The 60,948-nt window shown below is 34.6% G+C and overlaps 3 protein-coding genes across 7 annotated transcripts in view; 1 reads left to right on the top strand and 2 right to left on the bottom strand.

Annotated features, from left to right (window-relative positions):
• Positions 1 to 2,133: 2,133 nt before the first annotated feature.
• Positions 2,134 to 24,381, bottom strand: LOC133851171 (phytyl ester synthase 1, chloroplastic). 2 transcript variants are annotated; one of them, XM_062287487.1, is made up of 14 exons: positions 24,252 to 24,381; positions 23,515 to 24,085; positions 23,262 to 23,313; positions 19,913 to 19,968; positions 16,546 to 16,704; positions 16,326 to 16,430; positions 12,396 to 12,502; positions 10,546 to 10,667; positions 10,307 to 10,415; positions 7,127 to 7,260; positions 4,174 to 4,543; positions 3,294 to 3,407; positions 2,734 to 2,819; positions 2,134 to 2,511 (listed from the first exon to the last, which is right to left on the bottom strand). In XM_062287487.1, exons 2-14 carry the CDS (start codon positions 23,930 to 23,932, stop codon positions 2,211 to 2,213), a joined length of 2,133 nt encoding a protein of 710 aa, XP_062143471.1. In that variant the 5' UTR covers positions 23,933 to 24,085; positions 24,252 to 24,381; the 3' UTR covers positions 2,134 to 2,210. The 2 variants fall into 2 exon arrangements, with proteins under 2 accessions (XP_062143471.1, XP_062143472.1); XM_062287488.1 differs by lacking the exon at positions 23,515 to 24,085 and having other exon boundaries at positions 24,252 to 24,367.
• A 4,808-nt stretch (positions 24,382 to 29,189) lies between these two features.
• Positions 29,190 to 43,528, bottom strand: LOC133851306 (uncharacterized). 3 transcript variants are annotated; one of them, XR_009895794.1, is made up of 20 exons: positions 43,381 to 43,528; positions 40,931 to 41,040; positions 39,469 to 39,627; positions 38,860 to 38,925; positions 38,664 to 38,753; positions 38,178 to 38,483; positions 37,851 to 37,948; positions 36,441 to 36,476; positions 36,189 to 36,309; positions 35,820 to 36,056; positions 35,490 to 35,585; positions 35,295 to 35,360; positions 35,067 to 35,105; positions 34,838 to 34,972; positions 33,643 to 34,004; positions 32,994 to 33,087; positions 31,794 to 31,982; positions 30,182 to 30,302; positions 29,583 to 29,659; positions 29,190 to 29,472 (listed from the first exon to the last, which is right to left on the bottom strand). XR_009895794.1 is itself a non-coding variant. In XM_062287652.1 (20 exons), exons 3-19 carry the CDS (start codon positions 41,027 to 41,029, stop codon positions 30,204 to 30,206), a joined length of 2,292 nt encoding a protein of 763 aa, XP_062143636.1. In that variant the 5' UTR covers positions 41,030 to 41,040; positions 41,261 to 41,311; positions 43,381 to 43,495; the 3' UTR covers positions 29,190 to 29,659; positions 30,182 to 30,203. The 3 variants fall into 3 exon arrangements, 2 of the variants coding, with proteins under 2 accessions (XP_062143636.1, XP_062143635.1); XM_062287652.1 differs by adding an exon at positions 41,261 to 41,311 and having other exon boundaries at positions 29,190 to 29,659; positions 43,381 to 43,495; XM_062287651.1 differs by having other exon boundaries at positions 29,190 to 29,659.
• A 14,167-nt stretch (positions 43,529 to 57,695) lies between these two features.
• The window catches only part of LOC133852043 (kinesin-like protein KIN-14U), a 4,235-nt gene continuing 982 nt past the window's right edge, over positions 57,696 to 60,948 (top strand). Inside the window, exons 1-10 of one of the 2 annotated variants that reach the window (XM_062288713.1) lie at positions 57,696 to 57,866; positions 58,253 to 58,847; positions 58,936 to 59,019; positions 59,095 to 59,256; positions 59,352 to 59,458; positions 59,537 to 59,721; positions 59,826 to 59,990; positions 60,083 to 60,301; positions 60,464 to 60,501; positions 60,796 to 60,923. In XM_062288713.1, coding sequence (XP_062144697.1) covers positions 58,625 to 58,847; positions 58,936 to 59,019; positions 59,095 to 59,256; positions 59,352 to 59,458; positions 59,537 to 59,721; positions 59,826 to 59,990; positions 60,083 to 60,301; positions 60,464 to 60,501; positions 60,796 to 60,923 — 1,311 coding nt within the window. In that variant the 5' untranslated portion in view covers positions 57,696 to 57,866; positions 58,253 to 58,624. Of the gene's footprint in view, positions 57,867 to 57,888; positions 58,848 to 58,935; positions 59,020 to 59,094; positions 59,257 to 59,351; positions 59,459 to 59,536; positions 59,722 to 59,825; positions 59,991 to 60,082; positions 60,302 to 60,463; positions 60,502 to 60,795; positions 60,924 to 60,948 lie in introns of those variants that run through there. The other variant, XM_062288712.1, reaches the window with a different exon arrangement.

Raw genomic sequence — 60,948 nt, 5'->3', positions numbered from 1 at the left:
AAATTTATAAGTTTTTTTTTTTTTAATTGTAAGGATCACACTGCATGAGATTGGGAGGATAGAAGTTGACAAATAGCATTACTATTAAGTTGTATGCATCCTTTAGGAATGCGTATCTCATTTTTCAACGATGTTTTTATGGAGGTGAAAATCTACAAGCATACTAATCTCCTCGCTTTTTATATATAATTCTTTTTTTTTCTTTTTCAACTATTTATGCTACTATACTACTATTAGTAGTAAGAGTAATGTTAGAAATTATATTTTTATCCCACAACTATTTTACAATATTGATGTTGTAGTTCCAACTAACTCTTTGATCAGTCATTGTTTAAAAATAAAATCCGAATACAACTCATATGACAACCCATTACGGCATACCTCTAATATTTGCATTTCATACATTCTTTAAATCTACTTTCATTGTATGCTTAATAAAAACAAGAGAATTGAAAAACATCTTTTTCTTATAAAAAAAAAAAAAACGTTTTGTAGCATCGCTTCTCTCTTTTAAATCATTACAGAAGCTTTGGAAAAAAAAATAATGGAAAACTTCATTTATTGTCCTGATTTTTCATCATTTTTGCAGTCATACTCTTAAACTTTAAAAAGTGTAAATTTAGTGTATCCATATTTTATTTTTTTTCCAAAAACAAAAAAAAAAAAAAAAAAACATTTTTTCCTTCTTCCATCTCCGACTAAGACCTCACCGCCTTCTTGTGAGTGCTGCTCGAAGAGGAGGTATGGCCTCCATCCTCCTCCCCTCTCCCCCATCATCTCTTTGGTCTCTTTCCTTGTTGCTCTTTTTCTCTTTGGTTTTTTCTTTCCTCCCAAATAAGCTATATCATCTCATCCTCCACCACTGTCATGTCGGCCTCCTCTTCCACAACGACATTTTTTATCACCGTCCCACTCCCTCATGGTAGCTTGCATGCAGAATAGAGTGGATTTTAAATCAAGATTTTAGAAAGCCCAATCTATCAACCTTCTCAGTTCCGACCACCGATATGCCTCATCATCGTCTTCCCCGGCCTCTCTGCTCCCATCGCCTCATTCAGCACCAACATCTGGCCTCCACGTGCTCACGTGTGGCATCCACTATCCATCCCGTTGCCACCTTCTGTTGATACCGTTGTTTTGGGATGTTTTGTTGTTACTCTTATGTATTTTGTTGTTTTTCTTGTTAGTTGTTGTGGGTTTTAGTCTCCTTGTGCCTATGTGGGTTGATCTTGTTGTGGACACTATTGCCATTGGAGATCGGTCTACTTCTTCAATAGATTCTGTTCGAAAACCGTCAGTACTTATCATTCATCGACATCCACTTGGTTGTCATTTCAGTTGCTTGCTAATAGGTGTTCAGAAGGGGTTTAGTGATTTTTTGAAGTTTGTGCCCCTTGACTTTGCTTTATTTATCGCCTTTTGCAGTCTTTCATAGAGGACCAAGTCATTTTTGAACAATCTTGTACTATTTGGTTGTATTTTTAGCATTGTATTTTTTATTTTTGGGTTTGTTGGTGAAGAGTACACCCATATTTCAGTATTTTAATCCTTGTAAGCCTTTTCCAATTTGCTTAAAAAATAATAATAATAATAATATTTAAAGCAAGTTATGATCTCATTTCCCAAAAAAAAAATCTACCTAATAGCTCATAGTGACTAAATCTTTATCTCCAATTTTCTACTTCATATATAACTCTTTTTATCTTTTAATGACTTCTCTTCTTTTTTTTTCTATTTTTTTCTTTTTTTAATTTGTTTCTCACAATTATGACTCTCATACTTTATCAATCTTTCATCTTACTTGATCTTTACTTTTTCCACACTTTTATCTCTTTAACAAAACTTATATATTCGATGCACCATTAATATTCCAAGTTCCAATTTCTATTGTTCTAAGTTTTATTTTATTAAACCATTCTTCATAAAGTCATGTATTTATTTGATATGTAAGTTAGTTATAAACATGCCTTGTAGAAAATATGAATATGGTTTTTTTTTTTAAAAAAAAAAAGGCTTTTGACAAATTTGTTCTTTGTAAATTATAACATCAAGTTCAACTGAAAAATTAATAACTGGACAGTCAATTATTTTAACAGAGTTAGAAGACCAAGTTAAAATAATAAAACAAAATGATACTGACAATCAACTTTATATTATCTATTGAAAATTATATAATTACAAAACTTGAATACAAAAATTTGCTTAATATATTAAGGCTTAAATGTTGGAACTTCATGTGAAGGAGCATGTAATGCCTTATATAATGTTCTATCAATAACACTCCTATAAGGATCCTCCTTCCGCTTCTTAAGCAAGAAAGCAGTACTGCTTTCAACCTCAGATTTTACCTGCAAGTACAATTCCTTTGCAACCACTTTGTCCTTCAGGATCTCTTCCCTTCCCTTTGTTTCTATGGGCTTCCCAAACAGATAGTAGAAGCGCCCAGGTATCTTGGGCAAAAGTCCTGGCATAAAGAGCCGTTGGCTGCCAACCTCCCCACTTGACTCATCCCTGTAAATCCAAGCATTCTTCTGTCAATACAAGTTCAATCCAATTTCCTAGCATCTCTAGCTTTTGGAATTGAGTTCTGCTATTCAATTGACTGTTTAATTTATTTATTTTTAAGTACTGATCCAATGGCTGATCTTCATTGTCACATCATCACATCATCAAGTTATGTGGTAGTCATATAACATGTATACTAAATAGGATTATTATTCACAAAGTAATTACCTCACTCTTACTGCATTGCGATTAGTGTCTCTGATCCAATCATTAACCACGGGGATTTTCATTAGGTCGTTGTAATCAAGGACCAACTGCCACGTGTGAACAACAGCACAAACCCAAAGCAAGTAGAATGTTAATAGCAAAATCAAGCTCAACAAAAGAACAATGAAAACAAGGGCATTTTTTGAAGTTGGTTTTTTTAAATGAATCATTAAGGAATTTTGGCTTTCAGAATTAACAATATTTTTCCTACTTTCTTCCCCTGGAGTTATGGTAGTATGGTGTGGTTTCTTCAAGTGACAGGTTGAAACTAATTTGCATTTGAATAATTTTCCAAGAGAAATGCTACACTTCAAATTATCCATGAAAACAGCATTAAATCAACATTATCTATCTAAATTTATAAGTAAAAAAGAAGGAACAAAAAAGATAAAAATGGATAATAAAAAAGCTATAGTAAAACATAAGATGCAAAACAAAATTAATATTTCACCATCAAAGATTCAAAGGCTCTTATACTAAAATCGTAGGAGTTTTTAGTAAGAACAAAAACACAAGCTTACGTCTGCTATATCATCTTCTCCAACAACTCCAAATGGTACTATTGTGGCCCCAAACCGTGCTGCCATTCTCACAAATTCCTGCTGATCAGGCCAAAATAACTTGTATTCTTCTCCCTGACAATATAGAAAGCACCATAAGTTTGGAACAACAAAATTCAGACAGATACAAAACAATCTTAGTAAAAACCAGGAGTAAGTGCACTGTGGACCTCTAGTCGCCTCCATTTTCACCGATTTAAATGTTCGGGCCCATGCATGGTTTAAGCCTAGTTCTCATGACCATTCCAGAATCGGTCCATTACTTATGAATTACTTTGACCCTTATGGGGTAAAAGACGTGTATATGCAAAAATGCAAATAGCTACATAAACTTGCATTTTCTGTACGAATAATTTCTTGTAGCTTTATAATAATTTTAGATTTAGTGATGATCAGCACAGATTGTTTAATTATCTCCCCAACTTTTGTTTGATGAACTCAGTTCATGCAGTAATTCCCCAATCTCATCATATCAGTTCCACTTCTTAAGCTACCCAGAATCCAATTGAAAGCGAAAAGCAGAACCATGGTGACAACAGAGTGTACATAAGGAGGTTACTACGAAATTATAAAGTAACTAATGGAATAAATACCAGTGCCATCCACCTTGCATATCAGCATCTAGAAGTAACTAAACAGACATAGCCACAACCAATGCCACTAAGTCTGTTCGTTATTGGAGGTAGGTAAGTTTCTATTGTTGTAACCGTGCAGGTATACTCATTTGAAAAGAAAATGATGATCAAGCAGATTTTAATGCATGAAATTTGATCGTTAAAATGTAAGATATTTTAGTTGCAGGGAAAAAGTAGGTGAAATGAACACAAGGAACTTGACACACCTTGTAATGCAAAGCCTCACGTGCACCACCAGGATAAAGAAGCACATATGATTTTGTTGAAAGCAATTTGAAAAAATTGCTTCCTGTGACAGGTAGTGCACCAAACACTTTAACCCAATCACCAAAAAAAAATTCTGAAGATGCACTCTCGAATGTCCTCAAAAATAACGATGGATGCGCTAAACCACGAACCATAATATTCTTCTCAATCAAAAATCGCTCCACAAGTGATGAGAGTTCAAGACCCATTAACATATGATAACCAACTAATAACACAGGACCTTCATTTGGAACCCCAGCAAGACCTTCCACTATCTTTCCGTCTTCCAAAGTTGAGAACATTGCAGAACCAGAGGCAGAACGAACGAACCTGCCATTTATGCAAGTGTAATATCAAACTTCAACCTCACATGGCCAAAGATATATGATTGGATGCAACATAAAAAGGCCAATTCAGGCTGGGGATCAACCAAAGCTCAAACAAGAGAAGGACTGGGAGAACCAAGCTGCAGACTGGCCAATTAGGGGTTTAGACCAAGATTCTTATTGTTGGGTCAAAACATGGATTCGCCGGCAAAAAACTGTAGGAGATTTCTCTTGTTCATTAAGATTTTCTAATGAATGTGTGAGATCATATCATCATATTGAAGCAAATTGTTCACAATTATTTTAAAAAATAAAAAACATGAGCATGGGGTAGTGACATACAAGATGGACTGAATACAAATAAACAGATGCCAGATCTTGCATGTGCTACTTTTGCTCTTCAAATGTTAGTTTCCATTTTAGCAGGATAAATCAACCAAGATGAGGAACAAGAGATTCAAAAGCACTTGTTCTATCTCTAAAACCTAAAACTCTTTTATTAAATCTTATGTTAGATTTAAGACCATGAGACCTATTTCTGAGGACAAAAATTGGCTTCAAACTAGTTTGTAGCCGATTCCTACAAACCAATCTAATAAAGTGACATGTGTTCTTAAAGCATGATAATAATAATGGTAGAGCAAAAAAAAACAATTAGGTGTTGAGGAAGGTGGGGTGGGTGAAGGCTCATTGCTGCATAAGTTCTAGCATGAGTGCGTTATTACTCATAATTAATTGACCAAAATTGAACATCAGTTACGTATATGAATCATCATCCCAGCCTCCAACACCTATGATTTTGCATATTTTATCTGTCCTTCAACTAGCATTTTCCGGTTTCTCTAAAACTAAACCGTCTTCAATCACATTCTTTTATATCTGCCATAAGACCAATGAGAACAAGCTGATTATGCAATAAATTCTTTTCACATAACACTTAGAAGAGAAGGATTAATCTTATAATATATAATAGTCTACATGAGGTGGATAGAATGATCCTAACCTTGAAATAACTGCTTTGGACAGGAAGGAAAATCTTTTTCCTTTGTGTGTGAGAATTATCAAAACTTAATACATGAGCATACGGGAGTCTAGTTTCCATGGTTTCCATATGGAAGTCTATTATAAAAACTCTCTCTGGCACATAATAAAAGAACCCAAAAGCCAAAAGATTTCACTCACTAGTGCCACCCAACCGGTGTAAAAAAATTAATTTCCAAAGGATTTTCGATCTCACTTAAGTCTCTCAATGCCAAACTCAGTACTTAGACAAGAGGCCATTGTTACTAATGGTATCAAAAGTGCACACACTTTAAAGGAATAACTACAAAATAGAACTTTAAAAAACTTTTATGGGACTAGTAAAGAACAAAGGTGCTGTTGCATAAATGAGAAAAAGTATCACTAGGACTTACTTTAGACATATTGATAACACATAGGCCAGGTATGATATTAATAGAATGGACTAAGCAAAAAAACATGTTTGGGAAGTACTATTTCATCTGACAATTTTTTGCTGCCTTTTGACTTTTGATTGTCAACATGTTCATGATTTTTATAGCCACAACAATCTATACGATCTAGAGGTGAAAATGCAGGTGAACAATAACAGCCCGCATCTGCTATCCGCATACCCTTTTTATAATATATATATATAATTAAATTCACTAAAACAACGTCGTTTTTGTGTTACCTCATATAAGGATAGCTGTTTTCCAATAATTTTTCCCCTTACCAACTATAAATAAATGATGCAAGAAGCTAAATGATTTATGAGATAGAAATTTCATGGCAAAATGATTAGCAAGTGTGATCTGAATAATATTGTTCCACTAAAGATAATGCTTTTTTTTTCTTTTTTTTGGTATTTATTAGAAGCAGAAATTACAATTTTAAGGCCCAAAACGCTCATTACCACATACGCAAATTGCGGATAATAACCGCAATAACCACATGAATGCGGATATGGTTGCGTATTACTAATAACCACATCTGCATGTTCACCCCTAAATTACGAACGTAGTAAAGGAGAAGAAAAATGTGGATTTTACATATAGTTAGAAAGTTATGGGCTATAATGTCAATAAATATCTTATAGGTCAGTTCCTAAGTTCAAGAAAGTTAGACATCAAAACTTGCAACATGTTTTTTCAGATTAATCCTTTAAAACTAGAGAACCCATCTTGAAAAAGAATTTTATGGGGACCAAAATTCAAAAACATAACATCCACATTTTGGCAAAGGGGATGTTGGGGAATATGCTAATTAGTAGCAGAATTTTGAGGTGTAAAATGATATCAAGGAATCATTAGGACATCGGGTGGCCATATGCCATCCTGTGTTATACCTAGCTGCACCACAGCATAGTCTTAACTCTCACTAATTGATATCATATAACAGTTTTACCTATCATGGTGCAATGTGCTTGTAAGTCACCCTTGAACAGGATCATATTCCCAGTAGCCTCACCCTAAGCTCAATCTTAAGATTTAACGCTCAAATATGCATCAAAGGCTTAATTGGCTTGCATGCACACAAATTTCGTGTCAAGGAGAGCAGGGAAAAAAATGTTGCTCCAACATATTACCCAATTACTTGATCACAGACATATTTGAGTTCTGTTGTGCTGGGAGGGAGAAAATCGGAGATAAAATTATGCCTCCTTGAACGACGGTATTTGCAAGTACCCTTAATAACTGTCATCAAACAAATTCCATCTTCCTGCAAAAGAATAAGAAAATTAAATGCATAAGCATTCCAAAAGGTACAAAATGAAGGCAAAAATGTTTGAGTGGCCTAATATTAAGCATAATAGGCCAAGACCAATTCAATCATAAAGTTGTTTATCATTATGAAGCACATAATTAATTTACAATCTACATACATTTAAAAGACCGCATAAAGTGTTAGTATGTGCTTGATATACACCATCAACCCACTTCCTAATAGCTAAAGGTTTTGAGACTGATAGTTTTTGATGCAGCAAGGCGTAGTAGAAAGCTGAATCTACAATCACAATAACTCACAACTCTTCCACAAATCCAAGAAAAATTAAGGAATTGCAGGAAAACTAAAGAAATATCACTCCCTGAGTGTTTCTTATTGAGAAAACTGAAAAATACATGAACTTTGTTGGCTAGGCCATCCTTATTGAGCTTAAATATAAGTAGGGTCGCATCCCTAAAAAGAAAAATTATAAAACCCTTATCGCAAGTTCGATCGATTGAAAAGAAAAAAATCGCATTCTTGATCGAACGAACTACAATCCAATAATCAATCAAAGCTCTCGGGAATTTGTATTGGCATACCTCATCACTTTGATCAATCGAACTAGCGATTGAACTTCCTAAAACAGATTTTTATATTTCCATTGACGAACAGTTTTCATCTAGTAAACGTTAGAATTGCAAGATTTTCATGAAAAATATTTTGTAACCCATTGAATAAGCTTTCTAACGCCACCAAGATTGCCTTCATTCGATGTTGGAATCACAAGATATGGCCCTTTTACTAAGACTGGCCTGCTTGTAAACTAGTCTACATCATTCTCCCTGGGTTGGAGAGATTTCATACTCGAATTCAAATCCTCTTTGCCTCAATCTTTTGCATGTCCAATCAACCCCTTCCATCTCGTCCTTCTCAATAGCAAACAAACAGAAAGATAAACAACTTGCAACTAACCACAACACAACTCTGAATAGTAGATCTACAGTTCTTCGCACCGATTTGAGATAACTTAATCTTTACACGCCCTTTATTTATTTTCTTCAACTTGCCCTCCATAAAAATTTCCCAAAAATGATCAAATACTTCTTGATCACAGAAAATCAAATTTTCCTCAAACATGCCGAAGCCAAGATCAAGATTTTGATTAGGAAAACATGACAAAATTTTCAACCCCAAGAAAATCAACATAATTAATTTTCTCAAGACTCAACCAAGATACTTCACTCTTTGGACTTTCATCAAATAGATGATGTGTATCCCAATTTTTGTCAACTTCTTGATCATATGGCAAAGAACTTACCTCCACAAGATATTCATCATTGACATCAGTAGCATAGATTAGTAGAGAATTCCAATCCACTGAACTTTGAAAAGGATCTTCTAATACCTCTTCATGTTGGAACTCTTCATCAACGCTATCCATGTCATCCTCCACGAAACACAAATTAGGTTGACGACGACAACCGTTCCCAACAGCCACAGTGGCAAATTGATCAGCCAATGCATCAAATTGATCGTCAAACTGTTCAAATCGATCCACAAATCGCTCCTCCATTCACAGCAAGCGTTTTGTCAGTTGCTCATCACATGTTGTCTCATCGAGTTCATACACGTTACCAATAGTTGCATGTCCTCCTCCATGCGCACCTCTGCGTGCCATGGTAGGAAAGGAACTTGAGCTCTGATACCAACTAATACAGCACACATAGGCTCTGATACCAACTAATGCAGCGTGGCGTAGTGGAAAGTTGGATCTACAAGCACAATAACTCATTACTCTTCCACAAATCCAAGAAAAATCGTGAAATTGTCGGAAAACTGAAGACAAATCACTCCTTCAATGTTTATTATTGGGAAAACTGAAAAATACACCAATTCTGGCGGCTAGGCCGTCCTTATTGAGCTTAAATAGAAGTAGGGTTGCATCCTTGAATAGAAATTACAAACTAGCCCTTATCGCAAGTTCGATCAATCAAAAAAAAACATTGCATTCTTGATCGAACGAACTACAATCGAGTTATTGATTGAAGCCCTCGAGAATTTGCACTGGCAAACCTCATCACTTCGATCGATCAACCGACCTACGATCCAACTAGCGATCAAACTTCCAGAAACAGATTTTTGTATTTCTACTGACGAACAGTTTTGACCTTGTAATCGTTGAAATTGCATCATTTTCAGGAAATACAAATTTGTAGCCCTTTAAATAAGCTGTCCAACGCCACCAAAATTGCTTTCATCTGATGTTGAAATCACAAGATATGGTAATTTTACTAAGACTTGTCTGCTTATAAACTGGTCTGCACTAGTTTTCCAACATAAAGTACACAACCATTGAGGTTTTGGGACTGCTGGTTTTCCAACATATGGTGTCATAGGTATCACGTTTGATGGTAGTCATACTGACAACTAATAGCAATGGTACATCTTTTTGTTGGCCTATTCTTCAAGGTTATGCAGTGTGCTCAATCATTAAATTTATCAGGTTTTGCTCTGAATTTGGTCCCATAAGCAAAAGTGGAACAAGACTGAAACAAAATTATATAATGGACAGAATATCCAATGACATTCAAATATTTTGGAATTGCTCAAAATTTATAAATAATCCTTAATCTAGAGAAATGTTTTCCTCAAATGCATCAATTGATCAATAGAATTTTCTCCAAAATACTTTGGTTATATAAATATAATAAAGTGGTCTTGAGTTCATAAATAGATTGAACCATATTCAATAAATTTTGAAGCGTATCCAGCAATTCTGTGCGGGAAACCATTACTTAAGCAGACAAACTGAACCCAGTAGAGTTGGAAATGAAAGTTAGTTGACTTGGGATTGAACGTGGTTGTTTAGGTGATCACATCAATGCAAATGAAGTAAATAACTTACCAATATGACTGGGTATTAAAAAGGCCAATATTCATGGAAAATCTTGATGTCATCAGAAGCTTTACTGACTTGAAAGTAATGATGAGAGCTAACAAAGACATAAGCAGCAGCACCATGACAGTATATACAACAGATGTACATATTCTCACCTACCAATAAAAGGGTATGCCCATTGTCCTTGAAGTGACGAACAACACAATTTTGTAATGATTTCTTAAGTCGTTGGGCTTCATCTCCACTAGGAAGCATGTTATCCTTGCCACTAAAATGCAATATATCAACAACCTTAAGAATACATTATGATTTACCCATTTGAAAGTAAGTTATATGCCACATCTCATACAAGTAAAAAGCTAGATAGTAATTAGTTAAAATCTAAAGAGAGGAGAAACCTAGACAGGACAAGCACTTCAGCTTTAACAGCATGGAGACGGGAATTAGCATAAGCAGCAGATGATTTAAGCAGCTTCAGCTTCCAAAGAAGTGTGTCCTTTGGTATAATATCAGCAAGATCCTGACAACAAAATGGAGGAAAGTAATATCCACATTGACATCTGAGCATAGTACTAACAACACAAATATTTTTTTTGATAATTAACTAACAACACATAAATATTAATTGGACTCCTTAACAAGAAAAAAACAATGATTCTAAGAAAAAGTGAAACACCCCACCTCCGCATCCCCCTCCCTCCCCCGCATCCATATAATTTTTATTATAAATATGGTTTGGATATTGGCTCATAAAACATCTTAAAAAGTTCATAATTTGTTAATCTAAAGTTGTCTTGTTTCAATCAATCAATTAAGACCACACCTCATGAAACGGAGGTCACTAGTTCTTTGAATTTTCCCTTCTCCCTCCCCTCGTTTTCAATTATTCTATATCCTAAATAAAATCATGAAACTTACATTTTCCTAAACCTCATCATCTATATCACCTACTAGGTGTTGGCTCACTCATACTTATTCTTATTACTTTTCAAAGCTAGCAGGTGGTCCCTTGAGTTGAGGTTTATGATAAGGTATTGCCCAAGTGATTGCTGAAAAACAAATATTTTGGAGATACTCCATGTAGTATGGTTAACTCTCGATGAATAGTAATTAATTTGGAGCTTTGTTTAGTAGCTTGTTATGTTAGTTGTTTGTTCTGATGGAAGATTGTATTTGGAGTTCACTGCTTAAATGTGTTGGACCTATATTCTGCTAATAAGGGAATATATCTGGAAAGGATTTAAATATTTATAATAAATCGTATTTGACATTTATGGCTTATTTACAAATGGATATGTATGCTTTTAATAGCCTGAGGTTCTTGCTAAGGTTTATTTATAGAGCCTTTGATTCATATCTTAAAAGAATTTAACAGCATAAGTCGTATATTACATTGATTTATGTTAATACAATATTTAGAAAAGTTAGTAAAAGGATAATGATCTCCATTTGTTAAAATTTTTGTAGTCTTTTGTTTTCTCTTCTCAAGACAACAACATTAACAGACAATCCAAATACAAAACACTCATAAAAACACAAAAACATTTTTCACATTTATTTCACATCAAAACACTTTTTCAAACTAAAAACAAAAAACACCCCCCCAAAACACGTTAACAAACAAAGCCATGATGTTTTAGCATGCATTACACCCATTTGGGTTTTGAGACATGACAAAAAGGGATGAGGAATCACCTTTAGACTAAACAAAACAAAATTCACCACCCACCATCTTTTTGCAAAAGTAAGCTGGTGTGTTTATTAGCAATGCTAAAATCTACAATGTAGGAGATCAAAACTAGAACAGATTTATTGATGCGAGTGGGAGACATCGGATCAAAATGAATGTATCACATCACAATCTTTTAAAATTGTGGATACTTATTAATTAGGAATCAGTGGCTTGGTAAGATTGTTTCCCCAGTAAATGGTGATTTGTCAAGTGTGAACATAGTAAAAGGTTTTTTTTATTAAATTACAATTTTTACAACAGGAAAAATAAATTAGTACAGAAAATACAATATTTTTGTGGCCATAAGTCAGCAAATCATCACAGAAACTTCCATACATTCTTCTAAAAAGAAAAAATAAACTTCCATACGTGGCAACAAAAGGGACCACAACTAAACCAAAACAGAAAAATAGTAATAAAATATGCAAAACTAGTGAATATGATGAAAACTTTAAGCAGAAGAAAAGAAAATAACCTATTAAACGCAAAAGCAAGATTAATGCAAGCATTCCTTACAGAAAGGTATGGGAGCAATGCAGTGAGGCCGCGAGACAACTGTTCAAATCTTTGTCCAGGTGGAAGCCTGCTTTCGATATTGACTGTCACCATCTTCATTGGATCACCTGAATTGTCATGAAAATAGAAAAAGGTATATCATTGATTTTTTTCTCTTGATATCACAAATCGAAAGAAATTTGGGACTGCAAGAAGTTGCAACTTGTTAGAAATAAATTAAATTATTAAATTTACCATTTCTTATTAGCTTAAGCTTTTGGAATAACTTGTAATTTAACATATGAATCTTTGGAAAAATATAAAAACAAATATTTATTAGAGCGTACTTCAACAAAATAAAATTTATTAAAAAAACATGACATTTACTGTAGTAGACAACCTAGGTCAATAATAACCAGGTTGTAGAAGCTTGCACAAAAGCAACAAGTGGAGAAACAAAGGTTGCAGATCCGAACTGTATGTCAAACATAGACATGACATTATCATATAGATTATGGTGTAAGAAGTTCCCCAATAAATTAAAGTGTAGCCCATATGCCGCATGTATTTAGTATGGTTTTATTAATCACAAATTAAGTTAGCCTGCCTATAAATAAAGAGTATGTGTATTCCATCAATATGGACAAAAAGGCATACGTTATAAGATACCTCTCTCTCCAAAATTTTCAGGATTTATGTAGCTAGGATTATTTTCTTTTTTCTTTTTTTCTTTTTTCAAATCAAAAGCAAGCTTGAACAAATATGTTCAACCCCCTTTGTGTCGGACGGGTCAGCCGGCGGCAACTCATTTCAGCTGGTTTCGGAGATTGCTGCTGCGTTTCAGCCGGTTCAGGTGAGTTTTCTGTTTATTTCGGCCAGTTCAGATCCTTTTTTAAGTATTTTTCGGCCGATTCATGCATATTTCAGCCAGTTTCTGTTGATTTCAGAACTTTCTGGGTTGTTTTGCTTCGGTTTGGGTTGCTTCTATTACGGTTTGGGCTGTTTCTTGTGATTTTGTGACTTATTTCAGCACTGTCAGTGGGTGTCGCTTGTTGGTGTGGTTTTTGGCCTATTTCAGCACTGGTTGTGGGCTTTTGCTTGTTGCTGTGGTTCTTCGGCCTCTTACAGCACTGTCTATGGGTCTTTAAGCAAGTTGTTGTGGTTATTTGCTGCTTGTAGTGTTCTAGTTTGAGTTTCTTGGGTTAACTGTTGTTGTTGGTTTATTGTTGGACTTTGGCTTATGTCCATCATTTGTTTAATTCTTTTTCTGACTTTCTCACTCACTTTTCTATTTCTAGTTAGGTGTTTTTCTTGTATACTTCCAGTGAACCAAGGGGCGCCTTACGCTTTTCTAATAAAATTGATCTCTTACCTATCAAAAAAAAACTGTTGTTGTTGGTACACTTGATTGCTTAGCCAGACATTATGGCCACTAAATCAGATTTGATTACTTCAGCTTCTCTGGTTAATGCTCCAATGACATCTGTGAAACTCAATGGAAAAAATTATGTTTATTGGGCGCGATTTGTGAAGGTATTCCTGAGAGGTAAAGGCACATATCATCACTTGACATTGGGAAAACCTTCGAACTCTAGTTCCACTAGCCTTTGGAGACAAGATTGACACCACACTGAGGTTGATTGTCATTTCATTCGAGACAAGATACTCAATGGAGATATATTGACACCGTTCGTGAAATCAGGAGACTAGTTTGTTGACATGTTTACAAAATCTTTGTGTCGTAATCGGTTAAGAGTTTATTTATTCCAAGCTGGGTTTATATGATATATATGTTTCAACTTGAGGGGGAGTGTTAGAAGAGTTGTTGGGATTTTGTTATGTGGGTATTTTGGTTGGCTTGGTATATTTTTCAACATATATAATAAAATGTGTGAGGTAGGCAATGTAGGTTGAAACAAGCCTCCTCTTTCTCTCCATATTTTCTAATGCAAACCAATTTATAGGATTCATTTAGGATAATCATGGCATTAGCAATTCATTTTTATCTAGAACTACATAAAATGAATGTGAAAACAGCTTTTCTGAATGGGAATCTTAAAGAGGAGGTTTATATGACACAACCTGAAGGTTTTGGTAATAACAATAAAAAAGCTTGCCAATTAAGAAAATCTATTTATGGGTTAAAACTAGCCTCCCACCAGTTGTATATTAAATTTCACAAGGTTATTTCCTCATAGGAGTCATATGGTTTTACTAAGAACCTTGTTGATCAGTGTATATACTTAAGGTCAATGGAAGGTAAAATTATTTTTCTATTCCTATAATTAGATAATATTTTGTATGCAAGTAGTGATTTAGGTTTTTTACATACAGTTCCTTTCACAAAACTTTAAAATAAAGGATTTGGGTGAAGCCTCTTATGTTGTTGGCATAGAGATTCACAAAGGCAAAAAACAAAGAATTTTAAGGCTGTTTTAGAAGGCCAACATTGAAAAAGTTTTGGAAAGATTCAGAGTGAAGGACTATACAACTTGAGTAGCACCTAAAATGCCTTTGAACAAGAGTAGATGAAAAATATTCCTTATCCATCTACAGTAGGCAGCCTAATGTATGCACAGGTTTGTACTAGACCTAACATTAGACTAGTAGTAGAAATGTAGGACTACTAGATTGATACCAAAGTAACCCTAGTTTGGAACATTGGAGAGTTGCAAAGAAGTTGCGCTTGACCTTCAAGCATATTGACCATTTAGAGGTGGTTGCTTATTGAAATTCAAATCCAGATAGCAAAAAGTATATTTCATGATATATTTATCTTCTTGCTGGCGAGACTATGTCTTGAAGATGCAGTAATCAGACTATAGTTACTACGCCTACCATGAAACTTGAAAGCATAATTTATTTAATGGTATCAATCCACAACACAAGCATTATGGTTGAGAAAATTTTGTTGAAGGTCTCAAATTGTCGATTCTATAGCGAGACCTATCAATATCTTTTGTGATAACTCTATTGCAATTTTGATCATGTTGTTTATTGTAATACAAGGAAGAGAAGACTCATTATATGATGGTTTTAACGCCATGATTCACATATAGTATTCCTTACGTGAGTGGGAGCATTCCATGAATAAGTTGGACTAATAAAGTTATGGTCATATTGAAGTACCTAACACCATAAAGTAATCATGTGTCAAGTGGGCTAAGTGGGAGAATGTGAGAAAGTTCCCCAATAGATTAAGGTGTGGCCCATTTGCCACATGTATTTAGATATGGTTTGATTAAATTAAGGGTATTTGGTAAATTGTTCCAAATAAGGAAATTATTTATGAAATTTTAATTGGAATCAAATTCTTATTCCCTAATGGGAGGAATAAAGAATGTAAAATTCTAATTGAGGGTCCCTAGCCTATCCTATAAATAAAAAGCATATGTATTCCATCAATATGAGCAAAAAGGCAAAAGTTAGAAGATACCTTTCTCTAGCTAAAATTTTCAGGATTTCAGATAGGGTTTTTTTTTTTTTTGGTATCAAATCAAAAGCAAGCTTGAACAAATATGACTGGAGGTATGTCTAAAATTTTCCCACTATGTATTATATTTTATGTTCTAAAATATGGCTGCAAATTCACTAGCTAAATGAGAAATTGCTACCCATTCAATGGATTAGGGAAGTAAGGATCAAACATGATTTTTTAGTTGACTTATAGACCAGTTTCAAGATTCCATTCAGAGTTAAGAATGCAGAGACAGATTAAGACAATTAAGTTTTCTAGATCATGATAGCAGGAAGATGAAAAAGAATTGATATCTCATCAAGCATCTATGCTGACGATAGCAGCACTAAGTCAAATCATAGACCATAGAAACAGATTATTAGTCTGTGATATTCAATTGAAGGCACAGAAATCTGTTAAATAGCAATGATGATCCAATTTTTCCACATATTGAAGTATGCGACAATTAGACTTGAAGGCAAGAGATCAGGTACCCATGATTGTGCTAAGAAGATAGGGAACTGCACTATGTAGTCCATCAGGCATAGCCTCCAAGATAGGGAACAGCGGTTGCAGCTGAGACCTACCAAATGATGTTGCTAAAATGAAATGCTAAAAGGTCAGACTTTCTCAGGGGATCACAATTGATCATCAACTGGAAACATACCATGATTATTATGTTTGAAAAACTGAACCACATATCAGGAATCTAACCTGGGTTGCACAATATAAGAACTAGGTCAATGGTAGGATTACGAGAAGCAACCGCAAGTGCTAGGCATCCTCCAAAGGAATCGCCCGCCAAATAAATCGGCTTATTTGGAGATGAAGCATGCTCAAGCCTGACAGTTTCTTCAACAAGTTTCACCAGTCCTTCGCATAATTAAATTTGAATGAACTATAAATTTTGATACATTATGAATCAAAGGATAATACAAATCCACCGACAAGCACAACACATTCTTCATGGAGAAACTATTAATCATCATAAAAGAAATTTCTGAGATGATCTACTAAAGCATAGTACTATCAAAAATCTACAATAGAAAATAATGGATTTACTAGGGAGATGCAACTCTAATTTGGTTTGGCAATAAGGAGCCCGCAGGCAAGGGAAGAAATATTACTTATCAAAAAAAGGGAAGAAGTATCTAATAAACTAGCCCTTTATGCTTGAGGAAGTTAATTTAATACAAACATGTGCAGAGGGCATGAATAGTCCCTAAATTATTTTCCTTTTCTAGTTACTACTCACGCCGTCTCAAAATAGATGATGTTCTTTCCTTTCTGGGTTGTCTAAAAATATTTCTAGTTTTCATGACTTTCTTATCTTTTTTCCTTTTCTGGTTAGATGTTTCTCTTGTATACTCTTTGTGTACTTAGGTGACCCCTTTTGCGTTTTTAATGAATTCCTTTTACTTATCAAAAATAAATATTTAAAAACAAAAGTATAAACTTATCCTACTTAAATTTCCTATGCACCTCAACTTTATCCATAAAACAACCAAGATCTTTGCCCAAAATTATGTCACATCTAATTTAAAGTAAAGGATATTTTAGGAAGATCAGTACATTTTTATCTTTTTATCAATAATAATGTCAGTTTAAACCACATCATCTACTTTGAGACCAAGGGAGTATCACTTATACATAAGACCAAACAACTTTACCAGAATATTTATCAACAAATTTCACAATCTATAACAGACAAGTTCTACTCAATCATAATTTTTGCTAAAATTTCTATAGTTGATGCAAGGAATACAACAAAAAGGTTTTAATAGCACAAAAAAAAAAAAAAAACAACAAAAAAAACAACAAAAAAAACTGAATATAAAAATTAAATAAAATGGGACAATTACAAATAACGGGTGCAAGCAATAAATGAATAATGATGTCCTACATTTTCATTTAAAAATATATTTTGAACAAATTGAACGTAATGAATTATAGTTGTCTACCAAAGTTGGTTACAATTACATATGATGATCAATTGGCTACAAGACCTATGGACTTAATCAATCATTTCAATGATTTAATAATGCAATTTGAAATTCTAGGTATGACCAAATACCTTTGAAAATGCCAACTAACTAATCTACCAGACCTAGAGAGACAGTAAATAGGTCCTATTTGAATTATATTACCAAATAAAAACTGTGTACATAGCACTTCAATATACATTCTCAAGTGATAATCAATCAATATAAAGATATATGAAATTTATAAGATCAATATATCACATGTGATTCATAAACACAATAACATGTGAAAAATTATCATAAGATTAATATATTATCAATATGCTTGAGCTAATGATAATCAAGAGAAATGATTGTTGTACAACTCTTGATACAACTCTTGTACAATTCTAACTTTTTTTTTTCAAACTAACCATTAGATCTATTTTCCTTCATGTGAGTCATACATATTCAATGGTTGATTTTAAAAAAAGTTGTTGGAATTGTACAAAAATTGTAAACGTATCATATCTCTAACCAATTACATCCAGATTCATACAATGAGCGTCACACATGGCACGAGAAAAAATTGTGGAAAATCCAACTAGGAAAAACCACTGGACCTATTCCAACGCAATAGGATATTACTACTTGTAAGAAACAAGTACAAGACTTACAAAAATTGCTTGACAAACTTATTGACGGACTCACTTTGTTTGCTGATATCCACGCATCGAATACATGACAAGCTCTACACACCACTCCCTAGTGCTCCACTTTAAACCTTAGTCTGCCACACTTCACATGTTTAAACAAAAAATGATCTCAACAAGTGTGTGATTTCTACATCACCATCTAGAAGAGTTTTCTCTAGTGTTTCATAATAATGGCGGCTAAAAACTATCAATGACTTGGATGAGTCTTTTTCTCTCTAAAGCTCACTCTCTTAGGCTTTTCTAGCCTCTTTTGGTCAGCCCTCACAGTTTTGAGGATATAACATATTTGTAGGCACAAAAAACCTTAATCTCAAAACTTTGTCCGTACAAACACCTAAATTTATAAAACACGTCTTCTAGATCTAACAGGGGAATGCCTATCTCATACACTTCAAACAAAACAAAGTTGAAAGTTGTTTGGTTTGAATGAGCTTCGAACGTACTCATAATGAAACCAATCTAACATCTGTTTGGTTTGAATGCACCTCAAAGACAACAATCTGTGTAATCATTTTAACCTCGTTTTCTAATGGGTTATAGAACGTTACTCTCAGGTTGAGCTTTCATATACTCAAGTTTGAAAGGAATACCAAACACATTTCGAATGAAACTCTCTATTTTTCATCTTGAGTGCACCATTTGAACAACATTTATATGGTTCAAACGCCAGTGAACAGTTTTGTAAAAAATTAAGTTTTTTTCTTTTTCAGAATTAAACCGTTCATCATTTTCTCACAACTACTTAACCCTAGGTAATAAGTAGTCAATTCCAACTTCTTAAGGGTCAAGTTCTAAGTAACTCACTGTCATAATTGTATGAGATCGATTCATAGCTCACGATAGTATCTTCATGAATATGTGCAAAAAATCTTCAATAATGAACAACAGAACTCACTAGACCTAAACATGACTCATACATGTGTTGTTGTCTATTGAATTTGCAAATACAACTATGGACCTAACACTACTGAACTTCATAAAAAACTTGAAAAGTCAATTTCCATATAAATAAACAAATATGGTTGATTTCAAGTTACATCTGGTGTAACTTTTGGTTAATGTTATCCCATTTTAATAAATTGTTCAAAATTTTAATATTTTACGTTTTGAAAATACACGAAATGAAATGAATTTATGACTTTAATTATAAATAACATCCAATTGATATAAAATTTGGCATACACCACAACCACTGAGAGAATGTGTGATCTACAAAATATTGATATAGTATAAAATTATTAAGTAACAACTTTTGTTACTCAATAATTTTATATTAGATCAATACTTTGTAGATCACTGGTTCTCTCAATGCCTATCGTGTGTGCCAAATTTCATATCAATTGGATGTTATTTATTATTCAATTCATATATATATATATATATAAGGATAAATAAAATTAATACCTTCAAATGGTGTTCGATCATGAACAGGAATATGCAAACACCGAACTTCAAAAGCTCTGCATTGAAAAGCGTATTAGGAATTGTTGCTAATAACTAGTCCAAAAATCACACAACTAAAACACAAATTATATTATCCTAATCAGGAGAAGAAACTCTTAGGAAAGATAACTTTCCACAATGATCACTGAAAACAACACACAGTGGACATACAACATGGAAAAAAAAAAAAAAAAGGACAGCATTGTAACACAAGCATACGAATTTCCCTTTTGTTTTTATTTTAATATAAGTAATACTATTTAATAGACTACTATACGATTACCATACAACTTGATGATGTGACAATAAAAATTAATCTTTAAATTAGCTCTTGGGTTTTTTTTTTTATTTAACAAGTATTGATCTAAATATTGATTTCCATTATCACATCATCAAGTTGTATGGCAATCGTATAATAGCCTACTAAATAGCATTACTTTTTTGATACATAATATAAATATAAGGTTGGGACCTTTTCTTGGTAGACCATGCAACTATCACCTTGCCAACACAACTTTGGTATTCATAGACATACAAGGCATGAACTCAAACTGTAAGGATATAATATAAGTTCCCATTTAGTGGCATAAGCACAATGAAAGCCATAAAATCCATTTTACAATAGAAGAGTAAAAAATTAAATTATACTTGGGAACCTGACCCTAGAAGATTGACCTTTTTCTTTTTTGGGCTTGGTAATTTAACTCTGAGAAATGTTTGGTTTCCATATTTTGTCCATCTCTTGTCCATCTCCGTGCAAGAGATGTTCAAATCCACCATTGAATCTGTGAACACAGAAAGTTGTTATACATCCATCTCTTTTGCAAATCCACCATTGAATTTGTGAACACAAATTCAATGGTGGATTTGCAAAAGAGATGGATGTATAACAACTTTCTTTAACTCATGCATACTTGGACTAGAATTCGCGAACTATCAGCACCACCCCATTACTTAATAAGTAGTGGAAATGACATTGGGCCAATTTAACTCTTGCATACCTGGACTAGATTCCTCCACATTCAAACGAGTCCAATCTCGTTCGAACACCACACCATTGATTCTAAATTTTAAACTTTTGACTTGGAAATGTTCTCCCGTTTTTTATCAAATGCCTATGAGCCTCACTGTGCTCAATCTATTCCATCAAACTACATATTTTATTTATTTACTCTGAATTTCCATTTTCTTTTAGCATTCATTTTTCCCAGGTGTTACACTTTGTATGGTCTCAAACAGGCTCCTCGGGCTCAGTTTGAGAAGTTCTCTTATGTGATTGGCTCGCTTGGTTTTCGTTCTAGTGATCATGATTCTGCCTTGTTTGCCATTCCACATGTGCTAAACGCACTCTTCTCCTCCTTTATGTTGATGACATGATTCGGACTAGAGATGACATAGATGGGATTGCACAATTGAAATTAGAGTTGCAACACCAATTTGAAATGAAGGATTTGGGACCCTTGTGGTATTTTCTTGGCATTGAGGTAGCGTTTTCTCCCAAAGGCTATCTCCTTTCTCAATCCAAATATGCAACAAATGTCAACGAGAGAGCTCGTCTCAATGACTCTTGAACTATTGAGACTCCTCTGGAACTCAATGTTCAGTATACTTCTTCATATGGGCTTCCATTGGTGGATCCAACTCTTTACCGCACCCTTGTTGGCAGTTTGGTTTATCTCACCATTACTCAACCCGATACTCCCTATTTGTTCACATTCTTAATCAGTTTGTCTCCTCCCCCACTACTATCCATTGGGCTGCTGTTCTACGCATCTTATGTTATCTTCAGGGCACTCTACATCAGAGTCTATTGCTTTCTTCTACATCAGCTTTTGAACTTCACGCTTACTCTGACGCTAATTGGCTTGGAGATCCTACAGACCGCAAGTCCACTGTGGATTTCTATGTTTTTCTAGGTGACTCTCTCATTTCCTGGAAAAGCAAGAAGCAAAATGTCGTCGTTCGCTCTTCTGTTAAGGCTGAGTATTGTGCCATGGCCTCTACTATTGCTGAGATAGTTTGGATATGTTGCTTGCTGACATGGGTGTCTCTCTATCTGACCCCAGTCCTATGTATTGTGATAACAAGAGTGTTATTCAGATTGCTCACAATTAACTCTTTCATGAACGCACTAAAAATATTGAGATTGATTGTCATCTTACGCATCATCACGTTTAGCATGGCACCATCTCTCTCCCCTTCGTCACCTCTACTTTGCAGTTGGCGGATTTCTTCACAAAGTCCCACACCACTCAGCACTTCCAGTTTCTTGTAGGCAAACTCTTGATGCTTTTTACTGCCCCATCGTGAGTTTGAGGGAGAATGTTAGAGAATACATGTATATACTAAAGGTATTTTAGTGTTTGTATTGTATTTAGGGTTACTACATTCTTTTGTGTTTTGATTTGCTCCTCTGTACAGCATGTTATGACAAAACGAAAAACAGAGCAACAGCTGTCTAGTTGCTCCAAATTCTCTCTTTGTTTTTTTGGTTCTTTGATTGTCTTGAGTTTGTGCAAAACTATCAGATATAATATAAGTTCCCACATTCCGTAGCATTAGCACAACAGAAGCCATAAAGGCCAATTTAAGGTAGAAGCGTCAAAAATTAAATTATACTTGGGAGCCTGACTCTAGAAGATTGACATTTTTATTTATTTTTTGGCTTGGTAATTTAACTCATGCATGCTTGGACTAGAATTCACGAACTCTCTCCGCCACCCCCTTACTTAATAAGCGGAGGAAATGGCATTTGGGCTACAGACCATTGGCGTAAGATTGACAACTATTGTACTAGTTCAATTTCTTTTTTTTTTATAGCATACAGAAAGAATGTAATCGGCACAAAATGGGAACAATCTTAAGAGACATAACACTGGCTAAGAGACAGGGTTCAGCTGTCTATCATGCCTGACAGCAAACAAGTCTATTCCTCTCCATTCAATCTTTAGTTTGAATCTCCTACGGTTTAACTGTCACAAGAAAATGGTTGGAGCTTTCTTTCAAGACCATGGAAGATGATAACAAATGGATGGTTGTAAATTACAAACTCTCCATGGGTAAAAAAAAAACATTGAGAAAGATTTCTCTTCCATTCCCCAAGGGAAATGGGTGGAGATTCAATAGCTAAACCTTTCAAAAATGAACCGCTACTGTAAACAACCCCCATAAGCTAGAAAATGGGATCAGGTTATTTGAAAATAGAATAGGATCATCATTTCAGAAAAGACCAATAAATTTACAAGGAGTCAACCCAAACAACCATAGAAGCATTCACATTTACCATAGACATAGGGTTAATATGACTTACTTCCCAAGAGCTTTATGGTGCAAAACAAGTCCCAACCCAGTACCATCCATCCCTGCATGCATCAATACCAAAAAACTGTTAGCTTCCATCAATGTAAAATTTCAAAAATTGACACCAATATCTCAAATAAGATTTAACCCACCAAATAAATCATTAAACATCAAGGAACAGAATCATTTATTGAAAACCAAGAAACATGTTCAAAATCAAAAACCATCTTTGAATTAATCAGCCACGGCGAGGCATCCATTACCGGGCAAAAACAGAAGAACCGGAGAATCCTTCAAAGGACATCCGCAAGAAACAGGGCAGAACCATCGCGGTGGCCCCCCATCAGGCTTGACAATGCCCTTGGCCATATCAAAGTAATCTCTCACGGTCTCAGTTCCATACCCATCATCCCACAACGGTTCCAAAGTTTCCAAAACATTATCTTCTACTCTCTTCTTCTCCTCAACTTTAGTCCTCAACCTCCCATTTCCTTGACCAATTAAAGTCCCAGTTCTCTCTCTCTCCCTACCCACAGAAGCTCCATTCACCACAACTGAATCTGAGGACAACACCGGCGAATCAGCACCACCTAAACTCCTCACTTGCAGTCGACCCAGATACTTATTCTCCGAGTTTGACGCAAAAAAGGACGACACCCGGAAACCAATAACCGATGCCATGGCCTCTACAACCAATGGCAGCACAATTAGACCCTGTTTCAAGATTCACCAGCTGAAAAAGCTCAGCTCTTTTCAAGAACAATCACTTCAGCAAAGCTTGAATAAACTACAAGTTTCTGGTTAACCGAAACACTCTCACCCACCCCCCTAGTACTGTCCAACAGGAAAATATTTGGAAACTATGTAAGCAACATTACATGTGCATAACATTCATGGGCAATAAATAAGAAAGTAAATATGAATGATAGTAAATGAAAAAATGCAGAATAGTTCTAGAAGAGTTGGGTTTTGGAATTTAGCTAGGCAGTGAATTACTAACATGTGGGTCAGCGTATTTCTCAGAAGAGACAGAGAGAGGTGTCTTCTTGTCCATTTCTGCTTTCTCTGGTCGAGCATTGGCCACATACGTGACATGGCTACTTGGCCAATGCAGTTTTGAACTCACCGTCGGGTTTGGAGCTCAAAAGATAAAAGGAGAGATCTTTAAACAGCTTCTCCAATATTTTTTTCCTTCCCTTAAATATAGAAAAATTCTATAATAAAAAAAGAAAAAATTTTAAAAAAAATAAATAAATAAAAGAAAGCCACTGTGAGTTGAGTGTTCTTAGCCGCCTAAACTAATGCTAGACTGCCTGACTACCCACTTAAACGAGTGAATCTTTTGTAAACTCTCTCATGTGTGCATAAATTGCGCGTAATTTTAAATAAATAATTAGTTAATTACTGTAAATGGAATCTCAAAATGTAAGGCCTGCATTTGTAGTGTATTGCGAGGCTAAAGATCTCCAATAATTTGTTATTATTGCATGCGAGGATCTATTTGTAATGTGTGTATACATACGTGCCTCAAAATAATTTCTCATTTTTTTTCTTTGTTTTTATCCCTCTCTCTCAAGATACCTATTTCCTCGCTTCAACGTTTATCATTTTTCGATGCGTATTTCTTGGCTTCATACCTTTTCTGACCTGTATACTGTACACAAAGACGGTGCACAATACAAAAAGAGGGAGAGAGAAGTGGGTGGAAATTTCCAAACAAGACCGCGGAACATTGGTAAACATCCAATTGACTGCGACGGTATCATTGGCTCTTTATGGGTTTGGAAAGTTGGAAGAGTTGCTACGAGAAGCCAACTCAACTTGAAGTGACGCGGCAGGCAATAAAGGAGGGGCCGTGTTACCTATTTCTCCACGATTCAGTGACAGTGAATGAATATGCATGGGACAGCTCGCCCATTGAACCAACCCCCACAACTCACGAATGTGAAGGGTCGTTCAGATTCGGTGCATACGTCAATCAAATTCAAAAAAAGCAGTGGAAAGATGGATTCGGTGAATGAATCATGATTGACATTTTGACACCTCGTATCACCCTTTAACCAGTAAACTCCAAACGGCACACATTCGGAATTTTTTTTTTTTTTTTTTTAAGATGACCAAAACAATTCACACAGAAAGTATAAAACAATCTCTCTCGGATCAAATTACAATGTTCTCAATTTATTTGATCGAATTTAAAAAAAAAATTAGATAAGTGGTTGTAAAATATCACTTATGAAACTTACCTGACTGGATTAAGTGGTAAGACAGTCCAATTTTTATTTGGTCAGGTGGGTCTCATAAGTGGTATCTAACAATGACCTGAAATAATTTGAGAAAATCATGATCCCATCTGTCCTGGCAAGTGGGTGAATTGCGTTTGAATTGCTATCAATTTAAATGGGAAAATTGCTGAATTCATGCATCCCATTCTTGTAATAATGGCATCAAACCAAATATTAATGAATGATGCCAACCAAATATTGTGTAGTCTATTATCACCCTTTTTATTGGGAGTGTTTCTTTTGTTTTATTTGATTGGCTATGAATTTAGACAGAATTGATGGGAAAAAATCAATCTTTTAATTAAGAATTCGTTACATATGCATATGATAATCTTTCCCATAATAATATGTCAGCCTTTACTTGAATACACAATAATAAGATTAATAATTTATTAAACACTGTTAATTTTTTTTTTCTTTTAACAATAACTGATTTAAGGCTGGATTTCTGAAATTTTGAATCAAATTGTGAATTCATGACAGTATTTTGCTAACATTAGACATCCGAATAAAAAAAATCACAGAATTTTGCTTAGTTAGTTAGTTAGGAGGTATGTTCCTACCTAGTTGGTTTTTTCTGGAGTGTACTTTTTGAAGTATTTGGATTTTAGTTCGAAAAAAAAAAAAATATATATATATATATATATAATAAAAAAAAAAATGTAAAGTAACGAAATTGAGCTAAAAAAATATATGACAAAGTTAGACCACAACTTAAAGACAAAAAGATCATGGGTTTAGGTGGGTATGGGATCTTAATGGAAGTTTGACTACCACTTCAAGACAAAAAGATAGTGGTTGGGTTTAGGATCTCGATGTTCCTTTGTTAATTTTTTTTTTTTTTTTTTTTTTTTTTTGTAAGTATCCTTTGTTAATATTTGTTATCAAATGCTTGGGGAAAAAAAATTAAAAAATTAAGGGTCATATTATTTTAATTATATATGTTAAATCATTTTTTGTCTCAAAAGTTTAAGTTGATAAGAAGAGGTAAATTTAATCACGTAATCAATACTTTAACATTCTCCCTTACGTGTGGGTTGAGACTTTCTTTTAATGGGTGAGACACAACACGTGTAATATTTAATTGAAATGGGAGGTAAATGACGGAGTTAATGTTCGAACTTATGACCTTTGACTCTGATACCATGTTAAATCACTTGTCCCAAAAGCTTAAGCTGATAAGAAGAGAAATTTAATCAAATAATCAATACTTTAACAATATGAAAATCGTATAACTGTCTATAAATATTACAGTTTTTTTTTTCATTTTTTTTAAAATAAAATTAAGCTTTTGTCTTAAAACATAGGAAAAGTATCGTTAGATTAGAAAGTCACTATTTAATTTCAATTCTTCATCGTTATATTTATGCAAAAGAAAAATGAAAATACAACCAAACCTTGAATTTGTAATGATGTGAATATTAGTGTAGCCTATTACCATCTTTTGATTAAGAATTTTCATTAAATACGCAATTGATATTCTCTACTTAAGAATATTGTGAACCACTATTTGAATATACATTAAGATAGGGAAGAGGAAAGTTGAGTGAAATTATGAAATAAGATATTGATTTCTTATATAACATATTCTTATTTTGAGGAGCAAGCGAAACAAAGAGTTTTGATCTGAATACTACTCGATGAGCTCGTGTCTTGAATAGGGGCCGAGTCTACTTTTGAAACTCACTAAGCTTTACCGTAATTTGGGCATTCCAAATTTTTTAAAAGTGTATTGGCATTTCAATTTTTTTTTTTTAATAAAGTAGACATTTTTTATTGAATCGAAAAGCCCGGGAAAGGACAATATCAAAAGGTTCAAAAGCCCATATCATAAGCTAAATAAATCTGATTTGTAAGGCATTTCAATATTTTTATGATTATTATTAAGAAATGGCCGTGCATAGATATAAAAAAAAAAATAATAATAATAATAATAATAATATATGTGGGAGTTAAATAAATAATTTGTAAGGCATGAGTCACGACATATTGCCTGCCGACATAGAAAACTGAAAAAGCGAATCCCACTAACATGACATTTGTTTGTTGACTGGCCGGTAGTGGATGCAAAGAGTTGGGTTTCAACTGCATCAACGTCACGTGCCCCAAACGTCACCAAAAAATCTACAAGAGTGGACTGGGGGCGGCGGATATATAAAGCAGGCCACCTTTCAATTTCCACGTCACAACTTGCAAAGTTGCAAGTAATTATCGTTAGTTTGTGAGATATTTATAAAATATTAGTATGATATAAAGTATTATTCCCAGGGGTGGACCTATTCAAGGGTGGGGGCCCCTGGTCCCCCAAGCTCCATCTCTGTATATATAATTTTACCCTTAATTTTTTTTTTTTTTTTTTTAGTTTTGCCGCCCCCTAAATTTTATTTTATTTATTTTTAATTTAGCCCCCAAATTTGTCAATGAAAAGTCCGCCGCTGATTATTCCTTTTTCTTTTCTTTTTTTCAATGCGTAATGGAATGCATTCTACACGTCTAAACATTGCTTTTAGGAGTCTGATTTTTCTTCTTCTTATTTTTTAGGCCAAAAGGACAAGAAGCTCATTAAAAAAAAAATTAAATTAAATTACAAGAGATTTAGGAGGTTGGGAGCCCCCAACAACAAAGTCCCAAACAACTAAAATAGTGACGGACAACAACATTCGTCAACTGGAGATGGGCCAAAATTGACTCGGCCCAAATTTCTTTTGTATTGAACGCCACGAAAAGAGTCGTCAGAAAAAGCGGTTTCTAAAGCGGTTCACAAAGGAGCCAGTTTGGGGTGACGCTTCCAGCTGCAACAAGATGGAGGGAGGGTGCCCATTGCCCAACAACATACATAGAATATTCCCAGTAGCTTCTTTATTTTGGTGAGTCAATTTAGTGATATTGTCTAAAATGACTTTCTAGTAGTCTCAGTAATGTGGTTAATTGAATAGCACCAACAATAGATAAGAAGACTGCCATTAACAGCGACCAGACAGATTATATCCTGTATTATGGGCAGCCACTAGGCAGAGGGGAGGAGGTCCATAATGCAATGATTTTTTCTTTTTTCTCTTTTCTTTTTTGTCTTTTGTCTCGACCATCATGATCGATAGGGGTCGTGGGGCACTTATTATTAGAGTACGTTTTTCAGAAACTGATGTTTTAATTTTCCCACGGCACATGGGTGGTCAGTGGTCTACGTTAATGCTGGGAGATTGTCAACAAATACAAGTAGCAACTGGCTGGATTCCTTCCGAATCTTCCGGATCCCAAAAACTTTTCTTTTCTTTTCTTTTTCTTTTTCTTTTTTTTTGGAAGAAAAGACTTTTCTTTTCTTTCTTTTTTGACGAATGCGACGACAATTACATTGATGATGATGATCCAGGACTCAGGAGGCACGCACATGGGCAGCGTACCAAGAATTTAAAGCCACTTTTGGCAGCATTTATCGAGGATATAAAATTTACATCATTTTCTCATGTTAAACAGGGAAAATTAGAAGACTTCCACTAACACACTACACCAGCCTTGAAACCATTGGCTTTCTAACCCCATTTTCAGCAGCTATGGAATATCAATCACTAGTACCTTTGGAAAAACAAATTACATAAGAGAAGCAGTGCATTGGGGAAAAAGAATATCTAGAAACATAACTCAGATAACAAATATGAGACAAGGAAAATGCTTTATTTCCAGAAGGAATTTTTTTTTTTTTTTTTTTAAAAAAAAAAAAATATAACCTTCACAACAGAGTTTCTGTGACTAGGTATGTTGACCACACTACAGATCTACAAAGCTTTCGACATCATAATATCCCTAAATTTAGCTCCTCAGAAAAATTCCAAGGGCACTTTCATTAATTCTGCTCGAGTCAAAAACCCTAATATTGCTCTGCATGCAGACTCTGCTCCATTATAATTGTGCAACATCCACTGAAAGTTTGCCTGCTGGCTAGACAAATAATACCATCTGTTCAACTAGGAAACTGCAAACCGGAAACTTCTCACATTTGAAGAATGCAGCTATACTTGGCAACCAATTGGTTTTCCAAATTTACAAACCTGATATTACTTCGATCACTGTAAGCACCCGTGAAGAATCATCATATTCCCAGTATTTTACACAAGCACAAGATCACCTGCAAGTATTAATAACCACACTTGAAATTTGCTAAGACACGATTGGATAGCTGATTGTTTTTCTTGATAGAGAGAGAACACAAACTTATCAGGTCAGAACTGGAAATCCCACAACCACTCGATTAATATTCCCCCCCTTTTCTTCGGTGTGTGTGGGGGATACATTGGGGGCAGAGAAGGAGATAAGAAGACCTTGATCTAAAAAACTGTGAAGTTAATTTTTGTCTAGCTCTAATCAAAATGTAAACACTATTCAAACTTCTTCATCAGAACTTAAATCAAGTTGCAACCTTTTTTAGACCAAAAGAAAAAAAAAAAAAAAAAAAGTTGTATATATCAATACGATAATCCACCTCCTCCGCTTTTGTCTACCTAAGATAGTTTTGCAATAAAATGGTTTCCACATGCCATAAATCATCACTTATTTTGTAAATGCAACAAATATGGCGCACTGGAAGATAGTTCAGAGAGAGACACCAAAAAAACAAACAAGCCAATAGTAAAATTAGGTCAGTACACACCTTCTCCTGGATGTCATATGAGTCACCTGGGCTGGACCACTCTATAATTGAGAACAAGGTCATCAGATTTCTTCCATATATAAGCCCGTACTGTGGCTAAGCTCATGTCTGGGGACAAGACCTGGAAAAAAGTAAAATAGTTTTTCTAAATGCGCACCAAAGCTGACACAGGAGAATACTGAAAGCAAATCCATTCATTTAAACTTGGCATCAATCAAATCAAGCTCTTCATAATGCATTGAGCTCTTTCTTTAACCAATATATGAGCTCTCAAAGGAGTCTCAAAGGTGAACCACTATAAACTTTGGTTCCTGAAGACTTCAATTTAACTCTAAAAGAAGACAGTCAGATTCTGTTTGCAAGCTGTGTAGCTTGAGCATTGGGAATCAATTCCTAGACTTTATAACATAAATTCTTTTTTTTTAAAAAAAATAAATAAATAAAACATAAAAACCAAAATAAAATAAAAATAAGAAACAGAAAAATCAAGAAAACAGAAAGATGGCAAAATTGGAGTACGAAATATTGTAATATATTAGATTGATAGTTTCTAATAAATTTCAGTTTAAGCCCGTCCACACTTCATTCAGTACTCCAGCAGCATTTAGTTCAGAAGACAAACAACAAATTCAAAATCAAACAATATATAGAAGGAAGAACGGCTCTAGATATTCAATATCTTCGAAGGAAGAGATGGATTTGAGGTTGTAAACGGAAATAGGAAGGTAAAAGATTCTTTTATGAGAAGAATGCCCTGTATGATCACGGTGAAACTTGCTATTCAATAATTTCTGAAAATACAAAATTAGTAGTTTGTCCATATACACAGTTTGGTCATAGCAATTTTGTAATTTAGATGACTACCATCAAAAACAACAAATTTCAAGTAACAAAAGAGGTTCCAATAGTTCAACCCCTCATAAATCCTAAACTGGCAACTGTCTTGCCAAGTTTTAAGGCATTTTGACTCTTTGAAATTGGCACAATCTTAAAGAACATGCCAAGGCTAATCAACATGTTAGATAACTAACTAAACCAATAGCAAAAATAAAATGTCAATATGCTATAGAACTAAGTAGCATCAAGATTCAGGCAACTCGTATGCATCATTTGTACATGTCAAGTATGGAATGAGAATCAAGGTTGAGCATCAGATTCACTCAACATCAACCACAAGATACTTCAATTCCACTCAGATTTTCTTGTTACTTTTTGAAACTGTCCATAAATATTTGCCAATTTTGAAAAGTTAAGGCACAAATATACCTCACTTTCTCCAATGATCCCTGGGCGACAAATTTACCTTTCCTCCTTTCCCAGATTGAATGCCAACAAACATAGAGGGCATAGTTGGAAAATGAAATTCAACAAGTAAATGCATGATTTATAATGAAATTCTAACTTCAAAGAGGACATCTTGGCGGGAAGGAGTACAAAATTTCCAGAACAAGATTTATCAAGTTATTTTCTTTGTTGTTTCTATATTTCTCTTTCACACATTCTAATTTTATTAAACATTTCCAGCACCATAAAAAATCATGGTTTATAAGCCAGAATCTCATCAAAAAGTTCATCTGTTCAAACTATACATCCAAGGAGTAAATCTGCTTGCCTGATTGTTGCACAATATCTCTATGGAGGGTTTCAGCTTTTGCCAAGGCTTCAATCCAGACCGAAAAGATCCATCTCCAACCACTGAGTGCGGTAACTGCCCTCCCAGTCCAGGAGCAAATGTTCCATCCGGATTTCCACCATCCAAGGGTTTGTCAAGGACCATCTTTTCTACGACATAATTAATGACCTACATCAACAAAGCAAAAGATCTGCATTATTCGTACTAGATTCTTCCAAACCGTGCAGAAGCACTTTAATATAACATAACATTGACCTGAAGCAAGAAAGTTGATATTTCCTCCAATCAATGAAAATCACTCGCATTATGTCAATACATGTCAAACTTATGCACATGAGAATGTGCATGTGTAGAGCCATACCCACCAGAACACAGCCATAAAATTTTACCTTTCTACCGGAGGCTTGTCATACCAACATTCCATCACAGAAAGCATTTCATTTCTTTTTTCTTTTGGATCCAGGGGAAACTCGTTGCTTGATTCTACTATTAGTTGATCAAGGAGAATAATTATGTGCAGTAAAACATCAACTAATTAATAATGCAGTGAAACGTTAAAAGTGATTGTCATCTTGTTACGTTTGCTTTTTGTTTCTACAAGCACAATACTATATGGCATATAAGAGACCAAAGCAAAACAAGACACTACTTTAAGTTGAAAAAATCCAGAGCTATTAGCACTTTTTATACAGAATAACCTCCCTGCAAATGAAGTGGCAAACATATAATTCCAGTCTAACTTAAATTTTTGTTTGACGACCTGAGATCCCACTTACTGCTATAACCAAACCCAATGCTGTCCAAATATATGGAAGGTAAAAATGAACCAACAGCAAGCCTTCAGAAGTAAATAAGAATAAAAATATAGGAGCTACTATGTTTGTCTCTTATATTGAAGATAGCAAGGCACCAATTATAATCCACATAAAATGATGTACTAGTCAATTTCCGCTTTCTTGCATCTCGTCTTGGCCTTCACAATGCATATGTAAAAGAAGGAAATTATACCCAAACCCAATGCTTTCTTTCTATTGCAGATGTAACACAGTATTTAGTTTCCAATAATTCAGTATGTCATCAAAAATCCAAATAGAATCCTCTTCAGACAAAGGTGATTTAATAAAAAAAATAATAATGTGAAAACTTGTCTGTTCACTAAAAAGAAACCAAAAAACTCACCTTCTGAATCCTCAATATACGAGGTGCACTTAGTTTCCCTTGTGTCAGGATCTGGACAGATGAACCTTCACATGCATGTAAATAAAAACTGCACCTGCAGAATTGTAAAACTTTTGCTGGGTGAAAAATTGCTTTAGTTGGCAAATAATACTCTAAAGACGTGTATTCATTGCACTCTTTCAGCACAATGAGATTCTACCTGCAAAAAAAGAATTCAAGAGACTTTTTTTTTCCTTTTCTTTTAAATCCAGCTAAACAAGAATTTGAAAACAACTTCCAAAACCTAACCAAAGAATAAGAAGAAATCGCAGCCTCAAGGAGACAAAGCAAAAGAATCCTCAAGACAGTAAGGCGAAGAATCTTTTATCAACTACTCAAGCATATACAAGAATCATAATTTCATAATAGTTTTATTAGATTCTAGCAGAACAGAATGCTAGAGTCAAGTGCTCCATGCAGAAAACATTGATATAAGCAAGCATATACATCAGAAACATTTTAACAGATAGTGACTTATTTCCCAGTTTATTTCTTCAATTTGGTAAAAACACCCAACAGAAAGTACCAGGCAACTGGCAAACACACAACAGAAACTAGAAAAGGCAGTTCTACAACCAAAAAGCAAATGTATTAAAAGTTAGAAAGCTACTTGGTATTTTCTCTGGGAGGTAGGCGATTGTTTAACACACAGTCCAGACACCAGAAAGGAAAGTCCTTCTCATCTTCGGTTCCATCCAAATCGGTAATTTTCTTTCTCCATGGACCTCCATGGGAGCCCTCAGTTATTATGGAAGGAGGGGAAACAGTTGAAAATTCGAATGGAGGATACACCATGGCATCATTGTCGGCATTAGAATCAACCTCAATTCTTGAATGCACAAGACTTCTATGGCTAATATCCTTCCCAGGTAACACATCACCATTGGCTGAAGGTAGGGTTCCAAATCTTTGCTTTCTTTTGGTCACCCAATGAGCCAAGAGTCCTTTAAGGGTTTCTCGAGCCAGATTAACCTGCAAAAATACCAGCCATGCAACAAAGGTTTCATGAAAATGTACAGAAAGAAAAGTTTTGAGTAGCGGTTGATTGTGAAACTTGCATCTTAATTTCTTATTATTGACGGTCATATAAAGAGAAAAATCCTCTACAATACAACAGACAAAAATGAAACTGATAAATTGTGAATAATCTAACACATTTTAGAACAACTAGAATGGTTTGGGAAACCAGAGGATCATAACACTCAGCAACTTATACGTGGTGTCACAATGTTATGACCAAACATAAGACCTTTGAAATTTTTGAGACCATGTTCTGATCATACTGGTTTATAGGGTTCGTTCAAAAGAAGCAATATATTCCAAAAGATATAAGACAACAATTTCAATCTCTCAGAAGAAACGAAACTGAATAAATATTCAACAGAAGCAAGCCAAAATAAAACCAGGACTTAGAATAGCCAAAAAGAAATAAGTATATAAACATTTTTATTGAGTCGAAAAAACACTACATTCATCATTTCATGGTAATAACGGGCATCAGATTAGAATCAGAAAAGTCATTCACAATTGAGAGAGGTAAAGGGAAAATGATCACATATTTCAACCTGTAATGTACCACCATTTCGTGCAAAGTTGAATATCCACAAAGAACAAATAATATCAATACATGAATGACCTCAATATAGAATACAAGACATATAACATATCCCCATCCTAGCCCCAGAAGAAAAAAGGAAAACGAAAGGAGGGAGAAGGGAGGACAAATCCATTCAAATAAAGTATCCTAAAAATAAACAATAAATAAATAAAGCAACAGTATGAGCTTGTAATTTAAATGTGTATACCTTATCATCCTCAGGTTTCCCCACAATGTTAAGGTCAGCTGAGTACATCTCAGCCGAAAAGCATTGTGGGGTGTCCAAATGGATAGATAAACTTCCAAGCCTGGTATCCACTGTGAACCATGCAGGAATGCTTACCTGAAGCAGTACAAGATCATAATGAAAATAATCAGAATTGTCAGAGTGAAACCGCAATGTCTCTCATATAGGCTATATTAGAGAGATATCATACCATCTCAAATAACTCTTCCTTTTTTTCCTCAAATGACACCTAGAATATTGACAATAAAAGCATGAATGATTATGGGGTTCTCCCAAAATGAAAATTATAAACTTACTAATATATGAAAATATATTGCAAGAAATAACCCAGGCCCTTGCACAACCAGGCATTAATGCCATGTGAACAATCATATCATTCTAGTCAGACACAAGTACATAGAAAAAGAACTAGTGTAACCTTTCCATAATCCTCAACCACAATGCCCCTGGTGATCTCCCACAGCTTGACTGAACCAGCAGTATCCTGTTAATGAGAGATTTAGATTTTATGAGGTTTCATTTTGAGGGGCTAACACATTGGCTCAAAACTAAAGATTACAAATAACAAAATGATTTTTATCATGGTAAAATATGAGGGAAGCATCATGCTTACCTTAGTCAACACATGCCTTCTATTATTCAAAATTTCATGCTGTACTATTCCAGGAGTTCCAGCTATGGTAAGTGTTGGTTCTTTGTAAACAGGAACCTACACAACAATGCCAAAAGACCAGTACCTCAATCAGTCAGAGAACACTAAGCTCAATCCCCAAAATGCAAACATCCAAAAGAAACAAATTCAAGAATTAAAAGGACAACAAAAAAAACTCCAGAATGCTGATGTACCAGTGTCCAATAATGACACACATCAAAGAACTCAGACACACAATAACATCATCAAATCAATACAAATTATGAAGAAACAGAAAGAAGCATTACTCACAGGGGTAGATCCCTCTAAGGAAACCCTTGCCCGGGAAAAGGATAAGTTTCCAGCTAAGAAAGAACCACCTCTTTGAAAGACCTTCTGAGGGTTACATCCTTCAGCAGGCCATCTATTGACAATAGAATCAGTAGTCGCACCCCATATACTGTCGTCATGCAAAGCCAATTGCAGAATGGGGTGTTCCCCTGTGCAGAGCAAAAGACTCTCTCTTGTCGCCAAGTCTGTCAAGTATAACTGAGGGTATAAACAGAATTGGGCATCAAAAAGATGAGCATGAAAGCTAAATAGCAAGAGACAATCAAGAAAAGCTGGACAATAGAGCATAATTTGAAAATTAGTTATTTTATACAAGAAAACAGTACTCACAGAAAGGTCTCTTCCACCACTATAAACATGACTAAATGTTGGAGTGCTGGCAAGTGCCCAAACAGAATCTGTATGCACAGCATAGGAATGCACACATCGCTGCTGGCCAAGATCCCAGAGTCTATAAAGAGAGGTGGAAAATTGGTTAACTATGACCAAAGGACAAGTGCTCATATTATGCACATACACGTCTGTATGCTTACATACGACACATCATTATTTTACAGAAGAAGAAAATTGTCAGATATCTACCTGATCATAGAGTCCGAAGATCCTGATAAGCAAAATCTGCAAGAATGAAGTTTACGAAAACCATCACTAATTTGCACAAACAAAAAATATAATGAAATACAGCACACATGAATACGGCATAGGTGAAACACCCAATCAGGATGGTTACCATAAAGATGGTTGGTCTCGGTATGTCTTGTGTATGTGAGGTGCTATGAAAGCAAATTTGCACGGAAGGATTGTTGCATTTTGAAAAAAAAAAAATTTGGGGGGGGGGGGGGGGGGGGGGGGGGGTGGGGGTTCAACCTATATATCCACTGAAAACTAGGCAACTGATAGCCCAAACTCCAACAACCAATTAACTAGGTTTCGAGAAAAGCATGAGCCCCAACTGAAATATTTCAGCCAAACCCAGTGTAAGCACAGTATCTAAAACAAAGGTAGGGATGGAATTCAAATTTTTACCCAAAACAAGGAAAAAGGATTATGCTGGTCATTTTGCACGCTGAAGATTTAAGATAATGGTTAGACATTCAATAGTATATCAGTTAACCCAATTTCCATAACATTCACCGGTACATGTCTATCATCAAGAATGGAATTTTGACAGAAACTACAGCCATCAACCCAAACATAAGAAAAAAAATTATGAAGTAACACCATTTTACGACACTGTAAATATAACTGCCAACTGTTGAAGTGTCTGCGCACAATCATTCAAAGAAAACTTCTTTCAGATGTATGGTAGACTTGAGCAGATCCACCAATTTTTTTTTATAAAAACTAAAGCAGGGTAGTCCTACAAGGACCATTAACAGATGTGAAGCTTCCCTTAAATTCCGCCAACTTCTTTATAACAAATAGACATGCTCTCATCCTTTCTTTTCACTAATACTAACCTATTTAAACATTTTGGATGAGCAGATCTACTGAACAGTATCCCTAACTGTAAGATACTATTATCTTACATGGGTCTGACTTCTGCACTTCTTTCTATAGAATAGGGAAATTGTAAAACTATCTTCCTCTCTAGCACATGCCAAAATACTTATTAATAGACATTCTAGCGGTCGGTCATCTTTTTAAAATACTCGCCTCAGATGTTATCACATATAACAAGAATACTTGACAAGCTCTCTGAACAAATTAAGAATAAGACTCCCTCCAATTATTCAAGTTTATGAAAACATTTCATAACATGACATTAAATTTCAGATATAGAATTATTGAAGTCAATGAATGCAATCCGAGGAAATGGGTAAAATTGTTTTCAGTCCTATTCAAATATAATTCCTATGATCCTATCGCCTGTTACGGATATTGAATTGTGAAATTCCTAAATTGAACATAGAGCTAAAAAAAATTATAAATTTTCCCAAGGTAACTTTTGTGTATAAATCAAGGAAAAACTGCAGACCCAATAAAATGTACCTGCCAGTAGAATCCAGAAGCAAAGTCCTAATATTATCTGTATGCCCTCGTAGTTTCATAGTCTTTGAACCAGTTCTTGGGTCCCAAACACGAACAACCTAGAGAAAAAAAATAAAAATAAAAATAAAAAATGAGATAATCCACACCTTATATAATGATAAAAGTTATGAGAGTCAATTCAACACAGGTGCAAATACAGCCACCTCAAATAATTTCATAGGTAATGTAGAAACTTTTTCAATAAGTAAATGAAATATCATTAAAAGCGCATAGGTAATGCAGAAACATAACAGAAGTATAACAGTTACCACAAATATCAGAATATACCTTCTCAGTTCCACCAGAGACAAGAAGTGATCCATTATCATTCATTGCCAATGCATAAACTGACTCCTTATGGCCTTTGGCAGCAATTGGAACATATCCATGGGACTGACTTGTGTGCGCAGAAATGCTGTTGCTTGAGCTTATAGTACGTAAACTGGTCATCGGTAGGGAGTTCCCTGAACCATTGACACCATTTGAACAATCATCTTCCATTGCATCACCTGACTTTGAGAGTGGAACAAGTGCAGCTTCTAGATCCCATACGAAAACCTCTCCTCCAAGGCCCCCAGAGGCAACAATATTGCTCTAAAATGCATGACACTATAAAAGGATCAGAAAATGACTTTCGTGGAATTTATAATATGCCTCAAGCACAATTTCTGCTATCATATTGAATTAGAAAATGATATATATAGCAGGATGCACTGACAGGAACCTTGCAGCCATGCACTGAATAAGGTCCAGAAAATTTGACAAAGAAATTACATTTTTTTCTGCGGCAGCAAGGCAAGTAACATAGTCAGAGTGTTGACGGAGAGTCCTCGTACACGTTCCATCAGACAAACAGTTCCACGTCTGGTTTATCAAAAGTATTATAACATATAATCATGTCAGTCAACAATACCACAGCCAAAGATACTGAAGAGTACAGAACTAACAATAATGATCAAAATTAACAAACCTTAAGGGTCGTATCTGAGGAACAGGAAACAAGCGTATTATCACCTGCAATGACAGCATCATTAACCTGCACAACCAGCGGCATTCCCCATATACTCAATTATAAATTGTACATCCAATACAGTAAAAGCAGGATCACAAACTAATATCTTATAAAGATGGAAGAACTATAAATCTCAATATTTAAACATATTATATAAACAGAAGATATCAACATTTGATGTCTAACACTCTTTTCTTTTCCCTTTTCCCACATTAGCTGGGCTGAAAAAATAATAATAGAGATACCAGAGCTCAAAAATATCTAACAAAAGCACCTTACATAAAGCATTGAACATGTTTAATACTCTTTTATTATTTTTCCCCTCATTTATTTTAGCATAGCCGCTCAAGTCTAACAGCAATTATGATACTGGAATTCAGCTGGAGAAAAATAACTTAAATTGGCTCCCTCTCAACCCAACCAAGTAATAAGCTTAAAACAATCACTAAAGTGGCAACATTACCAAATGACAACTGTCAAAATCGAAGCATCCAATGATCTCTTTTAGTAACTAATGATACGTGAGAATGTAAGAAGGGCAACATAATAGAAATCGATAAACCATACCCAGTCCACATGAGACTCAAAAGTAGTAGAGCAGGTAGCTGCATCTTCCATCAAAGTCCATCTTTTAAGTGTGCCATCACGGCTCCCAGTGAAGAGGTAATCACACCCATCAGTTCCTGATGACTTCAATACAGCCAAACAATTTACGCCTGCAGAATGCTGCAGACACAGAAACATTGCAAAACGCAATAACATGAGAATTTATTAACTCAATCAACAGTAGTAATTTATTACCCTAAGTTTCCTCTAAAAATTCAATAAAAGCTCCAAGAAGAGGGAAGGAAGGTGGGGGGAGGGGGGAGCACATGGATGAGTTCAAAATGTATTGGGATGCCGCTTAAGTTATGGATCTGACACTTCCACAACTAAACTGTTGGAAACGTTTAATTTTCAAATGAACTACCAACATTTAAAGGAGATAGTCATACTTCTTTCAAGTGAAAACACAAATTAGTGATGAATGACTGATTTTTTATCACCTTCATCACAGAAAGCAAAATTGCAAAGCTAGAAAAGGTTAAGGCAGAAGGTACTCTAATAATTGCATAAGACTGTTGGTGTCCAAGCTTAAGCAACACACACCATTTGTTTCTATAATCAAAAAAAAAAAAAAAAACCTATGACGCCTATTCCAACGAAATGTAGGGCACGAAGGCATTCCCCTGCAGAAAGGATTTTGTGCTTTCAGCCCTAACACTTGAAAAAGGAGAGAAAATTAAATTAAGAATTTGTAAAATTAGACAATTAGAATTGACATGAATCCATGGAAAATATTTAATAAATGCATCTAAACACAAACAACAAAAGCATAGCGAAATTTTCAACAAGTCAGCAGAACCCATGTATATTACAGACACATATATATACAGGCAGGCGGTTATATATGCAAAACTAAATTAATCTTGCCGGTCTTCAATGATTTACACTTCTGTTGGGCCCCAGCTATGGGAACATGCTTGCTAATACACATGATCATATGTTGCTTGAACAAGGAATGATATATCAAGCTTAAGTTGAATTGGATAATTGAGGAAGTGAAACAATGATAATGAGGAAAACCTTCAATGTATTATGTAGTTGGTGGGGACACAACAACAGACACTCTTTTTTTATTTGGATCAGGGGAACTCAGTTAAAATCAGGAGAAGCATGGCATCAATCTTATCAAAAAATAAATAAAGCAAAGAAAAGCCAACCAACAGAAAATCACAACATCGCGATGATAATGACAGATCTCTAAAAAAAAAAAAAAAAAAAAAAAAAAGAAAGAAAGAAAGAAAGAAAGAAAAAACAGCAATTTCGTAAGCACAGTGTACTGTGGTTATGAAAAAAATCTCCAGTACTTACCTTCCTTTTAATGACCTGAGACAAAAGAATGAAGGTGTCTCTTTAACCCAAAGGTAAAAAAGAAAAAAGAAAATCTTAAAGCTGGGAGTTTCTTAAAAAAAAAAAGGTAATTCACCTTTCTGTCATCTGCATCATTCAACACATATGTTAACCTCTTCTCCTTACGAGGGCGAGAAGAACTGTTTGTGTTGCCCGCGCTACCCACACGGTGCATTTCAGAAACCACTGGAACATATAATTAACAAATAAATCAAAAAAAATGAAACCACAAATATCTTAAAGTCAATCACCCATGATTTCTTCAAAACTGGTAAGTCAGTGCTATCATACACCCTTGGTTCCCACAATATAATACCAAAGTTGGCATCCTGGTCTTTTATAAAACAGTAACTATTAAGCATTTTCTTCGCCTTTTCATTTAAGATTCAGTGGTTCAATAATTTACCCCAATTTGATAAATACAACACCAAGAGCAGAAAGTTCTACATTTCCCAACCTACCATGCAAAAAAGGTAAATTTAGAATTGTAGAAGATTGATAATAAGAATACAATACCAAGATCACATCCAAATTTAAAAAAAAAAAAAAAAAAAAAAAAAAAAAAAAAAAAGAAGAAGATTAATTATACAACCAAAATTGACATTACGACCTTACTTTCATACCCAACATCAAATGAAAATACTTTTTCTTAACCCCCTTATGACACTCCTGATGGACTCAAATTACAGGCCTTTATAACACACCCCAAGAAAGCTCACCTATGTTGCACGTAAAACTCTACCACATCTCAAGCACCTCAAAAGTCACAGGACCTGACATTTTCCCTTACATTAGAAAAATATTCCTTGCAAGAACACAAACCCATCGAGAGCACATTGAGATTATCACTTGCCAATGCCTTAGATCTTTTCAACAAAATGCATACCTTTTGGTACATGTACAAAATACATCATCATCTAAAACCAGAGCCTATAACTATGGGCAAGGGCAAACTAGGCCAGTGCCCACCGGATACAAATAGGTGATATTCAAGCTGAGATGGACCAACAATACCCAAGTCTAGCATGGCCCCACTGGCACTGTTACTTGTCAAACATGAACGAATATTTTCACAGTAATTTTCTTTTATTCATATCCTGAAATAGTAACTTTTATGATATAATGTATTGTTTTCCTTAGAAGGATACCGAGGCCCAATCTCTCACTGCATAACTTCTTTTTCTCTGAGAGAAAATTCATCAAAAGAAAAAAAAAAAAAAAAAAAAAAAAAGTAGCCTCACAAGAAGCTACAATCTCATAGAAGTGCAATCCATTAGGAAAAAGAGGAGAAGATGGGTAGAAGGGGGAATAATGAGGATAATGTATTATATGTACATATAAAAACAAGCAATGTGTGTAGTAAAATCTTGTAAAATGTCGAAGCACTGCTAATACCTTTGATTGTTAAGTTGTGACATTTATCAGGTTGATTGAAGTTTCTAAATACTGTGTGTGATGGATTTAACAACCTAACCCATCCTACTACTTCTTCCTGGCATTTCCTTGGCCTAATCTCAACTCCCACCCAACCCAAAACAAATTTTTTTTTTCTTAAAAAAAACAAAAAGCAACTTTAAAATCAAGTACCAATTTATAAAAAACAACTACCATCATTAACTAAATCAGATCCTATAGCAGCATAAATCACTCAACTTTGATCCACCAACAGAAGTACACGCACATGGGACCAAGACAAGCCTTCATGAGTGCGAGTCGTGCTGGTAAGACTTTCCAGTGAAACAGACATCATTCCCCTCACATTTAATATATACATATACCCAAAGAGATATAACCTTAGGAAACAAAAAGGTCAGCTCCAAAATCCCAATGGCGCCTATAGTTACCCAACTCTAGCTCCATTCATGCATAACCAAGTATGAGTCATGCTGGTGATACTATCAAGCCAAAGAAGCTTATTATTATTATACAAAGCGCTAACAGCCTGAGAAAGCAAAAGGTGCTCCACAGTTCCAAAAACACTCATAATTTTCCAAATTTAGCTCTATTCGGCTCATTTGAGATGAACCACCCATTCTCTCTTGCCTATCTCAACTTCCTTCATTCCCTACATTCTCACAGTTCAATAAAAAAAAAAATCAAACACCCAAAATTTCAACCCCATCCTCCCCACATTTTCTCTGAGTCACCACAACAAAGCCCAAAGCTGCTTATCTCAAACACACTCGTAAAACCTATCAAACCATTCCAACTCTAAACCTCTCAATGCCCCAAGACTCACCTAATTCACCATCGAAAACAAACACAGAAACAAGACCCGGTATAAGATTTCAAACACCGCAAACCCCCCCGGAAAACCCCATTGATCCTCACCCAATTACGCAATCGGATCATGAAATTTATGGTTTCAACGCATAATGAACCAACCAAGTCATTCTAAAACCAACAAAAAAAAAACATTAATACAAATCAAAAATGAAAAATGAAAAATACATAATCTAGAAAATAAATAAATAAATAAACATATAAAGATCCATATTATATTAGAAAACAAAGCGAAACCCTAACCTTGAATCAGAGACACAATTGAAGCTCTCTCAGCTTGTTTTCTTCTTCCACTGCCGAAGTTCCAAATTTAGAGAGGGAGAGAAACGAGAGTAAAAAAATGGTTTGTGTGGGTTTCGATTTTATTGTTGGCAATTGGCGAAGTCCCTTTTGACTCGGTTTTTTGGGTTTAATTCAGGTTACAATGGTCATTTCGCATGAACAGATAGACATATGGGAAGGAAGTCACAGCTGTACTCGATGGTGTGGGGCATTTTTCTTGTACTCGCCTCGCTGGCCGTCTGTCTGTTAGGTGGGGCCGGACTGCCCGACGAAGATGAGGGCGTGCAATCAATGAGGAGGATATTGAATTACGCAATTGACCCTTAGCGAGTGTGCTTTGTTTTTTAGGGGTGCGAGTGCGAGTGTGGTTGGGTTTTTTTGGAGGGATAAAAGTAGGTCAGTTTCGCAATTGTGCCCCCACCTATTTCAGGTATTTCTGTATATTCCCCGAATATTTGGCTCTTTCTAAATTTTCTCCTTATTTTGGTACTTAGCATATAATGAGTTACCTTTGGGTTTTTGCTTTAGTTATGCATACCTTCAATTTTTTCAAAAAAAAAGAGGAAGAAGAGAAGATTAATGTTATTTTGTAGAATACTGATATACAGTTGTTATACCGTTCCAATAATATGGTTGTGAAAATAAGCTTTTTTTTTTTACATGTGCTAATCTAATAGCTGATTTTCACTGCCACGTCATAAAGTTGTATGGCAGTCATATAACAATCTGCTAAATAACATTACTTAAAAGAGAAATACGCCAATGCATGCTATCGATGGTTTGGTGGTATTTACAGACTTTTATTATAATTTTATCTTTTGGAAGGATAGTAATAACTAATGAGAAATGATATACAATGCTATGTAAATTGTCATACAACTGAGATAATGTTGTAGTGAAAATCAGCCTTTAATTTGTTTTTTACAAGCCCTTGTTGATTCAAATGCTGATTTTTACTGTCACATCATTCCAGTTATATGACAATCATATAATAGTTTATTAAATAGCATTATTCTACTAAATATGTAAATTTGGGGTATAATACATTGGTAAAAGAAAAAACAGAAGTCCTGATTTTGGTAATACTCATTGATATATATATATATAAAAAAAAAACTTTAAAGCTCCAAAATCGGAATTCTTATGCATTATTTATTAGGAAATGAGTAATGTTATTTAGTACTCTATTATACGACTGTCATATAATTAGGATAACGTGTCATTGAAAATCAGTCCATAATTTTTTTTTTATTTTAAATTTTTACAAATACTGATCTAAATGTTGACTTTCACTACTGCATCATTAAGTTATATAGTAATCAAATAATAGTCTATTACAAGTATCAAAGTCATCCGAAATCACATCTATACGAATAGAGTAATGTTGCATACTTATTTTGATCACACTCCTATCTCACTTTGTTGATATGAAGGTGTTTTTCAGTCTTTATTAAAAAAGTAAAAAATTGAAAAACTGATAGGCAATATCACATCAATTTATTAAAATTAAAGTTGAATAATTAAAATTACTCTTATAAATATGTAGAGCTCACTTACCTGGCTGAAGTAAGGAGACTTTTTTTAATAAATAAATAAATAAATAAATAAGCAAGGAGACTTTGAATATGCACAATTGTGAGTCCTTAAAGTGGCAACACAAAATTAGACGTGCAAGTAATAGAATACAGAGAGTATAAGAATATCCTCGGAACGAAGAAACATGAAACTGTGGGGTCTCAAAGAAAATTCCTAAAAGTTATCGACGTGCCCACAGGCTGCAGCCCACAGGCATTTGACAATTGGTTGAAAAACTCGAGAGCTTTCCTTGTTAGTTAAGCTCTCTTTAAATTATATATATAAATATAGAATTAGGATTTACTTTATTCTTCTCCTTTTTTTTTTCTTTTTTTTTTTTAATTTCAAACTTTCATTAATATCACAATAACATAACTCTATGAGCCCATATAATATGGAATAGGAACTCATATAATATCAAATGAAATGAATGCTATTCATTTTATGGTTAGGATTTAAAGTTAATACATGTAATGGCGTACATGATTTTACATTATTTTAAACTCTAAAAAACGTGCTAACATTGACTTCATATACACTGTTAGATGTACTAACTTCAAATCCTGACATTTTATTTAGTATCCATTTTATTCAATGAAATTGAGATGATCATTTTCCATATAATATCATGAATAAAAGCTTAATATTCTTCCATACAAATTTGTTTCAATGATTTTTTTTTTTAATGGAATTCTAAAGAATGCATGTCAATTGATCGACTATTCTAAAAAATAATAACAAAAATTTTCGAGAAATATTCATGATATTTTCTATTTTTTTTCAAATTAACATTTATTTTAATTTCCACAACTGCTTGTGCAGCCAAAAAAAAAAAAAAAAAAACTAAAAACAAATAATGTGGTCTCCTCTCTCTTGGTTTCGACCGTTTGGTAATCATTATTTATGACTAAAAAAAAAAAAAATAGTAATTACATGCAAAAGCACGTGACGCCAATTTCTAGATGACTCAGTGAGCACAGTTATTCCTTCAAAACTGAAGCCATCGGAACCACGGTATGAGCTCGCCCGTGAATTCGAATTACTAAGAGAGAAATTATTATTATTATTTTTATTCATCTGGTATATATTTGTTGTATATTTTCTTATAATTTTTATTTTAAAATTAATCATTAAATTTATTGGTTCTACAAATTTAATGGTTAATTTGCAAAAACGATTGAATAGCAAATAAACAAAAAATAGACGTGTATAAGGTCTCTTGTTATTATTATTGGGGAAAACTTTACTTAATCGTATTAATTGTCTTTGTTTTTTACAATTACCTTCTTAAATTTAAAAAAATTTTAACTTAGTGTATTTAGTTTTCTTTTTTTAATTTCACCCAACCGTTAGAAATTTCCGTTAAATCCAGTTGAAATTTCTAAAATATCACTATTTAAAAAAAAAATCAAAAATCAAAGACTCAGGCATTGATATTTTTGAAAATTTTGTCTAAATCTTTGCATTTTTTTTTCCTACAAAGAATGAGAGATATTTTAAAAAATTTGACACTAACAAAAAAATCCTGATGAATATGTGAAATTAAAAAAAAAAAAAAAAAGATGAATATATTAAATTAAGAATTTAAAAAATTAAAAATATGCTGAAAATTAAAGAGGTTAATTAAACTTCTCCTTTTTATTATTTGTGTTTCTGGTGGTCAAAGGAAGCTTTAAAGACCATGATCTGCCAAAGCGCAGCGGGTAAAATCTATTTTACTGCTCCAAACCCATCCACGTGGCCTTCTATTTAGAATTTCAATATGAAAAATGTTAGGGGTACTTAAACTTTTACAAAGAGAAGCATACAAACTGACATAGAACTTAATGAAAGGCTCCACATCAGCTTAATATTAAAACAAGTTAAAACAAATTTTAGTACATAGACAAAAATACCCTTTCATCACTTGTTGAACCCACCTCGCCGGAAACCATTACACCGTCGGAAACTCAGCACGCCGGCCACCACGACTCCACCCCGACCATCGAAAACCCAACACCCCGACCCACAGGAAACCCAAAACCCCAGACAATCTCGGACTTGACCATGACCCCGACCAAGCTTTTGGTCGTTCTGCCCGGGAACGACCAAATGACGCACTTGGCCAGGGAACTAACCATTCGTGGCTGGAGACTTCGAACCGTCAAGCCGGAAACTCCAAACCATCAAGAAAGCCTCGCCTAGCCGGAAACTTCGAACCGGAGCAAGCCGAAAACTCCGAACCGGTCGTTCGGCGAGATTGGAATAACAGTTGAAGGAATCAGTCGGTCTCTGATTGGAGAAATAAGAGGACTTTGGGTGGTCTTGAAACAATGGGTTTTGCTAAAAGGGCATTTTTGTCTTTAAGTATAATGTCATGTCAGTTTGTAAAGTCCCATTTGTAAAGTTTTTATACCTCTAGCGTTTCTCTTCCAATATTACTTACTTTTATTATTTCAGCCTTTCATACCGTTTGGGTGTATAATTTTTTAGTATTATATTATATTATTTTGTATTATATTTAAAATTATGAATATCAATGAACTTGTTTATTAAAATTATGTTTGGATTATTTATAAAATCTGAAACAAAATTACAAAAAAAAAAAAAAAGAAAAGATAAAATTTGACTAAATTTTAAATTATAAAAAACAACTAAAACATGTTTTTGAAAAACAATAAAATATAATAAAAAGAACAATGGTTGCCCAAACATGTCCAAAACTTTTTGTCTCATTCTAATTTTTCTGTAGATGTGCATTTATCTTTTCTTTTTTTATTGTTTGTACATTATCTAATTTGGTCGGTGTACTTGTTACTAATAAAAAAACATTAAACTTGGATTGATGGATGAGATATGAAAAGGCATGGCACCTGAGAAAAGTAAAAATAATGTCAAAATTTCTTGAAACCAAATGGATTATACAATTAACAAGCATATATACCAGAATGTATTTATATATCTAATTTTATTGACGGCAAGTTATGACTTTTGTGGATTTTTCATTTTTATTGAATTATGATCATGGATTCATGATAGCTTATGGTAGGTTCTTAGAACAATTTGAATTTATTAATTTTGAAACATATATTATTATGTTATTTTCACTATCAACTTAGACCGAGGTTCAATATATAAAAGATACTAGAATTGTACTGAAGATGACACCAAGTAATAGTTTTAGCAAAACTAATAATAATGAATGACCATGCCTATAGAGTAGAGATGAAGCATGGCATCTTATATCATTGAGAAATGATATTTGCCACTCAAAGACACAATTATTGACTTTTTTTTTTTTAAATAAAAAAATCAGATGCCAACCCATTTACATGGTTTTGTGATTTTTTTTTGTTGTTTAATAAAAAAATCAATAATCGTGTTAACAGTTATGTTGTGGGGTGACAACATATCATGTCTCTATATCATATTCTACCCCTCTTTTCTATTCAGAATTTTGTCCATTGCTTGATAGTTCCGTGACAAATACATTTTGCATAATTAAAAATTTTGATGATTTAAAATATGAAAAATATACACTATTTTCACATAAAAAAATAAAATTAATTTATTTAATATGGAGGGTTGGGTTTTTCAAAATACAAACAAAACTGGATAACATATAGAGTATTTAAGAATGGGTAGTGTTGATAACAATTTCCGTATGATGACGTGTCGGTCATTAATTAGGTTTTCACTTGCGAATGTTGAAACCTGCAAAACAGCAAAGGCTTGTCGGGGGTTGGCCGGCAGCACCTCCTCTAATGGTTAAGTCAGTGAGAGTTCTTGAGAATTATCATAAATGCTATTAGAGAAGTTAGGTGTTACAAATAACTACTACTTATATCATCCTTGTTCGCTTGAGTCTGCACTTGTGAGCCTTCTTAATCTTCAGATTGCTATTCACTCAGCGTGTGTGAACAGTGACTATAAGTGACATAAACAACGGTCATTTATGGCGTTATGTCCGTTTCGCATGATGAGCCAGCTTGATGAACGGCGTGTAAGGCTACTATTTACCTTGCCTTTTGACTTGATTTGACCATCTAATATCTTGTCTAATAAATGCCCAAAGATCATAATAAATGCGGGAATCTTGCATCTCGGGCTCTTAGTCGATTGTTCATGAGGTGCGCACTTTGTGCATTTCGGTACCAAGATGTCCTCGGCATGATCATGAAGCTCTGAGGACCTCATCATTAAAAGAAGTCTCCATTAGCCGAGCATGGAGTCTTTGCCTGAGGACGACTATTCAAACTATATGGGCCAACCTATTGGGCCTGGTCAACATGGGCCACTCTGGAGACCCATTTTTGGGTTGGGGTCGGATAATTACCCAACAGGTAGTTAGGTTGCCCTTTTGAGTTGTCTTTGAGTTAGTAAGGATATTTAGTCTTTTCCTCATCTTGGGGTATTTATTTTCCATACATTGATTGTGATTGTGTTTATAGGAGAAAAAAGGATTATTGGTGCATTGTTTATAAGATTTTTGTAGGTTATGTTCAAAGTCAACTCCTTGAAAGGTAAACATGATTCTCGTATTAATTGTTCTTTGGTAAGGTCTTAGGGTTTTTCTGATGTAATATTTTAGTTTTGCTTGCTTGTGTTGCCTCTTTGTATGCGTTTGTTTATGTAGAATGTTATAGAAAGACGTAAATGAAAAGAATGGTTTTGTTTGTTATTAATCGAGATACTTGTTCTTTGTTTTTACACTAAATTTGATTACAATTGTTATTCCTCAATCTTATCTCTAATTGATTAATGTTGAGAATGCTTCCTATTATTCTCTTGTTAAGTTTGATCTTGAGATGATTCCTTAGCAAATTGGTCGTTTGAACTTTGAAGAGTTGGTAGAGTTGGTGGACGTGTCAACTTCTGTAGATGAGGTTCTTATACGCTCCCACAATCTCAATGGTAAGAGACACAAGTTGAGATTGAAAAACAAATCTATTGGAGAGTAAGGATTTTGTTAAGCCATAACCCCATTGGCCTTTATTTGAGAGAAACTTGACTTTGAGCTGTTTCGATGCAACCTTGTCACGCACAAAGTGATAGTCGATTTTCATGTGTTTGGTGCATGCGTGAAAGTGTGGATTTGTTGTGAGATAAGTGGCTTCAATATTGTCACATAGAAAGTGCTAGCTTAGCTGCAATGTTAGCAAGAGCATGATATTCAACCTTTGTGCTTGTACGTTACACTTTAGGTTGTTTTTTTATAAGACTATGGCACTGTTTGACAAACTATTCTTATTTTTTCAAAAAAAAGTCAAACTAAAACCATTTTTTTTATATCACATCAATCACTTTTTATTACTATTAATAAACAAAAAAATTAATTAAAAAACATAATTTTTTCACTTTTTCTTACAAATAAATTTCAAACTTTTTTCTATTTTATATCACATCAATCACTTTTTACTATTATATAAACCAAAATTTCACTACAAAATCGTTTATCAAACATACCCTACGAGATTAAATTCGATCCAAAGAAGATGCAACAACATGTGGTTGATCTACGGTCGTCTAGGCATCCAATCCAGTCAATGTCAGAGAATGACACGAGCTAAACAGATGAGACCGTGGTTGATTGATTGTGTTTTTAAGATAACGTAAGATACATTTCATTGCGACCCAGTATGAGTAGGCATTTGCATATATTGACACACGTCACACACCCACTTAGAATGAAAACCATTTGGTAAGTAAATGGTAGTTCAATATGGTCGGATGATGAGAGTGTCAGTTAATGGAGTCATACTGATGGAGGGTGGCAGTTCATAGGGGAGAAAATGTAATTACCTCTAAAATAAACCTATCATTCCATCATGACCTAGTGCTTTTATGGGATTAAGGTCTTTTATAGCTTGCCAAATCTCAACTTCATCAATAATGCACGGATTTAATAGATAATCAAATTCATGGTTAAAGTAGGGATAAGATCATGTAAAATAATTCACAAAGTAGCTCTCAACATCCTCCCTACTATTTATCAAATGACCATCATCAATTTTGATACAATATATTAAATTAGCTCTCATACGCATAACAATAGAAGCATGAAAGTATTTGGTGATTAGATCCTTACATGTTAATTTGGTTTCCCTAGATTTTTGCTTCCACATAATCTCTTCCCTTTTGAGTTGCTCTTGGAGGGCTAATTGAAGTTATTCTCCAACTATTCCAAGCTTCAGCTATAACATCATTATTAGATTTGTCTCTTACCCAAAAAGCCTCAAACCTTAAAAGTTTAGGAAGATTGTAGTAATTGCCTTCAACTTTTAGCACGATAGGACAATGGTCAGAAGTTATCAGCCTATCAGGGGAAGATTGCTCATTGATGCAACATAAACAATGGAAAGTCATTCTCTATTAGTAAGACATCTATCCAATCTCTCATTAATATTTTTCTAACTATGCCTTTTATTAGACGAAGTAAAGGCATTTCTAACATGTCACAGGTTAATTAGCTCATTTTCAGGATAAAATTCAGAAAAGGATCGTAAGAGGATGGGCTAAAATAATTTCCACTTTATTTTTCTAAAGGAGAAGAAATGGATTTGAGATCTCAAAAAATCAAGGGATAATTACATTTTCTCCCTTCAACTACCGATTATTGTCAATATGTCACCACGAACTAACATCTCGACCAAAAGAGAGCATGAAATTACAATTTTCATACCATTACCCCCATTTTGTTAAGGAATCCCGTTAAATCGAATGAAATATTTCATTTTTAGACGTTGAAGTTTGTTTCAAGACAAAAATGCCCTCAAACAATAATTTAATAAAATATATTGAACCTATATATATATATATATATATATATATATATATATTTAATTTTTTTAAAAAAAGAAAAAAAAAAGAAAGGGGAAGGTGGGGTGGCGCGCAAGCCACCCCTAGAGGTGGCTTGCATCCCACCTTAGAAAAACATGGGGTGGCCGCGCATGCCACCCCCTTTCTTTCCTTTTTTTTTTTTTTTTTCCTGCTTTATTATTGTTATTATTATTATTATTATTATTATTATTATTATTGTTTAATTTTGAGAGTATTTTATTGTTAATTTTGATTTTAAGTTAGGGTATTTGAGTCTTTTCACGAATTTGACTGACGGAATTGGGGTAACGGTATGAGAATGGTAGTTTCATACTCTCTTTCGATCGAAGTGTCAGTTTGTGGTGATATGTTGACATTGGTTGATAGTTGATAGGGGCAAAATGTAATTACCCCAAAAATCAACCAAAGTCCCTAAAATCTATCTCCCACGGTCAAAAGCTCAGGCCAAAAATAATAATTGTCTTGCCAAGAGAGGGGGAAGGGTCCATAAATACCATGCAAGATATATGATGGGAATCCAACAAAATAGGCTCATTCTCATTGTCTAGGCTCACACCAAACCTCATTTTAATCCCACGGGAGGAACTTGACAGAAAAAGGAAGAACCCCAATCTATTGAGAGTAGCAAATAGCAAATTAGGCTTGATTTTCGTTTCACCAAGAAACAAAATATCATGAATTTGTTGCATGATCAACGCACGAGGAGTGCAAATAGCCAAGCCTCAAGCTAGGCAGCATCAGTTCCAAGCTAGAATTCTCATGGTGAGGGATGGGGTAAGGCCCACCTCCTCGGTCATGTTTGGATTCATAGGGGGAGAAACATAGCTATCCTTGATCACGAATCCATAACTTTTATTTCTATAGAAATTCCAATCATTAGTATCTTGCAAAGCTTACTTTGACAACTTGCTCCCCGAGACATTTGGGTATGGATGAAACTGGTTCATCTTGAAAGCCTTAATCTTGGAGATGATTCTTTTCCCCAACTCCATATAGTTACAATTGAAATATCTGGTTAGATTATAATTTTCTTCTATTTTTTGAATATTCATGATGATTGAGATTGTGGAAGACAAAATCATCAAGGTGATTTTGTAGTTGGATACTCGTGGCAAATTGGCAATGGATTATGGAAGCATCAAGTTCATCAACTTTGGCTTGGGTTTGATGAACATTTATGAACTGAGGGCTAGTGGTGGTAGTAGTGGAATTGACAGGATGAGAAATCAATATATACTTTTGTAAAGAAGGTAGATTTGCTGAGGCAAATACTTCTTGAATTTGAGAGCTATTCTTGTAGTGCGCTTTAAATTATTTATGAATGTTGACGGTTGAATAAGTTGACACATGCTGGAATATCTTCTGTTCGTACAGTTTCCGGTATGGCCGTGACAACTCATTCCTCCTCTATGGTCTCCGTCGTCCATTTACTGCAAAAGAAACATAGTGAAGAGAACACACCAGAGGTTGGCCGGCGTTCCTCCCTCCAATGCCTAAGTCAGTACTCGAATGTGTATTCAGTATATGTGTATAAAATTGTAGTCTTGGTTTCATACCTGAGGTCCTAGCATATTTATAAGTTGGGTGTTAATTACTTTCTTACCCCTATGGTTTTGTCTCTTTCTCCCTTCCTCCCTTAGGAATGTCGCCGAGGTCAGACTTAAGCTCGTAACTGCCCATCTTCCATATCGGGACTTTTTCCTTAATAATCTCAATGTGAGATTTACGGAGGTAAATCTGGGATTAACATAAATCCCAAATTATTTGGGGCGAGTCGCGGTTCCAGAATATTAGGGATGATGTGGGATACGCTCCCTGGATATCTGGGGTCACACACATCGGATTTCCGGTCCGTTGCGTTCCTTCCAAGCAATATGGTGCTAGGGGCTTTTGAACACTGATTCTTGCAGGCTTATATCAAGTGGGTCTTGGGCCCAGGTTCCAGCCCCAATAGACATGGGTTGTTAGGCTTGTGGCTCTGAATATGTGTCGGGCTGAAGTGGGATTATTCCCAACATCTTCCTTCTCCATCAAATTAAGAATCTTGGTTTGGTTGAATCGATTTCCATAATACGAACCCAACTCCATTTAAATTACAACCGATTTTTTGTTACTACTTGTAGAGCCATGGACAACACCTGGATTACTACAAAGAAATGAGGACTCTCATGAAATTTCTTGCACTTCCATCCATTCCAATCAGACTGATTCAACCTTGTTAAAATTAATGTTTCAACTCTTAATTTTGAGCCACATTTCCCTTTAAATGGATGCTCTTGTGAGCCTTAACAATTAGAAATAGAGTGCCCTAACCTCTCATAGCCATAACAAAAATCTTCATTAAAGTCGCTTATATTTAAACTGTACCCATACCGGATCTTTCCCTTCTCTATTTTGTAAGAACTCCGGGATTAAAGGCTAAAGAGGGTTAATTTTAACCTTAATCTTCAGACATTCGCTAAAATGAACACCATTTCTATTAGCATTGTCAATTTCCATGAGCTTTCATAATATTGCTTCAATTCTTTTTGCGTTTTAAGTAGTCATAAATTGTATTGGGATACCATAAATTTGAACCCAACAAGCTCCTAATGTAATATGAGACTCCTTAAGTGTAGCTTCTAGATCCCATGATTTTAGAAACAGAGGGTTACGCTTTATATTCCAAGGAGTTTGGAGTAGAACTTTCTCCTGATCATTTATATTTGAGAAGATAAAAAGAAAAGTGTTTGGTTCAATATCTTCAGTAGCAAAAGTGGTGGTGAAATTCCAAACATGTTGGAGAGTGGCTTTGAGTAAGGTTTTCAAAATGGTTTTGAGATAGATGATTTTAACCACCAAAGCAGGATTAGAGTTTGAGATTAAATCAGGATCAATTGATTAGAGGTCAGGTAGATTATCATGCTAGTTCAAGCTAAGGCTTCAATTTTCTTAATTATGGTATCATTTTTTTTAAGGTGATTGTTGAGCCATGAACAGGAAAAGCCAAAAAAGAAGAATAGAGAAAATAACTAAAAGCAGAGAATAGGAGATACAATTTAGAGAGAATAAGGAGAATAGTGGAAGAGAAAATGTTAAGTAAAAAATAAGAAGAAATACAGAAAGAGAAATAAATCAAGCTAGAAGAACACAAGGTTTTGGAAGAGGAAAACCTAGAGAGAGCTTAGAGTTCTCTTTGTATTGTAAATTCATCAAGGAATAAGAGCAAAATGTAACATTTATAACTTTATCATATGAACGTAGGTTATATACCGAACTACGTAAAATACTTGTGTTTATTTTTATTTATTCATATATATATTGTCTTGTTCAATACTATCTCTTCACCATAGATCTTGCATACTTGTATTTGACGATCTTGCATCATTTTTGTTGCTTTGTTACTTCTCAATTTTATTTTATTCTTTAAAAAAGGGGAAAAATCTTCGTTCTCTCACGTGAACTTTCTAGAATGGTGCATGAATCTTGGTGGGTTTCACCCGGTTGGGCTTCCCTTAGCACGATCTTTGGAGTCTTCTTCGGCATACTCTCTGACAAAATCTATGCCGACGACTTCTCCACTAACCTCTGGCTTCAACTGGCGTCTTCTTTAGCGAATATATAAGTTCCCGTACCTTTTCCACATGCGGCTGCACCTTCTTCGACCACCGTGAGCTATCCATCATCGCTGCCTTTAGCAAACAATCCTTCATGGATCTCCGTGCCACTAGCTAAAGCCCTTGGATTAACCGTAAATGGTGTTGTTTCGCTGTTGCAGTTAAGTTTTTATTCTATTTATTCTTTGATTTTGTTGGACCACAAAGGGTGCAAACCCAAGTGTAAGTTTTCGCAAGTAATAAATCACGGTAAGTCCGAGGTCGATCTACAATGAATGATTAGACACGAGAGAATAATTTTTACTATTTTGCAGAAAAGAAAAAAAAATAGGAATTTTGCTTTTGGCTTCCACTCGAAAGTGGAGCAGAGGAATATAATTTAAATTAAAAAGTAAACTATAAAACTAAAATAAATAAATTTGATTTTGAAGATGATATTAGAAAAGACTAGGGTTTCAAGGATCCACCTAGTATTTTATTATATATTCATGAGACATAAAAAAATATAAAATAGATTAAACATGGGTTGATTGAGTATTTGATTTCAAAAACATGAAACAATAAATTAAGCATTCAATATAGTTTCGAATCATAACAAATCAAACAAAGTAAGCATTTGATATAAACAAAAATCATAAGGAATCAAAATAAACTTGTCCTATTAAATTACTTTCAAATAAAAAATCAACCCCACAATTTAATCATTCATCTATGAAGAACAAACAACATGGTCTCAAGAATACATAATAAAATTACTAGGCTTCACCTCTAACCCCAGCTAGAGGTTTAGCCACTCATGGTTATGAAAATAAATTCCATAATTAAAGTACTAAACATAAATTAAAAACAAAGAAAATAAAATTTCAACTTGGTGTCTCTATGCTTTTCTGTGCTCCTTCGCTCTTCAATCTTTTCGGAAGAACAAAGCATGGTATTTAAAGAACTTGCAAGGTCTTTTTGGTACTTTCTTGGTGGTCTAGCTAAGGAAAGAATCACATCTTGCATTAATTACACAGCAGCCCAAGGATGGAAATAAATTAGATCGTGAATCCATGTGTCTTGGTAAAAATTATGGAAAGAAATCATGACATGTCAATCTGATTTGTGCTCCACACGTCCATCACCGGGAGTATATGGAAAGAAAATCAACTTGTGCATGAAAGACATTTGCTTTGGAAAGAAAATCTGCATGATATGGTCCCCACAAGTCTAGAGATAAAATTGATTTGGACCTTCCTTGCATTTTTATGTCAATTCCACAAAAATAACGACATTATTTTTTAAAGACCTACAAAACACTAAAATACCAAAACTAACAAAAAATATTAGAAAATAACAAAACTAAGGGTTTAACAAATATATATTAAGGGGCCCAATTATACACTATTTTACACTCATCAGATTTCACGTTATCGGTTGCACTCACTGAGATTCTACTTAATGAATTTTGATGAGGCATGTTAGAATATGTTACGATATTTAATTTCATGGGATTTGATTTCATCATTGATTGCAATCAAATCAAATCAGATTTGAATAATGACAATTTGTATTGTAAATTCATCAGGACATAAGAGCAAAATGTAGTCATGAGGACTTTATCGTATGGACGTAAGTCTTATACCGAATCACGTAAATATTTTGTATTTATTTTTATTTATTATGCCTTTTCCTTTAATTCTTTTAGGATTATGTTTTCTTTAAGTTATTAAGGTCACCCAACTAGCCGTCCATAAAGAAAGATGATTTGATATTGAGATTTGAAATCATATCAAATATTGAAGTCTAATGCTACGGTTTCTAGTTTTCACATATAAAAAGAAAGAAAAGAAAAGAAAGGTATATTATAATATTAATAATAATAATAATAATAATAATAAATTCTTGCTGCCTTCTGAAGGTTCCAGTCAAGGGATTTTGCCACTTTGCAGCAAACTTAGGGATTTTGAATTTTAATACCAAAAATCAGCCTCTACCCGCCATTACTGCAACTTTATCGTTAACGGCAAGTCTTCCACCTCGGTAAAACCGTTAAAAACAAATAGCATCTATAATCCCATGGACTAAAGCAGTATGTCTACCACTCAATCTTTCCAATAAAATCCCGCCACATCAACCCATTTACTACGTCAGCCGACGTGGATGGAAAGACCTTAAGGCACCGGACATCAAGTACTGTAGAGAAACTTTTTTTCCCCCACTTTTTACTTCCCTTTTGTCCCTCTACGCTCCTCACGCTCCTCCCAGCGAAAGCAAAACTAAAATGCTTTACAGTTCAGTTTTAGATCTACACCAACCAACCAAAAAGATTCCAACAATAAAGTAGGTTTTTTATTGACGTCTGTTTCCCTTAACTGTACAAGAACTTCCACCTCCTAATCTGGGCCCTTAAGAGTGTTCAATCATTGAAAGTACTAGCATTTGCATCACCCACTTGCTTTTTCCAGTTTTTCCAAGGTTTTTGAAAACTTGTGCTCAGTTTTTTATTTCTTCTTCTTCTTCTTCTTCTTCTTCTTCTCTTGCCTGAATGAATTCTAGGGTTTCTAATGATTCTTCTGGGTCAGTTCAGCTTCCATATCACTTTTTTAGTACTGGGTTTGTGATATTTGCTTTGTTTTCCAGATCATTTATTTTGGGTACTTTTTAGGTTTTTTTTTTTTTTTTTTTTTTTTTTTTTTTTTTTTTTTTAATGTTAGTTGTTTAGCATTATGTTTCATCTTGATTTATTTTCTTTTTTTATTTGAGGTGTTCATGGTTGTCTGTTGAAGTTTCCTCGTATAGGGGGTCAGTTAAAGTGGATGTTGTTTAGGTTGTTATAATAACTGATCTCATGCGAATGGCAGGTATAACTTCTTGTCCTTGTTCGGAGGCGTAAAGAGTTTGTCTATCTTGTTGTCTTCATATGGAGGATGGGTCAGTTATAGATTTTATTTGGGTCAGCTGTGATAGATTTTCCCTTTCTGTCTATTTTTGGGACATTACTTAATCCCAAAATAGTACTTTTAAATTCTTGTAGTTTCTGGATTTTATTGAAAAAAGTATATTTAGCTTCATTTATAAGGGAAGAAAAAAAGGAGGGGAGAGTATATTTAGCTTCATTTCCTGCTTTTCTTGGAGCACTGTGCTGGCACAAAGTGTTCCTTGTGTTTCAAAATAATCACTTTTCTTGGAAAGGGTGAGTGCTGCTCCTGGTGGATTGCTTTTTTGGTTGAGAAATGTTCCTTTCCGCTGAGGAAGAACAGATCTCATTGCCTTCAGAAAATGTAAGGGAGTCCTTGAAATCATCCCCTATGGGATCAAACCCAGATTCCCTTGATGGGATCTCACCGGTTTCTGAATCGCACAATGCGCCATCAATTCCGGCCATCTATACTGATGTCAATGTCGTTCCTGAGCACGAAAAGATCGAGCTTAAGCAGTTTATATTGAATCTAGAAGGTAGGATTTTCAATCTCAGTTGAAGCTACATGAGGTCATTGTTTTAATTCCAAGCAAATTAATATCTTGCATTGAATTGGTACTTTAGGGGAGATTGAACTGCTGAGGCTGAAGCAGAGGTCTCTGGATGAGAAGCGGAAAGAAGCATTGAATAAGATATTAGACATCAAAGGTGCATTGAATTCATGGTTGGCTTAATAAATGGTCTTTGTCTTTCTTCTAATGTAGCATTGAATTCAATTTTCAGGCAGCATTCGGGCACTTTGTCGAGTTCGACCATTCTTATTGACAGACAAGGGAAATATTCGTGAATATATTGTAACTGGGTCGGAGAATATTGTGGTTAAGTTGGGTGGAATAAGGAAAGAATTCGAGTTCAATAAGGTTTTCCTACAAGAAGCAAGCCAAGGTTAGTATTGAATATCAATCTGTACGTTGAGTTTTGATTAAATACATATAAATGCCAGTTGCAGAAGAGTCTAATCCTGTTTGAAATTTCTGCAGAGGATGTTTTTGTTGAGGTGGAACCAATCCTCAAATCTGCAGTTGATGGGCACAATGTATGTGTCCTAGCTTACGGCCAAACAGGCACAGGGAAGACATTTACAATGGTTAGTAATTGAAATTTGGATTTACTTTGTTACTGCATTCATGTGGTTGAATGATGATGGGCTGAAATGAATCTACAGGATGGCACAAATGAGAAACCAGGAATTCTTCCCCGTGCCCTGAAAGAGCTCTTCCATCAAGCCTCTATGAATAGCCCATATTCTCTAACATTTTCAATGAGTATGTTGGAGGTTTACATGAGTAATCTTAGAGATCTGCTGGTTCCAAAGCCATCCTGTAGAGCATATGAAGCTTCAACAAAATGGTAATTATTTTTAATCCATTGCGCCATTTAGATTTACCATGTAGAAATAATTTCTTGTTCAAGTTTTTAGACGGCTTACCATAATTTGGCTAACTCTACTACAGCAACCTCACCATTCAAACAGATTCAAAGGGATTTGTGGAAATTGAGGGTCTCACAGATGTTCCAATTCCAGATCTTGCTACTGCCAGATGGTGGTACACTAAGGGGAGAAGTGTCAGATCCACTTCTTGGACTAATGTTAATGAGGCCTCTAGCAGGTCACACTGGTGGGTTATGAGTCTAGTTATAGTTTTCAGATAGTTTTGATGGATTAATTTGGTTTGATAATTACGTCATATGTTTAGCTTTATATAAATAGCTTAACGAGGATCACCATTTATCGACGTTGGGATGCTTCGGAAGCTAAAGCAGAAGTAAGCAAACTGTGGATGGTTGATCTCGGAGGAAGTGAGCGACTACTGAAAACAGGAGCTGCCGGACTGACTCTTGATGAAGGAAGGGCCATAAATCTCTCTCTTTCGGCTTTAGGTGATGTTATTGCTGCTTTGAGGAAGAAGAGGGGCCATGTGCCTTACAGGTAAGTCATCGGATTCTCAGCTTTAGTTGTCTTCTCATTTTTTCTGGATAAACTAGGAGTGGATTCCTAAGTTTATAATTGCTGTGAGATACCCATTTTAAGGTTTTTAGGCCTACCAATTATACTATGTTCTGGCTCAGTTTTCTATTTCTTTGGTTGCAGAAATAGCAAGCTAACTCAAATCCTCAAAGATTCCTTGGGTAATATACTGCATTCTTCTTTATATAATCTTCATACATTTGAAACGATGCACTTGTTTTGATACCATTTCAGAATGAGCTTATTCTTTAGCATAATTGAGATCTGAGGATTATGGCTAATAAAGACAATAAAACTTCTAGCTTTTTTATATGTTGATGGCTCCACTATAAACTGTGCATTTGCACTTAAAAATGCTCTTGATATCAGAAAGGAATTGTTTTTATGTAAAGTTTCAATATCCGCTTTACTTGTCAAATCAAATATGCATTATGTTTTATAATCATATGCTATAGGTGATGGTTCGAAGGTTTTAATGCTTGTGCTTGTAAGCCCATGTGAAAAAGATGTTGGAGAGACAATCTGTTCTTTGAGCTTTGCAAAGAGAGCAAGAGGAATAGAGTCCAATCGAGAACTACCAGATGTATGCTTCTCAAATCTATTTTGGA

This window comes from Alnus glutinosa, chromosome 12 (genome assembly GCF_958979055.1).
Source record: "Alnus glutinosa chromosome 12, dhAlnGlut1.1, whole genome shotgun sequence".
Lineage (NCBI taxonomy): Eukaryota > Viridiplantae > Streptophyta > Magnoliopsida > Fagales > Betulaceae > Alnus > Alnus glutinosa.
The sequence above is the reverse complement of the archived record's forward strand: the minus strand, read 5'-3'. Positions and strand labels throughout refer to the sequence as shown.

What these genes read in the sequence shown, in the direction of transcription:
- LOC133851306 (XM_062287651.1), bottom strand. Translation starts at nt 41,029, where the DNA reads ATGCACCGTGTGGGTAGCGCGGGCAACACAAACAGTTCTTCTCGCCCT. An exon ending in CCTCAGATACGACCCTTAAG is followed by an intron (nt 38,754 to 38,859) that starts GTTTGTTAATTT and finishes TTGATAAACCAG; the next exon opens with ACGTGGAACTGTTTGTCTGA. An exon ending in GGAAACCTGAGGATGATAAG is followed by an intron (nt 34,005 to 34,837) that starts GTATACACATTT and finishes GTATTTTTGCAG; the next exon opens with GTTAATCTGGCTCGAGAAAC.
- LOC133851171 (XM_062287487.1), bottom strand. Translation starts at nt 23,932, where the DNA reads ATGGCATCGGTTATTGGTTTCCGGGTGTCGTCCTTTTTTGCGTCAAAC. An exon ending in CACCATAAAGCTCTTGGGAA is followed by an intron (nt 19,969 to 23,261) that starts GTAAGTCATATT and finishes TTTTCAATGCAG; the next exon opens with AGCTTTTGAAGTTCGGTGTT. An exon ending in GTGAGGCTTTGCATTACAAG is followed by an intron (nt 3,408 to 4,173) that starts GTGTGTCAAGTT and finishes CTATATTGTCAG; the next exon opens with GGAGAAGAATACAAGTTATT.